General features: G+C 36.5%; 4 protein-coding genes and 2 pseudogenes across 4 annotated transcripts; 2 read left to right on the top strand and 4 right to left on the bottom strand.

The window, feature by feature from the left end:
• Positions 1–9,582: 9,582 nt before the first annotated feature.
• Positions 9,583–10,129, bottom strand: LOC120185706 (indole-3-acetic acid-induced protein ARG7-like). The gene has a single exon (XM_039189856.1). The coding sequence runs from the start codon at positions 10,053–10,055 to the stop codon at positions 9,603–9,605; it is 453 nt and encodes a 150-aa protein (XP_039045787.1). The 5' UTR covers positions 10,056–10,129; the 3' UTR covers positions 9,583–9,602.
• Positions 10,130–25,692: 15,563 nt separating this feature from the next.
• On the bottom strand, positions 25,693–41,974 carry LOC120185410 (annotated as a pseudogene).
• A 1,086-nt stretch (positions 41,975–43,060) lies between these two features.
• Positions 43,061–45,302, top strand: LOC120185898 (heat shock 70 kDa protein). The gene has a single exon (XM_039189981.1). The coding sequence runs from the start codon at positions 43,122–43,124 to the stop codon at positions 45,072–45,074; it is 1,953 nt and encodes a 650-aa protein (XP_039045912.1). The 5' UTR covers positions 43,061–43,121; the 3' UTR covers positions 45,075–45,302.
• Positions 45,303–45,686: 384 nt separating this feature from the next.
• LOC120185401 (protein DECREASED SIZE EXCLUSION LIMIT 1-like) lies at positions 45,687–50,795 on the bottom strand. The gene is made up of 14 exons (XM_039189630.1): positions 50,683–50,795; positions 50,533–50,595; positions 50,353–50,424; positions 50,215–50,271; positions 49,453–49,628; positions 48,772–48,854; positions 48,570–48,663; positions 48,240–48,290; positions 47,497–47,512; positions 47,193–47,275; positions 46,984–47,075; positions 46,550–46,656; positions 45,929–45,992; positions 45,687–45,782 (listed from the first exon to the last, which is right to left on the bottom strand). Exons 1-14 carry the CDS (start codon positions 50,793–50,795, stop codon positions 45,687–45,689), a joined length of 1,167 nt encoding a protein of 388 aa, XP_039045561.1.
• A 923-nt stretch (positions 50,796–51,718) lies between these two features.
• LOC120185696 (V-type proton ATPase subunit c2-like) lies at positions 51,719–53,560 on the top strand. Its single transcript, XM_039189853.1, has 3 exons — positions 51,719–51,903; positions 51,997–52,282; positions 53,150–53,560. Exons 1-3 carry the CDS (start codon positions 51,825–51,827, stop codon positions 53,280–53,282), a joined length of 498 nt encoding a protein of 165 aa, XP_039045784.1. The 5' UTR covers positions 51,719–51,824; the 3' UTR covers positions 53,283–53,560.
• Positions 53,561–57,207: 3,647 nt separating this feature from the next.
• Positions 57,208–69,657, bottom strand: LOC120185391 (annotated as a pseudogene).
• Between the last annotated feature and the right edge of the window lie 2,432 nt (positions 69,658–72,089).

Below are 72,089 nucleotides of genomic sequence, written 5' to 3'. Positions count from 1 at the left end.
TCTTGACCGTTATCTTGTTCAATTTCTGATAGTCAATACATAATCTTAACTACCCATCCTTTTTCACGAACAGAACTGGAGCTCCCCAGGGTGAGGTACTATGTCGGATAAATCCTCGATCGAATAATTCTTGCAATTGGACCTTCAACTCCTTAAGTTCTTTTGGAGCCATGCGATAAGGTGCCATAGAAATAGGTACAGATCCCAGATAAGTCTCAATCTCGAACTCTACCTCTCTATCAGGAGGTAACCCAGGCAACTCCTCCGGAAAAACATCAGGAAACTCGCTAACTGTACGAATCTCCTCGATCGTGGACAATGCACCTTTGGTGTTCAAAATACAAGCAATGAAAGTCTCATATCCCTTCCGGATCATACGATCAATTTCTATCGCTGAAACTATATTGGAGAGATAGCCGCGATGTTCACCAATTAACACAACAATCCGACCATCAGAAGTTTTCAGAGTAGCTCTCTTGTACTCGCAATCCAGATTTACCTTGTGTTTAGTCAACCAATCCATCCCAAGAATTAGATCAAACTCCTCTAAAGGAAGCTCCATAAGATCAGCGAGAAAAATTTCTCCCTTAACCTCCAGAGGACAACGCCGAAATACTTTATTCACTAATATCGCCTGTCTACTGGACTCGTAACCGTAACATTTTCAGTGTTCTCGATCGGAATCTGAAGGTTTCGAGATACCGAGCTCGATACATAGGAGTGAGTGGAGCCATTGTCCAGTAATGCAAAGTATAGAATGGAATATAGTAAATGTACCTGCAATAACCTCAGGCTCATCTCTGTCATCCCGACGTCTAGTGGCATAAACCAAAGCTGGTTGTCTAGCCTCAGAAACTGTTGGCCCTCTATTTTGCTGAGGTCGAGCTCTATTGTCTGTCCTAGATGCTGATCCTCGAGTCTTTCCTTGACTACGATCTCTAATTGGGGTCTGTACTGTAGTCTGAGAACGCACAGGAGTCTAGGTAGCGGTCTGCTCAAGCGAAGCTAGCTGAGGACAATCCCTCCGAAAATGACCACTAGATCCACACTGATAGCAAAGACCCATCTTCTTACGACACTCTCATGTGTTGTTTACCACAAAACTCATAGAGGAAACCATGATAATACGACAAGGAACCGCCTCGACTGCCAACTAACGGTGAGGATGCTGCAGGCCTGAAACGTGTATTGCTTCTCTGAGGGACTGAAGTACGAGTCCTTTTCCTGGACTGTACTGATGACTCCATCGGGCCTGAAAATTTCTTAGATCGTTCCTGTTCAACACGCTCTCTATCAGAAGCTAAAACCTCCACCTCTTCAGCATCTTTGGCTCTACCCACCACATCAAATATCTCATCCTGATGGGTTACAACTTGCCTACGCAGCTCGTATCTGAGTCCAAGGGCAAATTTACGACATCGATCTCTCTCAGTAGGTACCATACTGAATCCATACTTCAGCAACTTCAAGAACTCGATCTCATACTCAGAAACAGTCATGTCTACCTGAACCAGGTCTTGAAACTACTGACGTCTCTGAGCTAAGTAGCGCTCTCCCAGAAAATGACTCCGAAAGTGATCCTTAAAGAAATTCCAAGTCAAACGATCGGTAGGAACACTACTGGTCACTGACTCCCACCAAGTGTAGGCATTGCCATCTAACATCGCCACAGCACCCTGATATCTCTTAGTTGAGTCTAAACCCAACTGATCCATGCGTCTCTCTGTATCCTGGAGCCAATCCTCAGCTTCAGTAGGAGCTCCACCAATCTGTCCCCCAAAAGTTCTAACTCCATTGGCAATCAAAGTCTGCGAAATAGGAACCTCTGATACAACACCAGTAGCTCTGCTCCCTGTATCAACTGCAGAAATTATCTACCAAAATTCTCATCCAAAGCAACTCTGGTAGACTCTAACTCAATATCGGTCGCTCCTATGATCGGTGTAGTCATGCCAATACCAGCGGCAGGAGGTAGATTCGTTAGGGTCGTAGGAGCAGGATCACCTATCGGAGGTGGGGGATCTACTCGTATCTCATCGATCGGGTCTGCAAATCTAGCCACTCGACCTCGTTCACGGCTAGTTCGACGACCACGTCTAGCACTCATTTTTTGGTGGATCTCGAGTTTACTACAGGAGATAAAACTTAGGGTTAGACAAACACTTGGAGTCTCGAACACAGTTAAAATCTTAATAACTTGTGACATGGCCTTAGTAACTTGTTTTGTAAAATATTTCTAAAACTGTATTTTCAATGTGGACTCATACACAGTCCGCGGTTTAAAAACCAAAAGCTCTATACCAATATATGTAACCCCCTAGACCCGGCCTATACGTTTCGACTAAGTCTAGTGGATCACATTATGATTCTTAAAGACATTTTCTGAAACCGTTATTCAATCATGTAAAATTACATTATAATGTCATGAAATAAATTACCATCAAACCCAACTTGTAAATATAATACCAATAAGTAATAAATTAATTTAAAACAGGTCTTCAAAATCAAAATCACAATAAACCGAACAGTAATAGCAAAAGTGTCATCATCCTAAAATATGATACTTTAAAATAAGGTTCATGTCACCAAAATAAAGTCAACTAGCAAGATAAAACATTACAATCAGATATACTTCAAGAGATATGTTGATCCTCCAAGTGCTTGAACCGATGTATCTAACCAACAGTATCTGAAAGGGGGCAAAACATTTTCGAAAGGTGAGCTAGGCTCAGTGTGTCCCAATATTACCTTAAAATCACAATAGGTACATTAAACAAATCATAGTCCAGTAAATCTCATAATTCATAAAAGAGTTTAACTTTTGAAAATCATAGTTTAAACTCTTTTCTTGTACACCATCAGTAATTTCCAAAACTATTTTCCATATAGCTTACTCTAAGCACACAACAAAAAAAAGCCAACCTAAGGATAAGCTTTAGAGCTTGTATCCTTAAGCCCGTAAGTCCAAATCCATATAGCTTACCCTAAGCACACAGCAAGGGAAGCCAACCTAATGTATCTTGGGGCCCCAAGAGTCACATTAGGCCCATTCTGTTTATTAGCTTGATCAGAGCTATACTATTGTAATTCAATCCAAAAGTTCAATTGCACCGTGACACAAATTCCATAAATCATCGCATTAAATTGGTGCATCAATAAAACAGTAACCAAAGAACTCAGTGTACCTCATATTAAAACCAATAAAACAGTTCAGTAATAATTAGGGAACACACCTCGATAATAGGTTCAAATAGTAGATCTACTGATTGCTGGTTTCACCACACACTGCTACAGTTTTCGAACCTATTTTATAATAACACTATATTACTTATGGGTAACATAAATAAATCTCTAAAATCATAAAATTTAGGGGTCTTACGGGTGAATATTGGCACGCGTGGTTTAATTGATCTAGAAGAGCTGGGTCGAGCTGTTGAACGATCCAGAGTCTCTTGTACCTTCAAACAATAATAATTTATCAGCCCCAAATCTTACTTAATTGTTCAAAGCTAAATTCTTAAGTATATAAGCATATTTAGGGTTTGACTATCAATTTGGAGGATTTCGGGTTTGAATTTGGCCAAACAGATTGCGGAATCGGAATCAGGACGTCGAAAAACATAAAGTATTTTTTTTTGAAAATTTAAATTCTTGGTCAAAGTCAAAGTCAACCACTTTGACCATCGATTTGGAGGCCTTCGGGTTCGAATTTGGTGAAACAGACTTCGGAAACGGATTCGGGACGTCGAAAACTAACAAAATAAGTATACTCGTAAAATATTTACGGTCGTTTAAGGATCGGTCAAAGCCATTTAAGGTTCTGGTCAAGAAAGTCAACGGTCAACAGTCGGGTCGGGTTGGGTCAGACCGTTCAAACCGGTCAAACCGGTTCAAACCGGTCAACCGTCAAACCGGTTTTCCAGCTGCTCACTCTCCCTACGCGGCGCATGTGGCGCGTGAGACGTCTTCCGGGCTCTAAAAATCACGAAAAAATTGCTACAAATTATTTTGAGCGATTTCAAGATACTTACAACGATCGGTTCCAATTTTTGAACGGCGGAGAGCTCGATTTTAAATTGGTCGAAACTTTGACTGCTCCACCTCCTCACGCGCCGCTGTCAACTGAGACCAAGGTTGATACCGGCGGACTCGAAACGGCACAAAGAACACGATGGTGCAGGAGGTGTCATAAACGAGCAACGATCGGTGATGAATTTGAGATTTTCCCGGCGATCGAGCTAAATAAAACGTCGAGACTGTGACTGGAAATTCCCCGTTTGGCAGCGTTTCGCTTCAATTAATTTGAAGGGTTTGTTCCTCGCTCGATGATGACACAACGGTGGTTTCAAAACGACGATCGAAATTCGGACGGCGTCGGAATCGAGGTTGGAAACTGGTGTAGGGGAAAGGGAATTTCTGAATTGGTTTTCTGTGTTTTCACGCAGAAACCAATTCATTTCCTTTAAAGAAAAACCTGCCGCACTCAAAGGTATAACTCAGGGTTTGGTCATTGAATTTTCTTTAACTTCTAAATGAACTTCAAATTTTCAAAACTTTCAATTTAGTCCTCATAATTTACCAATTTTCACAATTAACCTCAAATTTCAATTTAATATTATTCTAAATTTTTCCTGGTTGTTACAGTGGACGATTTACCCCCCACTTCGTGTTGGGTTTTGATAGGAAAAGGTGACCGGAGAGACAAGAGGTGGAATTAAGTATTAGTTAAAAATATTAAAAAATAAATTTATATTTTTCTAAAATTTAAGGGATGAATTTAAAATTAACCATTTTTTGGTTAACATACCACATCATCAATATACAAGAGCTAAATTTGAGTGAGTATTTTATGATAATTGAAACATAAATGATTAAAATATCATTTTTAAAAAAGTAGGGATTAAAAACAGAAGAAATTAAATAAAATGACCAGTAATATAATTTAGTCTATAACTTAAGAATGTAAGAGCCAAGAGGATGAAAGAGAGCACGAGGTAACAGCGTATCTTCATTTTAATTGATGTGCACATGGACATGCAATATCTCTAAAACATGTCACGTGAAAAGGCGTGCGGCAGTCTTACGCCAACTAAAAATTCGTTGTACTTGTATCAACTCAACATTAAATAATATTTGGTTGTTCTTTTAATAAAGATTGGTGAGATAATTTAAGAAGGTTGGATATTGGATACTTTCAAGTTGTATAATTTTATACATTATAAATTAAAAGTAATATGTCAATAAAAATAACTAGATTTTAAAATGATAAGATAATATTAATAATCATTCATTAATTATACATGAAATCCTACGTTGCTATATAAAATGTTAATTCATTTAGAACATATAATTTTATACAATTATATAAATATAATTAATTAGAAACACCACTGGAAGTAGCGTTATGATTATATTGAAGCCTTCGCTTGTGTGTACGAAAAATGGGATAATTATAATATGACTTAGGGTTGGGTACTCACATAGGACAGCTATAGCCCACCTCTGCATTTTTTTATTAGCAGTGGCAGTGGCTAAAGAGAAAGGTTTTCACACTTTTGTCTTCGGATTCGGTCCATTTTCCATTGGTATTTCTCCAAATCGATTTTCGTTTTCCATCACTTTTGGCGCTGCTTCTTTTGCTGTGTTCGAGGGAATCATCATTGCTTTCTTTAAACTATTACTAACTGTTTTAATTTACCCTTCAACATTCGAATCATTGTTAAGAGATCCCATAGTTTATGAAAAAATTGCGAGAAATGCTCATTGGAATGGACAAACTGGTGCCTGTTTGATTACAAACGGAAACAGTATAGACATTGGAATGGATTTCAGTGTCTTTGTAGTAGTAGAGGGTCGGTTTCAAAGTAAAAATTTTTTGGTTCATAGAAGTGTGTCCAAAATGTCCACATCCACTTTTGGACTGGGTCTTCTATTAATTTAGGTCTACTTCTTCGCTCTTTGTATTTAGAGAATTACTTCTCTATTGTTGTTTTGAAACGTATTTTTTTAAATATTGTCAAAAAGTATAATTTTGATTAAAGTATGTGTCATTATTGTTAAAAAGTGATGTGGAAATTTAAAATGTTTGTTTTATTATACCTATGTCTTGAAAAAGGCAACCTCGTTATAAGGAACATTTAATATATGTTGTTTTGCGTTATTTCTGTTTTTTAAGTTAATTAAACTCGGTATAAGATTCGATTAAAAATAGTTGAATCTTTTCCTTCTAATCGATGAATGATTGTTGTTGATTGATTGAAAAAATTGATCCCTTTATAACCCCTTTCGTAATATTTGAGTATAAAATATCCCTTTATGTAATATTTGACTATAAAGGTGTTCAAGTTGTTATTATCAATAATTGAAAATTTTTAAAACATATACTACTTGTAATCATCTTAAATTAATAATAAAAATATATGTAGTTCTTTGATTAGTAAACTTAAAATTCATTCTCATCGTATTGATATTCACTTTCAAAGATCATAATCATCCTTTAATGAAATAATAGTAAAACTAATCCTTGCTAAAGGACAAATCAGGGAAGAAATACAATGAAGATAACAGATGTTGAACAAAATCTACATCCATTATTAAAATATATTTCCATACTTTGGAGATTTGGTTGTCGACGGACTCAATATTATGAGATTTAAAAACATTTTTATTATGTGTAATCTAACAGAGAACCCTTGCAGCGACCATAGGGCACTGCTAAAGATTCTTCAACTTGTTTTACACCATTAATATTAGCTAAAATATAATGTTATTCTATTTAGAGATTCCAAATTTAAGCATTTGTGTCTATAGAGTATATGTACATTGTCAATGATTAAAAAATATTTTAAATAGATATTAACATGTAATAATTCCGTATTATTAAAAAAAAGAAAAAAAAACAAATTGAGCATAACTAGTAAAGAAGAGCTGGATGGAGCAAATGGTGGTGCACTTTTATACTGTCTTATATATGCAGAACTGCAGATGGCGGAAAGAACCCAAGCTCGTCCCATTGCCCTCATTCTTATAACCATTTCGTTTGTTGTTTTGTATGTGGAGGCATTATAAATTAGTGGGCTTTGTCATGCAAATCTTTAGGGTACTTTTAGGTGCACGTTCATCTTGGTTGGTTCGCCATTCACATGCTTCCATCTTGAGTTCGTCTAACATCACTACAAGGCATCACCCTTTTCTGACGGTGTTTACCTATTTGGTTCACCAGCTTTCCAATAATTTTCTTCAAGTCCTTGCATGCAGTGGATGAGCTTATAAATAATAGTACGAAAGAGATACAGGTTTGGTGTGGGTTTTTGTCGAACGTCCTACAATAATAGTGATCGTAAGAGTAATGATACAGCAGAATATCAGATTCCAAATCTTTATCCCAAAGCATTTTTCTCCCAACCACCGACAGTTGTGATTAAAGTTCTTGTATATCTCTTAAACAGTAAATATTATTTTAGGTTGATTTTTTTTTTTACTTATAAAAAAGTATATGCCACTTGCTATTACCATGTCCAAAGCTACTTATAAAATATTATATTGTAAATAGAAAACGTGCCATATTGTCCAAAATCTACCACTGGTGACCCCAGTCTAGAACCCAGTTCTCCTTGGTTTCCATTGCATGACTTTAGGCCTTGTATTATTGAAGGGCATCCAATATTGGGCTTTCAGGAAGACTTGTGCAATGAAGTTGGTATTCAAGTCCGGACCTCAAATATGGATCAGAAAAATATTTTGGGATTTTATATTGGCTTACATCAAATTCAATTTAAAACTAATTGATTCAGGTTCTAAAGTTTTCAACCGGAATTGATAAGTTGATCATACACATTCTAGCTAGACAATTAAAATGATTTGGATATTTTCTCTACTCTTGTACAACGTTTTTGTTTTCCTTGTTTATTTTCTTCTTCGAATCTTGAATGTTTTTGGTGTTTTCTTATTATACCGTGTCATATGAAAACGTTAATTGTTAGCTAACTAACGATTTTTTACTCATGGAAAAATCATTTTGAAACAAAATAAAACGTTAATGGTTAAGTGCTTCAAAAAATATATATATACACCAAAAATATTTCGAGTATAAAATTAAAAAAAAATATGGCAAGAGAACTAAGTTTGCGATGGCGACAAGACATAGGCCAGTCACCTAAGAGCCGGTTTGGGTAAGCTGGACGAAGCCCCAGAGGGTTATTTGATTTTATATACTGACACAGCGTGTAAGTCAAGTACTGGATTAACAACTGCCGGAGGTCTAATTAAGGAACTGGACCTGGGTTGGTGGTTTCATGCTTAAAATCCAGAGAGGATAGTACCATGGTGGAATTATGGGGAGTTAGACAGGGGCTCCTGCTAGCAAAATCCATGGGAGCGACCAATCTGATTGTGAAAATGGATGCGAAATGGATAGTTGAAGTCATGAATGGTGAGTGTTAGAATATAGTTAGAATAGAAAAACATAAGAGGAAAATTTGGGTTTAATCCTTAGGTTATTTAAAATATTAGAATTATCTTATCTAAAATTTTAGATTTTTATAAAAATATAACAAAAACGTTGGCGTATTGGTGAAACTTTAACCTCTTTTTTTATATGTCTAGACTTCAAATCCCTTTAAGTACAATATTTAATATTTTTCTCAACAAAACGATATTTTGGGCCTTTTGGGAATCAAAATAATCATATCAAAATGATGTCATTTTGGTGAGACAACCACATCGGCAATGTCATGGTGCGCAATTGCCATGTCATTATCCCGTTAAATCATTACGGCAAAGTGACATAATTAAACATAAAACTAAACATTAGTGTTAAAATTAGTAAAATTAAAATCTTAGTGATATAAACAGTCAAGACTTAAAGTTTGGTGGTATATGAAATAATTTTGCCATTGATTTAATATAAGTTATTAACTAGTCAGGTTAAGAATAGTATTAAAATAAATCCTTGAATTGTCAAGTGTAATCGAAAGGGATACCGTTTCACGTGGGTACCATTATAACAACCAAATCGTCTAGCATGCTGTACTTCGTAATTCTCCACTGCATTTATTACTTAAATCCAAATATATATATATATATATATATATATATATATATATTAAATGGACGGTCTAAGAATGGGATTAAATATCATTGATCCAATGTGTCTACAATTCGTCCTCCTTCAATCCATAAATTACAGAATTTACAGCAGGGATGTTTTAATTAACAACAATCACTCTAATTGTCAGAAAGTCTTCCACCTTTACCTTTCCCCGTTACTCTTATTCGAACCCGGGACGACTCGGTGGATAACTCACCCGCCTTTTCTGCCATCTCCATGCATCCTCCCCATAACCGGAGCTCAATATACATTGGCCGACGCCTTTTACACACCCAATTTTCGGGAAAGTACAAAAAATACAAGTAAAAACCAACTAACTTACCTTTTTTCCAACGGTAAGTAAAAACCCATGAATTAGTAAAACTTCCCCTACTCGATGGTTTCAGCAGTGTGTCATGATTAAATACTCGGTTGAGCTAACTCGGACCTGAGTAAAAGCCCGGGTAAGAGAATCAAAGCTTCTCCTTGTTCTCTTTTTCAACTGTTTGTTTATTTACCATATTGTTTTCTCAGAGAACCCATGAAGTAACGGTCGAGATTCGGTCCACAAATCAAGCTTACTCTTCATCCCCACGAGGCAGTTGCCTTTAAAGTCCTCAATGTTGAGGAACTTGGCGGAATGACCCGACTCCGACCGGGAAATAACCCGGATCACTTCTTCGAAAAAGCTCTCGTCGCAAGGGATCGCCAATGGGCCCCCGTTACTGAATCCGTACGCTTCCTCGGCTTGGGTAAGGAGTTTCTTAAAGATGGGATGGTTCAGGTACGTTGCGCGCACAACGAATCTCCTGCAACTCGTCCCCACGCAGACAGCCACGTGTCCCGACGGGACATCGGACGGGATTCGGCTGGCCGACATGCGAGCCTTGTTCCTCCACCGCCGCATCATTTGTTGGAGCCTCACAATGTGTCGAATTTTGCTCCATTTTCCAAGTCCAGTCGTCATTTTTTTCCGGCGTACTACTACGCAGAGAATATTGAAGCCTTTGCTTTCCTCTTCCTCGTTGGGCTTTTGCTTTGAGCGGCTCAGAAGAATTAGAACTTCAGAAGGGAATTTAAGAATCTGGGAGGGATAATGATTTTATAAAATGAAGGATATGAAAGTGCCCATAAAGTTTGTGTTATTTACACTGCTGTCTCTGCAGCTGACGAAGCATATAAATACCAAAAATGTCTTTTGAATAGGATAGATAAATAGATATTTAGATTTTATTTTCATAAATTTCAGTAATTTCAGTGGTTAAATGATTTATTTTATTTTTTGTGATCTTAGATTTGAGCATCAGAAATATAAAAGATACGAGTGTTCAATGTCAAAAAGTTAAAAGTAATATTTGAACATATATTACCATGTACTTATAAATTTAAAAGGATTTATTTTTATTTGTGGAGATGGATGTCATGTAATCTTTAATGAAAAATTATTGCTTTTGATACATTGAACTCCATAAATGGGAGAATTAAACTATCAATTGTCTGAATAGGTGACGTTCAAATTAATTATTGTAACTATGATATTGGATATATAATGAAATAAAAAGTAAAAATAATAGAAATGTAGATTTTTTTATATATTTAAAATATTAACAATTATGGAGGTGAGAATAAATAAATAACAAATAGAAACGTTTAACATAATATATTGGTCATTAAAAAACCACTAATTGAATCTATGTTTGTTCATCATTTTTTTTTTGTGAACAAAAGGGTAAAAAAACAGAGGATTAAGCTCATGCTGTCAATGTGTAATCTTCATATTCCCGTTGGACAATATCTATGACTTCCAATGGTGGGGTAGAAAAAACAATACGAGCTTCTCCTCTAGTCGCGACAATCTTCGCCAGTCTATCTGCCACCTTGTTAGCATTCCAGCTTATGTGCTTTAAAACAACGTTCCAATCTCTGTTAATCAACTCATTCACGCAGTCAATAAGAGTGAAAATCGATCCTCTCTTAGTGTTCTTCTTTAACATCCGAACATCCTCCAAACTATCCGTCTCCACCGTGATTAGCCGCTCTCCTAGATTCCAAGCATGAGAAAGACCTTCATGGATACCCCATAACTCCGCTTCAACTATGGAACATATTCCAATCGCTTTTGAAAATCCTAACATCCAACCACAATTTGAAGATCGAATAACACCTCCACATGACGCAAATCCGCTTCCTATGTCACGGGACCCATCGGTATTAATCTTACACTAATTGTGAGGAGGCGGTTGCCAAGCATCCGGCATAGTACATGAACGGTGAGAAAGCTGAATCATTGATAAAGATGATTCCATTGCACGGTTCGCTTCAAGAGTGAGGCGCCTGCTCTTCTCTAATACGGACTCATGCTCAAAATAATCTGGATCAAAAATTCTTCCATTCCGATTCTTCCAGATTAACCAAAGAATTGAACCAAACCGTAAGTCCCAATCATTCTCCTCACGTGCATAAAACCCCGGGGAAGCGATATTGATTTGCATCCAACTTCTGATATCCCTTGTACAAAAATCCTCTAGCTTTTCAGCTTTAACTAATGTTGACCAAATAGCCATAGCCATGTGATATTGGCGAAAAAGATGGTATGATGATTCGTCCGTCTGTCCACAAATTCCACAATTGCTAGTTGTGGCCATATGTCGTCGTACTCGCTCTGTATTAGTAAGAAGCTGATCATTCGCTAGCAACCATAAAATTTTTTGATCCGTTATAGTCCACGATACTTTGAAATCACCTCCCACACTTTATGCGTAACATCATTTAAAATTCCCCGCCGGAACTCATAAGCTGATTTAACAGAGAAATTCCGATCAACGCTCCATTTCCAACCAAGAGAATCCATTCCACAGCTTTGCCATGGGGGCATTGTTCATCATTTTAATTAGTGTTTGGTGGGACTGTAGACATCATTATTATTATTTTCTGAATTTATCATTGTCAAAAATGAATTTATTGATCAACTTAAATAATAAAAGAGAGTGTTATTCATTTTAAAGCTCTCGTATTTAAATAAATACATATATAAAGTGTGTTGTTTATCATACAATAACAATTTCGAATAACATCATTATCATTATATAATAATCATAATTTTAATAATTAACCACCGTTTAAATCTTTGATCATATATACTCATAAGTCACATATCGTATTAACTATTTCCTTTTACTTTTTTTGTCCCCCTTTAATATTTCACCATTTATTTTCAATTTAGACAACAAATATAGCATGATTTGGGGATATATATTAGTTTATATTCTTTATTTTTCACAGTTAACGTCATTGTATTATTTTTTAGAATATAATTATTCTTGCTCTTACTTACGATTTAGATATTTTGAACTCATCAAAATGTCTTCAGTAAAAGAGAATGTTATTTTTCTTAGAGGCTCTGAGTTCGAGCAGTTGTGTCTGTAGGATGTGCATGCATTGTCAATCGAGTAAGAGATTTTTAAATATATACTACCTTATAATCACTCTAACTATTCAAAAGAAAAAAATATATACTTTATTTTAGTTTGACCTTAATTTGTTTCTTTAACTTTATAATATTATTAATAAATTCAAATTGATAATAGATTATTATTGTTAAAGTGATGATGTAATATTTTCATTTAAAATAATCTTATACTCCGTTCGAGAATTCGGATTCTAGATTTATTATGTAAATTAATAAAAAGGAAATGCGTACATGGTTATTGCAATATAGTATATAGTTGAAAAACACAAAGCATTGGTATCACCAGTTGAAGCAAAAAATAAAAATAAAAAAATCAACCCATTGAGTCGTACAAATCATATACTTGAAATCACAATAATCTGTGAACTAATTTTGGAAGCATTGATTGATTAATGAACTTCATTGTTTGGTACTATACACACACAGTTACACCCTTAATAGAAGCAACTGGGCACCTTCTGTACTGTTGAGTTGTGTCAGCAAAATTTTTCTTATTTGCGCTGTACTAGTTTGGCGTCCAAACAGCTATTAATTAATTTCTGAAAATATAGATTAATTAACCTTTTTGTATCCACATCAATCTCCTATCGCTATCATAACAGCAATTCCTCGTTTTAAATGAGACTCTGTTTGTTTGGGTGTAATTAATTTTATAAAAAATAAATTATTGGAATTTGAATTACTGGAATTGGATGAATTACTGGAATTTGAATTCTGGAAAATAAATTATATTTCTGGAAAACGTTTTCCGAAAAATGTTTTCCGTAAAATGAATTACATTTTTCTAAAAAACATCTGAAAAACGTTTTATGATGTTCGGAAGATGTTATTTAAACCTTTTTACCACTAGTTGAAGAGTATTTTAAAAATTATTTATTACAAATATTAAATATAATAAATAATATTATTTATCATAAAACTTAATATTATTATTTTAAAATATTAAAATAATTTATTTATTATTAAATATTATTTTTTATAATTTTATTAATAAAAATAATAATTTTTGCATATTTTTTGCGAAATAAAATATTATAAAATATATTAATTATTTATTAAAGTAATAGTGTTATATTATATTTTAAAAATATTAATTAGTATATTTTAAATATCTTTATTAAAATATTATTTAAATATATAAATAATATTATTCATTATTAAATATATAAAAAATTTTATTATATATTATTAAAATAAAAATATAATATCTTGTATTATTATAATATAATTGATTATTTTATATAATATTAAAATTATAATATTATATTATTATAAATATTAATTAATAAATAATATTTTGATGAAAATGATATTAAAATATTTTATTAATATTAAATTCATAAAATAAAATTATTTTGAATATTTTTTTTTTGAAGTGAAAAGTTTAGAAAATGACTTACGGAAAATGAATCTGTAAGTCATTTTACAGAAAACACAAAGGAAATTTTGTTATTAGGAAAATGAATTAAATTCCGGAAAACCAATTACGTGAAACAAACATAGGAAGACATTTTTCGGAAAACGAATTACGTGAAACAAACACGAGAAAACATTTTTCGAAAAACAAATTACGTAAAACAAACACGAGAATTCAGGAAAAACCAATTCCGTAATTCCAATTATGGCAAACAAACACACCTTAAATGAAATATATATAGCCTGTTGTCAGCAATAAACTTAAATAAATGAATGATGCTAATCTTGTTTAATTACTGAAATTATGGTAATTATTATTTTCACCTTGAATGGACCTTTCTATAGATTATTACGAAACCTAAGCTTTTAATGATCTTGTTGAACTTAAGGGTCTGTTTGTTTAGCTGTAATTGATTTTTCAGAAAATGAATTACTGAAATTTGAATTTCTGGAAAATGAATTACTAAAATTTGAATTCTGGAAAATGAATTACATTTCTGGGAAATGAATTACATTTCTGGAAAACGTTTTATGATGTTTGGAAGATGTTATTTAAACATTTTTTCTACTAGTTGAAGAGTTTTTTTAAAAATTATTTATTACAAATATTAAATATAATAAATAATATTATTTATCATAAAACTTAATATTATTATTTTAAAATATTAAAATAATTTATTTATTATTAAATATTATTTTTAAAATTTTATTAATAAAAATATTAGTATTGGTATATTTTAGTGAAATAAAATATTATAAATTATATTAATTATTTATTAAAGTAATAGTGCTATATTATATTTTAAAAATATTAGTATATTTTAAATATCTTTACTAAAATATTATTGAAATATATAAATAATATTATTCATTATTAAATATAAAAAAGAATTATTATATATTATTAAAATAAAAATATAATATCTTATATTATTATAATATAATTGATTATTTTATATAATATTAAAAATTTAATATTATATTATTTTAAATATTAATAAATATATTTTAAATATTTTAATAATTAATATTTTGATGAAAATGATATTAAAATATTTGAAGTGAAAAGTTCGGAAAATGACTTACGGAAAATGAATCCGTAAGCCATTTTACAGAAAACACAAAGGAAATTTTGTTACTAGAAAAATGAATTACATTCCGGAAAACGAATTACGTGAAACAAACACGGGAAAACGTTTTTCGAAAAACGAATTACGTGAAACAAACACAGGAAAACGTTTTCCGAAAAACGAATTACGTGAAACAAACACGGGAATTCAGTAAAAACCAATTTCGTAATTTCAATTACGGGAAATAAACAGACCCTAAGATATAGATAGATACTCCTGCTGATTAACATTCCCAATGTCGTTTTCTATAAGCAATAGTCAAAAGTATGAATGTGGAACTTGTTTTAATTAACAAATAATGAAATTCATCTGAGATAATAAAAAAAGAAATCCGAAACATATAAAATTCATGGTGATGATCTTTTTAAAAAAATATTAAAAATGAAATATGAATTTTATCTCACTGAATAGAAGATAAGAATATTAATATTCCTAGGGTAAGCCGTAGGCACTTAAATATGGCAGAATGGTGTACGTGCAGGATGGACATAGACATATCATCATAGCTTCACCACGTTTACATAGAAAATGGGAGATGTGTGACCGAAACAAGCATCAGTACAGATAGGAGCCGCACTACCACGTACAATCTGTCACCATTTTTATGTTAAAAGTGCACAAACCAAGCTCATACGACAGAGAGAATCATGTCTTTTGCCCTTTCTTATGTCAACACGCACGCACACACGCTCTGAACTATAAACTTCCTTTTCCTCCTTTGTTCCAGCTTTCCAGACCCAATAAAAAATTGGACGGTGAGTGGAGCAAAATCTGAAATTATTCCTCCATAGATTCTACTGCTTGACACGATAGTAATGTTTTTTAAATGGGATCGGACATTGAATCAGTGAAAGTACTGATTTATTGGTTTAATTGGGTTTAACTGCGGTTGAATCGAATTTTATATAAAATATTTTTTTTAAAATTTACATAATATTCAAAGCAATATTAATATATATGTAACACTTTTTTAAGTTTGCAATATTAAAAGGTATAAAAATATCACAAGTCATAACATATATAAATTAAAAACCATAAAATCAAGTGAAACAAAATGATTCAAATCAACTACAACATAATATTTAAGGTAAAACATATTAAATAATAAATATAATTATATAACTATAATAAAAAAATAAAATTGAAGCTTAAAAAAATCATAACAAATTATGTCATTTGGTTTAATTTTTTTTTTAAAAAATAATCCCACATGGCTAAGAAACATAGAAGAGCATTCCAAAAGTTTAAAGAGTAAAAATATGAGAACAAAACAATCTCAAATGGCTAAGAAACATAGAAGAGCATCCCAACTTACTTCTATAAATAATAGAGGTAATTTGACATTCAAAATCATAGAGCATTTTGATGAACACAGAGCGAACTATTCTTTTGCTTCAATTGAGCTCAAATTTTAGGCTTCAATCGAACTTCTATTTTTTTTTTGAATTCGGGCCTTTTCGAGTTCAAGTTTTAATATTTTATTTCGAGTTCGAGTTGAACTTGATAATTTTCAGCTTGTGAGTTTTTTAGTCGAGTTGAGCTTACTTTTAAAGTTTTTGAGTTCGAGTTGAGCTCAGCAATACTCGAATTTGACTTGGCTCGTTGAACAAACGACGTTGTTTGGTTTAATTTTTTTTAAAAGAAAAAAAGTGAACCGGCGGTTCAAATCGATTTTGCCGTTTTTTAGCCGGTTCACCCCGGTTTTACCGGTTTTCAGCCGATTCATTGCCAGCCCGGTTTTGCGAGATAATCGGACAGGCCACCGGTTCACGGTTCAACCGATTGAACCAGCCGATCCGATCCGATTTTGATAACCATGCACGATAGAGAATAAAAGGAGGGATTAATGGAGCAGTGGTAGGGACATTTTTATTTTAAAAATTTCAAATTATTATATATTATTTTTTATTTTTTATTTAATATATTTTCATTTCTCTTAAAACTTTTAAAATTTATATTAATTAATATAAAATTTTACGTCATCCCTTAATGAAATTATTTTGAGATTAATGCATTCATTCATGAGGTATCAATCTAGGCAGATACAACCAATCAAACCCCATTACTCTTGCTTTCCGTCAACTTAGAATAATTCTTTTAGTTAAATAAGACAAATAATCAAACCTTTCTTGTGTTCAAGTATCCCTACTTTCCCCCTTAACATCCATGACCATAAGTGAAAAGGAAACTGCCTAAATTTGTTGAAGCTGGCCCTGAATTGGGATTTTTGAAAGATTCTTTGAGTTTTGAGAAACATATATAAATTGCATACTAGTTCTCTTAGCAGGGATGATTATAAAATTTTATGTTGAGAGAGCATCTTAAATTTTAGAGTTGTTAGAAGACTGAACGTGCTGCATGGCGTGCATGGAGAAGATTCAAGAAGTCAGTAGTTAGGCTTATACTCGATGGAGTACGCTGTGCTGTAGATGAACAAAACCTTGGGTTGTTAGGCTGTTAATAAGAGCGGTTATCATTGTTAAATATGTTAGAAGGGTTGCTTCTTGTTTAGCAACTAGATTCTATATAAACAATGTATTTCATCACAATTTGTTGTTATAAAAATGAAGATATAGTTTACTTCTCAGTTATAAAAATCTCAATATGGTATCTTTCGCTAAGGATCCTTCAGTTTCTACGTTTTCTGCTGCCTCATTCTTACGTTCTTGTTGATGGCCATGTTTACTAATAAAAAGGTCAACGTGGTATTGGATGAGTCGAACTACCTCATTTGGAAGCAGCAGGTTCTGTTTACGGTGTGTAGTCGTCGTCTGAAGCGACTTCTCAATGACATGATGCATATTCCACCTGAGTTCGTTGTTAATGCTGAAGGTGTGTCTATTATTAACGAGGCATTTGAGGACTTCATGGCACAGGATAATGCTCTCGCGTCGTGCCTTCTATCGACGATTAATGCTCCTCTCTTGCCTCAGTTTTTTGGTGTTGAGTCTGCAGTAAATGTCTGGAGTACTATTATTCAATTCTTTGCAAACAAATCCACGACAACGGTGATGATTTTGCATTATAAACCGCAATCACTAAGGAAAGGTGACGATTTGATGCGTGTGTACCTCACTCGAATCAAAGAGGTTTGTACATCATGTGGTAGTCCGGTTTTGCAGGTAGAACATGTGGTTAGTATCTTGAAAGGATTGCCAAGAGAATATCAGTTATTTATGGAGGTGATCACTTTGAGTCCAGACACACTTCCACTCGATCGAATCTATTATATGCTTATTGATGCGGAAACACAACCGGCTGACTTTGACTCACATCCTGGGAATCTTGATATGAGTGCTAATGTAGCTCAAGAACAATTGAATATTGGATATGCTAGATATGAAAATTCTCGTGAATCTAAACAACATCTATCGTCGATTCGTGGTGGTCGAGCTGGTGTCAGAGGTCGAGCACAACTTCAATGTCAACTATGTGGTAAGAATTGTCATTCGCTTGATAGATGCTAGTATCGGTTTAATCGTGATTTTGCAGGAGTTCTTGCCTCTAATGCTCGATCATAGTACAAGGATGAGTCAAGCAGTGTTAACTATGTTAGCATTGACAGTGTTGGTTGTGCATGTTGTGCCAGTAAGACTGGGGCTGGTTCTGTGTCTACACATGCCAGTGGTGCTCCTACATCAAGCTTGAATTCATCTCGTGCTTAGTAAGTTGTGGACTCAGGTGCTACGCATCATGTCACTCCTGATGCATCTCATATCACTCACTCAACTGATCTCGATGGACCAGGTAAGCTATTGGTTGGAAATGGATCTTCACTTAATGTACAGTCAGTTGGTCAATCTATCTTAAGCTCATCTTCTCAAGCTTTGCTACTTAATGATTTGCTGCATGTACCCAAAATCACTATACATATTCTCTCGGATTCAAAGCTTGCTAGGGATAATAACATCTTTTTCGAATTTCATGCTGATGGTTATAGTGTTCGAAATGAAGTGCGAGGAAAAAGTTTTTCTTCGAGTAAAGCATAAAGGGGGTCTATATACTTTTACCTTGGATAGCTGACTGAGTGTTTGTAATAATGCAGAGGCTTATTCAATACATGATCATTGTAATTCGTTTAAACTCTGGCATAAGAGATTAAAACATCCAGTTTTTTCTACTTTGAAATTGGTTTGTAATTTTATTGATGTTAACATTCTAAATAATGCAAATCAATTGTGTGTTGCTTCCTGTTTGGGTAAAAGTCACAAGTTGCCTTCTGTTAACTCCACTACAGTGTATGATAAGACATTTTAGCTTTTGTTCACTGATCTTTGGGGGCCATCACCTGAGCCTTTAGTTGGTTTTCGGTATTATATCTCATTTGTAGATGCTTGTACTAGACACACATGGTATATCTGTTGAAGGATAAGTAACATGCCATAGTTGCTTTTCGACTGTTTCAAAGCATGGTCCAGACTCAGTTTTTATTACCAATCAAAGCAATACAAAGTGATTGGGGTGATGAATATAGAAATTGGTCAAATGAATTAGCTAATACAGAAGTATGGCATAGAGTCATTTGTCCTCATATGTCTGAGCAAAATGGAGTTGTTGAACGTAAGCAAAGACATTTAATTGAGTTGGCACTAGTGTTGTTGGCATATGCATCTCTCCTGATCATGTTTTGCACTTATGCAGTAACTATAGCTGCATATTTATTGAATAGATTGCCAACCAATGTGTTGAATAATGTTTCTTCATTTGAGAAATTGTTTGCTAAGAAATCTGATTACAAAACCATGCGAGTTTTTGGTTATAGATGTTTTCCACATCTTCGAGCATTTCAATCTTATAAGTTGATGCCACGATCTCAAGAGTGCACATTTTTGGGTTATAGCTCTCATCATCGAGGGCTTCAATTTCTTGGAGCAAATGGTCGTGTTTTTATTAGTAGACATGTAAAGTTTGATGAACTTCTTTTTCATTTTTCAGTGGATAAACAAAGTGATGATCATTGAGTAGTAACATCTCCAAGATCAGCAACACTTGAGATTATTCCTAAACAACATAATGAGTGTCCTTAAGTGGTAGTACCACTACATGTATCTACTAGTGCATCATCTCAGACAAGTCACACTGAGAATGAAGTTAGTTATGGTGGTGAGTTGGGTGGTGAGTTTGAGCCTTCAGATCACTCAACTGGCAGTCCATATCTCAGTAGTGATCCAATGGCCAGTACCAGTGGTGTTTGTTAGTCAGATCAACAACCACTTGAAGATGTTTGTGTTACTGGTCATGTAACTCTAGTAAACACTCATCCTATGGTTACTAAAAGTAAGCATGGTATTTTTAAACCAAAGGTGTTTTTTGCTAGAGAGGATGCTGTTATACATACTGATATTCATCAGGCTATGAAGTTCAGTTAATGGGCATCAGTTGTTCAGGATGAACTAGATACTCTATAACGAAATGGGACATGGTCATTAGTTTCATTGCCATCTGAAAGAACAATAGTTGGCTGTAAATGGTTATCCAAGTTGAAACAAAATACTGATGACACAGTTCACCGTTACAAAGCTAGGCTTGTTGCCAAGGCATTTTTGCAAGTGTCTGGACATGATTTCAAAGAAACCTTTAGCCCAGTGGTTAAGTTTCCAACTCTAAACGTTGTTCTATCTATAGTTGTAACAAACAAGTGGCCACTGTGACATGTGGATGTTAATAATGCCTTCCTACATGGTGACTTGAATGAGGAAATTGTCATGCAACAACCACCTAGCTTTGAAAAGTTGGTTGAGGATGACACCAAACTTGTATGTAAGCTTCATAAAGCTTTATATGGGTTGCACCAAGCTCCCAGGAACTGGAACACCCAACTGAAAGAAAGTCTGGTGTAAATAGGGTTTCAGGTGTCAAAAGCAGATACATCATTGTTTATTTCACTTCTTCAAGGATAAGTGACCTATGTACTTGTCTATGTAGATGACATTGTAGTTACTGGTCAATCACTGTTGCAATCGAACGAGTGGTTCATTCACTCCGAGTTAATTTTTCATTAAAGGATCTTGGTGAGTTGCGTTATTTTTAGGGAATTAAATTCCAACGTTGTGTTGAAAGTCTAATGATTTCCCAGAAGATGTTTATTCTAGAATTTCTAAAAAAGACTGGCATGTCAAAGGCTACTCCTACCAGTACTCCTATAGTTGTGTCTAACAAACTTCAATGAGACACTGAAAAGCTTATTAAAGATGCTCGAGAATTTCGCAGCATGGTTGGAGCATTGCTTTATGTACGTCATACAGGACCAAAAATAGTATATAGTGTGAGCAAGATAGCTTAATTTATGCATGAGCCACACGAGAATCATCTATTGGTTGCAAAACATATTTTACGATATCTAGCTGAGACAATAGAGTATGGTTTAGTTTTTAAACCATCAAAGGAAGCACTTCGAGTTGTAGCATTTGTTGATGTTGATTGGGTGGTTGTGTGGACGATCGAAGATCAATGTCAGGCCATTGTGTACTAGTTGGTGGTAATTTGGTGTCATGGAGTACAAAGAAGCAGAAGGTTGTATCTAGATCTACCATAGAAGCAGAATATCAGAGTCTAGCATATGTTGTTACAGAAGTTGCTTGGATTGATGCTCTGTTGAATTATCTTGGGGTGACAAGGCAGGAAAAACTGATCATATGGTGTGATAACACTAGCGCAATATCGTTAAGTACAAACATGTTCATCATGCTCAGTCTAAACATGTGGATTTAGATGTCTACTTTGTCAGAGAGAAGATTGATGGGAATCAGTTGTATGTCAACTATGTTCCTGCTGTACATCAACTTGCAGATGGCTCACAAAGCCATTATCCAAAGTAGCCTTTACTTTATTTCGAGAGAAAGTGAATGTATGTATGATAAAGGAAGGAGAGGAGGAGGAGAAGCATGAGGAATGTTTGAAGACTGAGTGTGCTGTATGGTGTGCATGAAGAAGATTCAAGAAGTCAACAGTTAGGCTTATACTCGATGGAGTACACTGTGCTGCAGATGAACAAAACCTTGGGTTGTTAAGCTGTTAATAAGAGCAGTTATCATTGTTAAATCTGTTAGAAGGGTTGCTTATTTGTTCAGCAACTAGATTCCTATATAAACAATGTATTTCATCTCAATTTGTAGCTATGAAAAAAGATATGGTTTACTTCTCAGTTCTTAAATTCTCAACAAGAGCAAATGGACTTATAAAAATTTAGAATGGTGTAAATAAATTATCAATAGAAAATATAAATTTTTTTTTCTAAAATATATAATAATTTAAAATTCTTAGGGAGAACGACTACCTCCAACAACCCCTCGTTCCATCATTGTGTCTTAACATTTTCATAGATGGTTGAAATGGAAGTTAACTAACAACTAATACTCCATTATGGATAATAGATTTAGTGACCCTTTGGACGTGATTAGGGAACAAAATGATTTTATAATGACTAACAACAATTTATGGTGGGACCTCTTCACTTAATCATTGCAATGCTCTCTGCCTCTCCCTCTAATATTCTTTTAGTCGCGTCTGCAACTGAACACCCCCCGCCCCCTCTCTCTATTTGTGTGAATAAGATTTTACGTAATTGCTTTCTTAAATTAATTAAAATTACCCACTACTTTCAAAGCACATAAATAAATATTTGCTCAAGGATATTTCATAATTCGGAGGTCTTTTACGAAAGTTGCTCTCAATCTGGTGTTGGGAGTAGTCTACTATCTTACCTCTTTCCTATCCCATATATATGGGAAAAAGGAACAACCATTTCGTTTAATTATTTTTTCATAATATTATTTGAATAAAAACTTAATAATTTAGATTTGAAAAAAATTAAATAAAGTTTAAATCATAAAATAAAACTCAACAATTCAATTAAATCGAAATTTTTACTTGGAATTAATTGGAAACTCACCTGAACTTTGAACCGTGTGATAAAAGAATAAAAAGAAAAGGGATAAAGCAAACCTTTAGTCCTTAAATTTGTAAATTTGTCTCAATTTTATTATTGAAGTTTTTTTTAGTTCATTAGTTTCTGAACTAAACATTTTTTTTATTTTTAGTCCTTTTGATGACACGTAATTTTGAGATTATGTCATGCCATATTAGTAGTGTGTCACATGGCTCTAAATCTAAATTTAAAAACTAATATAGATCACAAATTTGTCAAGAACTAAGTTGGGAAATATCGTCATGTTCAGAAACTAAATGTTACTTCAAATGGTGTTTTCAATTTAGACCTAATAATAACATTATAAAAGTATAAAAACAAATTATATCAAATTAAAGTAATGATAAATGATTTATGTTGCTTAAGTACTTGTTGATACAAGGTCTCAGATTCAAATTTAAACTACCCTGATCCAATAAAATAAATATTAAGGAATAAATTTTCAAAAGAACGAGGGACTACAATGATGATTAAACTTAATTATTTACCATGAATAGATATAATATATCTTGGCATCAACACAAGATGTGCCAAATCCGTTCTCAGCATGTAGAGAACTAGAGATGGGTGACAGATAAAGATATGTGAGAAATGCACAAGACAACGAAACGTAAACCAAACAAAGATTCCAAGTTATAACAACTCTATTTCTCTGCAATATTCAGACATGCTTGGACTGGCATTGTACGTAGGAACTAAATCTCCATGTAAATCAATTATGTCAGAAATGCACATTTACGTCGAGAAAGAGAGCGCTTAAAAGCATGTTACAAGCCGTATAAACCGGGGGAAGCTTTGTCTGTATTTTTTCCTGTTTAAAATAAGCACAACTCACATGGGTGTTTGATGGAATTGAGAATCAATTACCAAACAAAGACGGATGATGGGACAAGGGAGGAATATATATAATATAGGTTAGTTTTCTGAAAGAAACCCCGTACCTGAAAAACGATATACAGTGGTTCAATCATAAATGGATTGAATATAATATTTTCCAAATTTTCAACACCTAAAAGAAGGATAAATGAGTATTTGTATATCGTATGTAACCGAGGATAAATGAGTAAAATTAAAAACAAGACAGCTTTGAATTTCCCACCTCTTTTTTCATTATTTTAATTTTCCCACCATAAAGCTAAATTTATTTTTTTAGACATTTTAGAATTATAACGAGTAAATTTGTCGAATGAACAAAATGATATTTTTTTAGTATAGTTCAAGATGTCAAATTAAACATTAACCTTTTTTATTAACATAATAAGTTATTAATTTAATAGAATTAATAATAGATTGTCTATTTTTATTGAATCTATAATCAGGGACGGAGTCAAGATTCTAGTTCAAGAGGACAAAGTATAGTTAATAATAAAAAAATAATAAGAGAGATAAAATCAAAATAAATCAAAACTTTAAGGTCTAAATAGGTATTTATCCCCATATATTTTTTAACAATATAAAAATTGGGTGGGGGAGGGTAGTGGCCCCCCTTGACTACATTTAGTTCCATCCCTGTCTATAATGTTAGTTAATCATAACTTTTTAAACATCAGCTTATTGTATATATATATATAGTTAGATATATGTAATGAAAGTGGTAGCCAAGTCCAATACATCATAGATTGGTCCGGGTTATTGAAGTTAAGAGTGATCCAAGCCCTTTCTAAGTCTCCACGTTACAATCACTCAAACACATTTCAAAAATACACTGTTGAAGCATACCACCAATGCAGAAAGTTTGACATAATGTATGTATGTGTGTGTGTCTCTATATATATATATCATCATTCCTTGCCAAACCCTAGATGTAGATGGATGGCATGAAGTGCTGTAATTATTTAAGATAAAAAAGAAAAACCCAATAGTATAACCGACAGCCAGCTCCACTTATCAATCCTAGAGGTTAATTACCATCGTATATGGTTGCTGCCAATAAGCCTTCACCTTTTCCATATTCTATCTGCAAAGAAAAAGAATTCTAGCAGTTTAGCACAAGTCACTGAATGTGTGGAAACCTTTATATTCCATATCAACAACCACAATGGATACCTAAAAGGCCTGATACTTTCTATCCCACTGGGCTATCAGGGGTGGAACTAAGATGAAATTATGGGATTGGGAGGGGCCAAGTTGCTTATCTTTGAAATTAACAAGGTTCTAAAAGGCAATTAAACGATAAAAATAGAGGATTCTGGCTTAATTTCAAAAAATTTATATCCTGAAAAGTAATTAAACCAGAAAAGTTAGGGACAAGACTTAGTTTCATTAAGTTTAAAACTGATTCTTAAAAAATAATTAAGCCAAAAACAATTGGGAGAGGTCGGGACTTAAAATTTATGTTCTCAAAACTTTTATGAGATTAAAATACAATTAAATCATAAAAGTTGGGATGACTCATATCCCCTTCCACCCCACGTGGTTTCGCCATTGTCCATTAAATGCCATCCCGGTATACGAGCCTAAACGACTAAGGACCGAACTAGTGAGCTGGTAAGCTCGACTGTTGATGGAGATCAACTAATGGGATGCTAATTTCTAGTATGAGAAGTACAATATCCTTTAAAATGAAATCGAAGCCCTGAATATATACTTTTAAGCTAGCATTAGCAATGGTGGATCCTGTCTATATGTAGCGACGTTAACACACTGAGATAATAAACAAAGTTTAGCTCATTCCGTTAAGAGGATTTGCTCCATTTGCTTTTGCACCCTGCTGTGCTTGAGACGATAATGGCTGAATTCTTGGAGAAGACTGCCTCCCACTAGCACCAGGTAAGGAATGTCTCTTTCTGATATAAATATCTTGCACATCTGGACTTGATCTTGGAGAGTTACTTGCATTAACCGCAGCTTTTGCAGATTCTGTGGCTTGCATGAAATGGGGAAGAGAATTGCTACTGTTACTATCTCTTGGTTCGTCATCAATGTTCTCAGGTCTTGTTGAACCAAAAGAATTCCGCCTCTTCCCGCTTTTGGGATGATTGTTCCAAGCTACTTGCACCGCTATCATGTGTTGCAGTTGATGGAGAACCCTTAGCAGTAGACGGAGACTTGCGCTTTTGACTGCTCCGGTCAATTTTTTTTTAGCTTTCACTGAGACCTGGCTAGATGGTGTTCTTTGGGAGTCAGGAACAGTCATATGGCTCCTGGGTGAGGCTTCTTTTTCTGGGGATGATCTGCATGCCTGATTACCTTTCACGGAGTTCTATCCACTCAGCAGATTGGTTCAAGCTTCTCAGGCTGATTAGCAGCAGATAGAGAAGAACCGGGCATTGGGGTTGCAATTTTATCGTTGTCTTTAACATTCAAATATTCTACACTGGCAGAACTTCAATTTTGTCTTTCAGAAACTTTGGCTTCATTTTGATATTCTATGATTCCAAATTCAGATCTATCAGGTGAATCAAGGGTCAAAATGACAGAAAGTTCAGTGCCACAATCGGAGCCACCATGTTGACCCCTTCAATTACTGACTGGACTTCCTGTGATGCTTGGCTCCTTTGACCTGCTTATTGTATCTGCCCTAGTATTCAATTTAGATTCACCTCTAACATCTTCACAGGATGAATCAGTTGATCTACTTGAATTTTCTGTTGAACTAAACTCCGAAAATGTAGTTTGTGCAGTTATAAATGCAGGATTACTTGCCTTTCTTGATCCAGATGCAAAGTTCTTTGTTTCTGTTTCTAGTTGTTTAGAAGCCACTCTTTTCATAGAATGTTTACGTTGTTCGCTCTCTATTTCAAGCTTGTTAGAAATACAACTGGCGTGCATTTGTTTGTGTTGTTTCATCCGGTGAGATCACTTTCACGTCAGATGTATCCAAATCACTTGTTACTGAAGAAGTTAGCTGGCAGGACTCAAGGTCAGAGTTGGCAGCATCATAGGTGATTAGATTCTCTTCACTCCCTAATGAATCTTGCTCACATCAGGCTTTGGACTCGGAAATAGCTTCAGATGGAACTTTAGCATCAAGTGGAGAGTTGCAGTTGTCACTTTTCTCTTTTCCTGGTTGTTCGCTAGGTAACTCTGCTGTCGAAGCCTTTCCGGATGATGACACTGACATCCACCTCTCCAACCAGCTCCAAGCAGAACTTGATTTTGATGGATCGCAACTGATCCGTATAGGTTTGATCTAGGGTGTTGAATCCATCAACTGAAATCAAAACAAATTCCGAGTAATGGTTGGGTAGACTTGTTTAGAGAGACACCTGCCAACAAAAAGTTAAAAAGCCATGAAGCCGAAGAATGTCGATGTCATATACCTGAGGAGCAAACCTATTGGTTGTTGTGAAATAAACGAGTAATTTTCCTATAACTAGATTAGTGAGAATACGAAATAAAAGCGAAAAAATAATACCCGAAATTGATAACGGAGTTCGGCCAATTATGCCTACGTCTTCGGACTGCTGCAGATCTTTTACTAAAGAGAAAATTTACAGGTGTTTACAAAACACTCACAGTTCACAAGAAAACTCTCTAAACTCTTTAGTATTGAGAGAAAGAAATGATTTTGAAGCTAAATGAGTAAATGTATTTATAGTTGAAGCTTAAGGACTAATCTTAAAAATATCCTAAAATATAGGGACTAAATTATAATTATCTTTATTATCATTTTCAATAAAATTGGGAACCGAATTCGGTGCCCGTTGAAATCCATTTAGGCGGTGCCCCCCTTTTTTGACTTTACAATGTCCAACTTGAAGACTGAATTTAATATGTCTTCATACCTCTATCAATGCAGCAGCATTTCTAGTCTTGTTACTCTAGCATTCCAACTGAAGCTGAACACAACTTCAGTTTGTCCGTGGTCACCGTCTTTGTTAACATGTCTGCCGGATTTTGAGCTATACTAATCTTTTCAAGTTTCAAAATCCCATCTTCCAGAAGCGACCGGATAAAATACTATCACAATTGTATGTGCTTCATCCTGGAATGAAAAGACGAATTCTTCGCTAGATGGATATCACTTTGACTATCACAATACAAGACATTGTTTTCTTGTTTCTTGCCTAACTCTTGTTTCTTGCCTAACTCTTCCAAGAAACTTTGGAGCCAAACCATCTCCTTGTTGGCTTCTGTAATGGCGACATATTCTGCTTCAGTTGTGGAGAGAGCAACTATCTTCTGTAGTTGAGAAACCCAACTCATTGCGGTTCCTCCTAGAGTATAGACATACCCTGTAGTGCTCTTTCTGATGTCAACATTTCCGGCTAAGTCAGCATCTATATAGCCTGTCAGTATCGTATCTCCACATTTGAAACAAAGTGCTTTGTTTGTGGTACCCCACAGATATCTGAGGATCCATTTGACTGCTTCCCAGTGTACCTTGCCCAGATTATTCATGTATCTGCTAACAACTCCCACTGCTTGAGCAATATCTGGTCTAGTACAAACCATGGCATACATCAGACTTCCAATTACTGAGGCATACGACACATTCACCATGTGTGCACGTTCTTCATCTGTCTTTGGTGATTGTTCTTTGGAGAGTCTAAAATGAACACCTAAAGGTGTACTTACTGGTTTAGCATCTTGCATGTTAAACTATGAGAGTACTTTGTTGATGTACTCAGCCTATGATAACATCAAAGTCCCCGACTTTGTGTCTCTCTTGATCCTCATCCCAAGAATCTGCTTTACAGCGCCCAGATCTTTCATTGCAAACTGCTTCGATAATTTTTGCTTCAATTTTATAATCTCTTGCATGTCTGAACCTGTAACGAGCATGTAACATCCCTAACCCGTACCCGACCCGAGTACGAGTCCGAGATGTAACATTACTTTTTTTTAAATAATTTTCCTTACAAAATAACAAAATATTTGAACTTATTTTAGGAAAATAAGATAATATATTATTAAATTATATTCAATATAAAATTTTGAGGTAAAAAAAAATGTATTTGCGAACAATAAAATACATATAAACAATAATCTGCTACAGTACCGTGAACAGTAACCTGTTACAGTACCCGAAATGTTAAATTTTCCAGTTTACAAATAGGGAATCGATTCCCCTACTACAGGGAACCGATTTGCTACACTGCTACAGTACTTCCGTAAAAATGTACATAAAATTCGTAAAAATTCAACCGTTCATTACTATACACTTACATAATTACATTCAAAACATTAGAAAAGTCGATCAGAGTGTTCGTAACTAACAACTTATTACATGCCAACATACTTTATACAACTAAAATACATACTTTGTTGTTTACTTATGATTTGATCCCCTAATGATGGTATGCTGCGTTGCTGCTCTTAAGATCGATCTTCTACTTTTCTGTACCTACGTGTAAATCACTTACACGCTAAGTCATAGACTTAGTGAGGCATATAAATATAATGATGATGTATTCCTTATAAATATGAACTTGTGATCTATCCATTCAATGATATAACATATAACAATAATAATGCAATTACCTTTGATAACATTCTATAAGCCCATGTACATTACTGAGAACTCAAGGTATTCGAGTACATTGAGGTTGTGCACTATTGCTGTCACCACAGCTCGTATAAGTCCCACTGAGTGGCATATGAAATTTTGTCCCGAAGGACCTGTGAATATGTCCCGAAGGACCTATGAGTTGTCCCGAAGGACCTATGAAACCCTCGACTCTTGGCATGCCAACTATACCTATAGCTCTCATATCGTATACTATGGGCATCATTCTTATAATTCATATGTTCATGTGCTATGTCACTTATCATATCACATATACATTTGAATTTATTCACATATATCATTTATCAAATCATATGAGCATATATACCTTATGCATGTATCATAATAATTATCATGTATGCATGTTCATAACTATTGTTCTATAAAAATCATCATAGGATTAGACTTATCACAAGTTTTATTCCATTGTACTACCCTTAAAATAGGCACTCACCTTGGCCTCGCTTTTGTTGTTTCAATCCTAACTCTTCGATTGTTCCGGAATAGAATTACGTTTTATATCTACATAAACATAATTTTCAAGATATTTATTAGAAGTCTAACCCTTGTAATTTGATACTAACAACTTAAACTAATTTAATAAACCAAACTTCAACATTTTCTTTTAGAGGGAATCGATTCCCCCCAGGGGGTATCGGTTCCCTCTGCATAATCTGAAATTTTACTGTTCAAACCCGAAAATCACCAATTCTTCACTAAATTTTCCCATACAAAGATCCTTTCATACTATCAAACTTAACTACAACCATTTTAACTTACTTCTATCAAATCCACACTTTATTATTTCCAAAACTTCATTCAAATTCTTAAAACCAAGAATCATACCCAAATTTCAAACATGTTATTAATCAATTCTAACACTCCATATTCCTTAATTAACTTATTGACAAGTCAAAAATCTTATTCAAACTTGAAAAACTCATCCATATCAAAATTTCATCTAAAAACCCATTTTTCAAATCTATCTCTAAAACATTTATCTTGTTGTTTTAGAACAAATTAAGCTTTCCTTAAGCTTAATTAACACCCAAAGAATCAAAACCCTCTTTAAAATTCCAGAAATTAACCATAAAATCAAACTTACCTTTTAGCCAAAGCCAACGTGAAGAAGAGGAAAACAAGGAGAATAAGAGAAAATGAACTCTTGAACAAATTTTGCCTTCCTATCCTCTTCCACGTGGGTTAATATAAACCCATCCAAATTTTTAATTATTTTTCCTTATAAATGACCATTTTGTCCTTTAATTCATTTCATATTTACTAACAATTAATTTTAAACTATTTAATTATTCTACTTTAATCACCAAATTCTGAATTTTTACAATTTAGTCACTAACCCATTATTTGGGATATTACAAATCTCTCCCCCTTATGAAAATTCATCCTCGAATTTTCATTGCACGAACAAATGGGGGTATTGATGTCGCATATCTTCTTCTCGTTCCCACGTTGCTTCTTTTACTTTATGATTTCTCCATAGCACTTTGACCAAAGGAATAGTCTTATTCCTTAGTTGTTTTACTTCGTGAGCTAATATTTGAACAAGTTCTTCCTCATAAGTCAAGTCAGGTCAAACCTCAATCTCTTCTGGTGTCACAATATGAGAGGGATCAGATCTATATCTTCGAAGCATTGAAACGTGAAAGACATCATGTATCTTTTCCATCTCAGGTGGTAAAGCTAGCTGATATGCTACAGGTCCTACTTTCTTTACAATCTCATATGGTCCAATAAACCGAGGACTCAATTTTCCTTTTCGACCAAATCTCAACACCTTCTTCCATGGAGACACTTTTAAAAACACTTTATCTCCAACTTGAAACTCAATTTCTTTCCTTTTTAGATCTGCATATGATTTATGTCTGTCTGCTGCAGCTTTGAGATTACTCTGAATTATTTGGACCTTTTCTTCTACTTCCTGAATCAACTAAGGACCAAGCACTTCTTTATCTTTGAGCTCGTACCAGTTCAAAGGCGTACGACACTTTCTTCCGTAAAGAGCTTCGTAGGAAACCATTTTAATACTTGACTGATAGATGTTGTTGTAAGCGAATTCAGCAAGTGGCAAATATTTTTCCCATGATCCTTTGAATTTAATTACACAAGCTCTTAACATGTCCTCTAAAATTTGAATAGTCCGTTCGGGTTGTCCATCGGTCTGAGGATGAAACGATGTGCTGAAATTTAATCGAGTTCCCAATGCTCCATGCAATGACTTCCAAAATCTTGAAGTAAATCGAGGATCTCGATCAGAAACTATAGAAACAGGTACACCATGCAACCGTATAATCTCTTGGATGTACAACTCAGCATACTTATCCATGGAGAAATTAGTTCGTACCGGAATAAAATGGGCTGACTTAGTCAACCTATCTACAATCACCCAAATTGAATCTTTTTGTTTGGAGTTACAGGTAATCCCATTACAAAATCCATCGTTATGTTATCCCATTTCCACTGAGGAATCGTCATTGGTTGCAATAATCCATACGGAACCTGATGCTCAGCTTTGACTTGTTGACAAGGCAAACATTTGGATACAAATTCTGTAATGTCTTTCTTCATTCCTGGCCACCAATATCGACTCTTGAGGTCCATATACATTTTGTTTCCTCCTGGGTGCATCGTTAATGGACTACAGTGAGCTTCCGTTAATACATCATTCTTTAACTCATCATCATTTGGAATTACTATCCTCCCTTGATAATATAGGTTCCCATAAGCTTTCATCTCATAATCTGTACACTCTCCATTCCTTATTTGTTGTAGCTTCTTTGAACACTTTTCATCCCTAGCTTGCAATTCTTTAATTCTATCTAGCCATGATGGCTTGAGAGTCAATTCAACACAAATAACACTATCTTCACTTAATGATAATCTAGCATCCATAGCTCGTAGATCTGCAAATGTCTTTCGACTTAAGGCATCCGCTACCACATTTGCTTTTCCCGGATGGAAATCGATCACAACATCATAATCCTTGAGAAATTCCACCTATCTTCTCTGTCTTAAATTCAACTCTTTCTGAGTCATCAAGTACTTTAAACTCTTGTGATCTGTATATAAATGACATCTTTCACCATACAAGTAGTGACGCCAAATCTTAAGAGCAAATACTACTGCAGCCATCTCCAAATCATGCGTTGGATAGTTTTTCTCATGTGACTTCAATTGTCTTGACGCATATGCCACCACTTTGCCTTCTTGCATCAACACACATCCCAAGCCATTATGGGACGCATCACTATAAACCACAAAATTCTTGCCAGACTCAGGTTGAACCAACACAGAAGCTTCTGTCAAAATCTTCTTTAAATTTTCAAAACTTTCCTGACATTCTGGAGTCCAAGAAAATTTTACCTCTTTCCTCAATAACTTGGTTAGGGGTAATGCTATTATCGAAAAGTTTTTAACGAATCTTCGGTAATAACCAGCTAACCCCAGAAAACTCCGGACTTCTGACACATTCTTTGGAACTTCCCATTCTAAAATAACTTTAATCTTTTGGGGATCCACTCGAATTCCTTCTGCAGAAATCACATGTCCAAGGAAAGTCACTTCATTCAACTAGAATTCACATTTGGAGAGTTTGGCATAAAGCTTCTTTTCTCTCAAAATCTGTAACACCTTCTTCAAGTGTGAACTATGTTCTTCTTTGGACTTTGAATACACGAGAATATCGTCAATAAATACCACCACAAATTGATCCAAATAGGGTTGGAATATTCTGTTCATGAGATCCATGAAAGCAGCTGGTGCATTAGTAACTCCAAACGGCATCACAATAAACTCATAGTGACCATATCTCGTTCTAAATGCCGTCTTTGGGATGTCTTTGTCTTGAATCTTTAATTGATGATAACCAGAACGTAAATCAATTTTCGAGAACACTGAAGCTCCTTTTAATTGATTAAACAGATCGTCAATTCGGGGAAGTGGATATTTGTTCTTGATGGTCACCTTATTAAGCTGTCTATAATCAATGCAAAGACGCATTGATCCATCCTTCTTTTTGACGAACAACACCGGAGCTCCCCACGGTGAGACACTTGGTCTTATAAATCATTTATCTAACAACTCCTTTAACTGTATCTTTAACTCTTGCAATTCTTTTGGAGCCATTCTGTATGGAGCCATAGTAATAGGCGCAGTTCCAGGCATTATTTCAATCTGGAATTCTACCTCTCTGTTTGGAGGCAAACCTGGTAATTCTGCAGGAAATATATCGGGAAACTCTGTGACTATAGGAATTTCTTCAATTCTTTTCTCCTTGGTTCTAATATCCAACACATTAGCAATGAACCCTTGACATCCCTGTAGCAGTAACTTCTTTGTCGTTATCGCGGAGATTACATTTGCCAATGGATTCCACCCTTCACTAAACACCACGACTTCTACCCCTTCCGGACTTTTCAACGTTACTCTTTTCAATGTACAATCCACATTCCCATAATAACGAAACAACCAATCCATTCCCAGTATCACTTCAAATTCATCGAAGGGTAATTCCATCAAATTAGTAGGGAATTCAATTTCCTGAATCCGTATGGGACATCCTCGACATACCAAATTCACACTAGCACTATGCCCTAATGGATTTGTCACTATTACTTCATTATTAGTGGCTTCTAGCGGAATGTTCAGTTCTCTAACTAACTTGCTACTAATGTATGAGTATGTAGACCCCGGATCAATCAATACTATAACATGTTTATCAAACAGTAAAAAGGTACCTGTTATTATCTCTGGATCATCCCGGTCTTCATTGGTTTTGAGATTATACACCCGAGCAGTAGAGCGAACTTCCTGCTGAGTAGAGGATTCATGTTGAGTTCTACCTCTTCCTCTACCCCGTCCCCTCTGGGACATTGAAGCAGACCTCTCCTGTGGAACAGACTCTTCTACCCTCAAAGGACAGTCTCTCATAAAATGTCCTGTTTCCCCACATCAAAAACAAGCTCCTGTTTTAACTCTGCATATTCCACTATGGTTTCTTCCACAGATCTGACACTGCCCAACTTGACTCTGTTGTGCTCGCCCATCACCAGTCCCCACAGATTGAGTTCGTCTAGCTCTTTCCTGATTCGACCCTCTAGCAGAGGATGCCACTGATTCAAATCTTGTTTGATATCGAAAAGCAAAATCTCTACCTCTCTTTGGTAGTGTAGAGCTTGATGAAGCTCCAGTTCTTTTGGATGGTAGAGCTCTCTGCTCCCCAAACCGTTCATTCTGCGCTCTCTCTAGAGCTTTAGCACGATTTACTACTTCTTGGAATGAGGACAGGTTCAATACAATTAACATTTCTTTTAGCCTTGGACGCAAGCCCTCAACAAACCACTCACATGAATCTTTCTCTGTAGGCACCAACTCTGCTGCAAAGCGACTTAACTTATTAAATTCGCACTCATACTCATATACAGTACGATTCATTTGTTTCAAATTTAAAAATTCTTGCTTCATTTGCTTGATGAATTGGTCTCCTATATACTTATGCTGAAACTCTTCCAGGAACAGAGACCATGTCACTTGATCACTGATCATCCTCAAAGTGACACTTGTCCACCAAATTCTCGCTTGCCCACGAAGCAAAGAGACCACCCCGTCTAACTTCTCCACATCAGAACAGTGGAGTCCTTCTAACATAATTTTCACATCATTAAGCCAAAGGTCCGCAGCTACAGGACCTTCCTCGGCTTCACCTTTAAACTCTGGAGCTCCTAAACCCTTCAACTCCTTTGTAACATTCATTTTTGGAGTTGAAGTAACATGAGGTTGGAAACACGTCAATACTGCATCTAACGTTCTAAAGAACATATCTTGATCAGCTACAGGCACTCTATAAGGTGTCTGTTCTTCACCTTGCCTGGCCAGGGCAGGTGAATTACTACTTTCAGCGGGTTGATCATCTCCTGCTTGACTTCGAGAACTATCATGTCCGGACATCTATTAAAAATAAACATATCATTCTATTAGCAAAACCAACATACTCATTACCATACCAGATCAGAAGTTTTCACTATTTTGTTGGCATGTATACATTATAAAACACTATAGACTCCGATTTATGCCAAGAATCGACTAAACCTTGCTCTGATACCATTAAATGTAACACCCCTAACCCATACCCGACCCCGAGTACGAGTCCGAGATGTGACATTACTTTTTTTAAAATAATTTTCCTTATAAAATAACAAAATATTTGAACTTATTTTAGGAAAATAAGATAATATATTATTAAATTATATTCAATATAAAATTTTGAGGTAAAAAAAATGTATTTGCGAACAATAAAATACATATAAACAATAATCTGCTACAGTACCGTGAACAGTAACCTGTTACAGTACCCGAAATGTTAAATTTTCCAGTTTACAAATAGGGAATCGATTCCCCTACTACAGGGAACCGATTCCCCTGCTACAGTACTGCTACAGTACTTCCGTAAAAATGTACATAAAATTCGTAAAAATTCAACCGTTCATTACTATACACTTACATAATTACATTCAAAACATTAGAAAAGTCGATCAGAGTGTTCGTAACTAACAACTTATTACATGCCAACATACTTTATACAACTAAAATACATACTTTGTTGTTTACTTCTGATTTGATCCCCTAATGATGGTATGCTGCGTTGATGCTCTTAAGATCGATCTTCTTACTTTTCTGTACCTACGTGTAAATCACTTACACGCTAAGTCATAGACTTAGTGAGGCATATAAATATAATGATGATGTATTCCTTATAAATATGAACTTGTGATCTATCCATTCAATGATATAACATATAACAATAATAATGCAATTACCTTTGATAACATTCTATAAGCCCATGTACATTACTGAGAACTCAAGGTATTCGAGTACATTGAGGTTGTGCACTATTGCTGTCACCACAGCTCGTATAAGTCCCACTGAGTGGCATATGAAATTTTGTCCCGAAGGACCTGTGAATATGTCCCGAAGGACCTATGAGTTGTCCCGAAGGACCTATGAAACCCTCGACTCTTGGCATGCCAACTATACCTATAGCTCTCATATCGTATACTATGGGCATCATTCTTATAATTCATATGTTCATGTGCTCATGTCACTTATCATATCACATATACATTTGAATTTATTCACATATATCATTTATCAAATCATATGAGCATATATACCTTATGCATGTATCATAATAATTATCATGTATGCATGTTCATAACTATTGTTCTATAAAAATCATCATAGGATTAGACTTATCACAAGTCTTATTCCATTGTACTACCCTTAAAATAGGCACTCACCTTGGCCTCGCTTTCGTTGTTTCAATCCTAACTCTTCGATTGTTCCGGAATAGAATTACGTTTTATATCTACATAAACATAATTTTCAAGATATTTATCAGAAGTCTAACCCTTGTAATTTGATACTAACAACTTAAACTAATTTAATAAACCAAACTTCAACATTTTCTTTTAGGGGGAATCGATTCCCCCCAGGGGGTATCGGTTCCCTCTGCATAATCTGAAATTGTACTGTTCAAACCCGAAAATCACCAATTCTTAACTAAATTTTCCCATACAAAGATCCTTTCATACTATCAAACTTAACTACAACCATTTTAACTTACTTCTATCAAATCCACACTTTATTATTTCCAAAACTTCATTCAAATTCTTAAAACCAAGAATCATACCCAAATTTCAAACATGTTATTAATCAATTCTAACACTCCATATTCCTTAATTAACTTATTGACAAGTCAAAAATCTTATTTAAACTTCAAAAACTCATCCATATCAAAATTTCATCTAAAAACCTATTTTTCAAATCTATCTCTAAAACATTTATCTTGTTGTTTTAGAACAAATTAAGCTTTCCTTAAGCTTAATTAACACCCAAAGAATCAAAACCCTCTTTAAAATTCCAGAAATTAACCATAAAAATCAAACTTACCTTTGTAGCCAAAGCCAACGTGAAGAAGAGGAAAACAAGGAGAATAAGAGAAAATGTACTCTTGAACAAATTTTGCCTTCCTATCCTCTTCAACGTGGGTTAATATAAACTCATCCAAATTTTTAATTATTTTTCCTTATAAATGACCATTTTGTCCTTTAATTCATTTCATATTTACTAACAATTATTTTTAAACTATTTAATTATTCTACTTTAATCACCAAATTCTGAATTTTTACAATTTAGTCACTAACCCATTATTTGGGATATTACAGAGCATGTCACCAACGTACAACAATAAAATAATGAAGCTGTTGTCGAACTTCTTGATGTAGCAACAATGATATGCTTGGCATCTGGTAAAACCACTGCTACCCATGAAGCTATCGAACTTCTTATACCACTGTCTAGGAGCTTGTTTTAACCCATACAAGCTCTTCTTCAACCTGCATATCAGGTTTTTCTTGTCTCCCTCTATGAAGCCTTTTGGTTGCCTCATTCCTCCAAATCTCCATGAAGGAAAACTGTCTTTACATCCAACTGCTCAAGATGTAGATTTTCTGCAGCTATAATTTTCAACACCAGTCTGATTGCAGATAGTTTCACGACTAGAGAGAAAATTTCATTGTAGTCAATACCTTCTTTTTGCTGAAAACCTTTGACAACCAATCTTGCTTTGTAGTGTTTGCTCCCATCGTGCTCTTTTTTGATCCTGTAAATCCACTTGTTATGGAGCGTTTTCTTGCTTGGTGGTAATTCAGCTAATTCCCACGTCTGATTTGACATAAGCGAGTCCATCTAATCTTTCATGGAAGACTCCCACTTAACTGAATCCTCCACCTACATTGCTTCATCATAGCACTCTGGTTCACCATTGTCAGTCAGCAACAATTAGTGCAAAGAAGGCGAATAATGCTGGGTTGGTTTATGAATTCTGGAGGAGTGTCTAAGTTATGGTGTGCATGGTTATTCTTGAACTGCTTCAGGACTGATCTGAACATCATTTTCAGAAATCTCCTTAAACTCAACAAATTCCTTTGTTTCAGCTTCGATATTGGAGCTACTTGATTCTATGGTTGACCTATCTTTGTACATCACATTCTCATTGAAAATGACATCTCTGCTTCTGATGATCTTTCAATTTTCATAGTCTCAAAACGGATAACCGAACTCATCACCACTATAACCAACAAAGACACATTTGTTGGACTTGGCATCAAGTTTACTTCTTTCAGCAGAATTTATGTGTACATAAGAAATACAACCAAACACTCTTAAGTGTGAAAGGTTTATTTCTTTCTTGCTTCAAACTTCCTCTGGTATTCCACCATCCAAGGGAACTGAGGGCCCACGGTTGATTAGGTATGCAGTATTAATAGCTTCAGCCCATAGCAATTTGGGTAATCCGGCATGTATCCTCATGCTTCTGGTACGTTCATTCGGAGCTTTGTTCATGCGCTTTGCTACGCCATTCTGCTGCGGTGTCATGGGAACTTTTGTCTCTATCTTGATCCCATTGTTTGCGTAAAATTCTCTGAATATATTATTTCTGTACTCTCCTCCATTATTAGACCTCAATCGTTTGACTTTCAAACCAGTCTCATTTTCCACCATGACCTTCCATTTTCTGAAGGTATTAAAGACTTCTGATTTCTTCTTCATAAAATAAACCCACACCTTCCTTGTAGAATCATCGATGAAGGTGACATAATATAGTGAGCCTGCAAGAGATGAAACTAGAGATGATCTCATACATCAATATGAACCAACTCTAACTTTTCGGCCTTGGGTTTCTTGCCAATCTTTGTAAAACTTACTTTCTTTTGTTTATAAAAGATGCAATCCTCACATAGTCCGGCATCTATATTCTTTAGATCCGACAGCTTCCCTTTTAACAAAAGTGTCTTCATCCCTTTCTCGCTCATATGACCAAGCTTTTGGTTCCATAGGTTTGATTTTCCATCAACATCTGCTACTGCAATGATATTCTCCAAATTTGAGGTTACATAGAGAGTACTAGTCTTCTTACCACGAGAAATGACAAGTGCTCCTTTGGTAATCTTCCATTCACAGCCTGAAAAAGTTGTACAATATCCTTCTTCATCAAGTTGTTCTACATAAATCAAATTTCTTTTGAGGCCAGAAATATGTCTCACTCCTTTCAGCTTCCAAGTGGCCTGGTTTGGCAACTTTAATCGGATGTCTCCTTTTTCGACGATCTTTAAGGTTTCATCATCAGTTAGATGAACCTTCCCAAAATTACCACTGACATAGTTCTCCATAATTTCTTGGAATGGAGTAGAGTGGAAAGATGCCCCTGAATCCAAGATCCATGATTCAATCGGACTGTTGACTCTTAGAATCATGACATCACCTGTCTCCTCTATCATGTTGGCAGATTCCTGTGCGCCGATATCTTTCTTCGGTGCTCAACAATCTCTTTTAAAGTGACACTTCTTGCCGCAATTATAACAGTTAAAATCTTTCTTTCCCGTTCTAGATTTTGATTTGCTGCGATTTAGATTTCTTTCTGAAGTTCTCCCTCTAGACTCCGTGTGTAAGGCTGATGAGCTTGATATTGCACCCGATACTCTCCGTCGAATTTCTTCACTCAATACCAGATTTCGAACATCGTCGAATTTTAATTTACTATTTCCCGATGAGCTGCTGACTGCTGTAACAGTAGCATTCCAACTGTCTGGTAGAGATGATAATAGAATTAAAGCTCGAACTTCATCATCGAATTCAATTTTCACGGAACTCAACTGGGTTGTGATTGTGTTGAGTTCATTTAGGTGTTGAGCCACTGATGCCCCTTCCGCCATCCGCAAATTGAATAATCGCATCATCAAGTGAACTTTGTTTGTGGTTGATGGCTTCTCATACATACTGAAGAGAGCCGCTATAAGATCCGCCGTGGTATTTTCCTTTGCTATGTTGAAAGTTACATTGCGGGATAACGTCAGTCGGATAACTCCGAGGGCTTGTCTGTCGAGAAGAGCCAGTCTTCATTCTTCAGGCCCTCTAGTTGCTTTTATGAGAGAGGTTGATATAGATTTTTCTGGTACATAAAATCTTTAATCTGCATCTTCCAAAAGCCAAAGTCTGCATCATCGAACTTCTCAATTTTCACATTCCCTTCGTTTTCAACCATCGCTCCCACTCGATTCTGGCTTCTTTTGGATCGTTTCTGACAATTCTTGCGAACTACCGTGTATTAGAACACCTCTGTCGACAAATTCATATCGCCGACCAAATTTTACTATTCACAAAATTTACTATTCATGTAAATAGTAACCTTACAGAAAAGCCGAAATAATTCACCACCAAAAGCTCTTGATACCAGTTGTTGTGAAATAAACGAGTAATTTCCCTATAACCATATTAGTGAGAATGCGAAATAAAAACGAAAAAATAATACCTAAAATTGGAAACGGTGTTCGGCCAATTATGCCTACGTCTCCAGACTGCTGCAGATCTTTTACTAAAGAGAAAATTTACAAGTGTTTACAAAACACTTATAACTCACAAGAAAACTCTCTAAACTCTTTAGTATTGGGAGAAAGAAATGATTTTGAATGATTTTGAAGCTAAATGGATAAAGGGTATTTATAGTTGAAACTTAAGGATTAATCTTGAAAATACCCTAAAATGCATAGACTAAATTACAATTATTCTTATTATCATTTTCAACAAAATTGGACACCGAATTCGGTGCCCCTTTGTTGAAATCCATTTAGGCAGTGCCTTTTTTACTTTACATTGCTAAGCAGCAGCTTCCATATGGACGTGGAAGAAGCATTCTTTTTTACAACTGAGTTTCCCTGCTTCAAGGAAAAAAAGAAAGAAAAATGAGTAAAATTATTTGAGGATTGAAAATATTAAAGAAACACATCATGCAAAACCTTCTCCATAAGGACCATCATAGCTCTGCTAATTTAAATGGTTTGGTGATATTGTTTTCTATATATCTCTTCGTAATTGATTGCATACATTTCATACTAGACAAGAATAACACGTTCACGGAATGTGTTCTTAATTATGAGTGGACATCTAAGAAGCATCACGCACACCCTTTAGTTGAACCGGAAGAATCTAAATAAGGTAAGGAGTCATGCCTAAATCCAAATGCCACTGAGGACAGAGGACATGGTTTGATACACAGAACATAGCTCTTGGTTCAAAGAATACATGTGCACACAAAGAAAGGCTTCAACTTACAAATAAATGAACTATGAACCAGAGAACACAGAAGGAAAACAGAGATGTGAGCTGAAAGAATTACCAAAGTTTTTATGGTCCTTACCTTCCAGTTTTTTCCGCATAAGAACCTTCTTTATATCCACACCGGATACCGTCGACCAAACCTCCATCCAACAGTACCTCCACCTGACAATCAGTTATCCGACTAACAGTCACTCGACGAAAATTAGATGGAGAAATCGTGACACCTAACGACTTTGACAATCATCTCGACGGCAAGAACGATAACAATCGACAAGGGAGACGACAAAGACGACAACGACATTGATCATGGGTGACAAGAAAGATGATAAGGTTAGGGTTAGGGATTTTAAGGTTAGGAATTTTAGGGATTTGATTTTTTTTTTTATAATTTTAGAGAAATTAGGATTTTTTAAATATAATAATTTTTTAATTTTTTTAAATAAAATTTTTAAAATTAATTGAGTGAGACACGTGTAACTTAACATAGTTTTTTAACGTCCATTATGATTGATGTACTTAAAATGATAACATTTATAACGTTAGAATTCTATATTAATCAAAAAGAAAGTTTAAGCATATAAATGAAAAATGATATAATTTAAGTATTTTTTATGTTAAATAAAAAAATTGCTTATTTAAAAAAAATCTAAATGCATTTCATTGTAAATTCTAACCCGAAATGCGCTAATTTATTTAGTTTAGAGATGAACGTTCGATCGAGTCGAGATAAAAAAAAATTGAGTTATTCGAGTTGACGAGTCCTACTTTATAATTTAAACTTGATTTGAATTTTTTTCGAGTCAAGTTGTTCAATGTTTTGTTTAAATTTAATTGTAAATATTTATAATATTATGATACTATTTACTTTCAATTTAAATAATTTATATATATATATATATTCATAATTTTCATATATGATATACATATAGAGTCGAGGGACTCAATTCAAACTTAACTAAAAAATTGAATTGTTCAAATTTTATTTTATAACTTAAATTTTTTTTTTCCGAAATGAATTTATTAAATTACAATTTAAAATCAATTTAAATTAAATTAAAAAATCAATTTATAAGCAAATATGGAGTGCCATCAAGGGCATATCATTACAGAATTGTTATTTGGAGTAGGAGACGGAGCATGAGTGAAAATAAGATGTGTTTATTAATTATAAAATTTGGATTATGAAAGCAATGATCAAGAGACGTAAGTAGAAAAACGCAGATGTCTAGAACTCTCTAGTTTCATCGCCCTCTTTCCATTTTCACCATCTTTCTACTCTTTTCTCGAATTTTCTTATTTTTCCCCACTTCTCACCCATATATATACACACAACTCTCTCTCCCCTCTTTCATAATAAATTTCATCAAAGCAATTGATATATACAAGCAAGCGCTCTCAATAAACTTTCTTCTTTCGTATTTCTTTCTGGTTTTTGTTTTCAATTTTTAATGGCGGCCAAAACTGAAGGCAAGGCAATTGGGATTGATCTCGGGACGACGTACAGTTGTGTTGGTGTATGGCAGAATGATCGAGTTGAGATTATTGCCAACGACCAAGGCAACCGGACGACGCCGTCCTACGTCGCTTTCACTGACACCGAGCGGCTCATCGGTGATGCGGCGAAAAACCAAGTCGCCATGAACCCTCATAACACCGTTTTCGACGCTAAACGTCTCATCGGTCGTCGATTCTCGGACCCATCGGTGCAAGCCGACATGAAGCATTGGCCTTTCAAGGTCGTTCCCGGTCCCGATGATAAGCCGATGATCGTGGTTAATTACAAAGGTGAAGAAAAACAGTTCGCTGCCGAAGAGATTTCTTCCATGGTGTTGGTCAAGATGAAGGAGGTTGCCGAGGCTTACTTGGGGCAAACCATTAAAAACGCTGTCATCACCGTGCCGGCTTATTTCAATGACTCGCAAAGGCAGGCCACGAAAGACGCCGGCGCCATTTCGGGGCTTAATGTTATGAGGATTATCAATGAACCGACGGCTGCTGCGATTGCTTACGGTCTTGACAAGAAGGCGTCGAGGTCCGGCGAGAAGAACGTCTTGATTTTCGATCTGGGCGGCGGTACTTTCGATGTTTCGTTGTTGACAATTGAAGAAGGGATCTTTGAAGTTAAGGCAACTGCTGGGGATACTCATCTTGGCGGCGAAGACTTCGACAACAGGCTTGTTAATCATTTCGTTCAAGAATTCAAGAGGAAACAAAAGAAGGATATTAGTAGCAACGCAAGGGCTTTGAGGAGGCTGAGGACTGCATGCGAGAGAGCGAAGAGGACACTTTCATCGACTGCTCAAACCACCATTGAAATCGATTCACTCTATGAGGGAATTGATTTCTATTCCACTATTACAAGAGCAAGGTTCGAGGAGTTGAACATGGATTTGTTCAGGAAATGTATGGAACCCGTCGAAAAATGTCTTCGGGACTCCAAAATCGACAAGGGTCAAGTCGATGAGGTTGTACTTGTTGGAGGGTCGACACGGATTCCCAAAGTTCAGCAACTTCTGCAAGATTTATTCAACGGGAAGGAGCTTTGCAAGAGCATAAACCCCGATGAGGCTGTCGCATATGGCGCTGCAGTCCAGGCAGCTATTCTGAGCGGTGAAGGGAACGAGAAAGTCCAAGATTTGCTTCTTCTTGATGTTACCCCTCTCAGCCTTGGGCTTGAAACTGCTGGTGGAGTGATGACAGTGTTGATCCCAAGGAACACAACGATTCCCACCAAGAAAGAGCAGATTTTCTCTACTTATTCGGATAATCAGCCTGGGGTTTTGATTCAAGTCTACGAAGGTGAAAGGGCTCGAACCAAAGACAACAATTTGCTCGGTAAGTTTGAGCTAACAGGGATCCCACCGGCACCGAGAGGGGTTCCTCAAATCAATGTCTGCTTCGACATCGATGCGAATGGTATCTTGAACGTATCTGCCGAAGATAAGACTGCAGGGGTGAAGAACAAGATAACAATTACAAATGATAAGGGAAGGTTGAGCAAAGAAGAGATTGAAAGAATGGTGCAAGAGGCAGAGAGGTACAAGGCAGAGGACGAGGAAGTGAAGAAGAAGGTGGAGGCCAAGAATGGGCTCGAGAATTACGCTTACAATATGAGGAACACTGTGAAAGACGACAAGTTTTCAGGGAAACTCGACCCCGCAGACAAACAGAAGATTGAGAAAGCTATTGATGAGGCAATTGAGTGGCTTGATGCGAACCAACTGGCAGAAGTTGACGAATTTGAGGACAAGTTGAAGGAATTGGAAGGGATATGCAATCCAATTATTGCAAAGATGTATCAAGGTGCTGGTGGGGGAGATGTGCCGATGGGTGGTGGTGCTGAGATGCCTAATGGCGGTGGAAGTGGTGGTACTGGACCCAAGATTGAGGAAGTGGATTAAATTTAAGTCTCATCAATAGGATTTGGGTTGGCCTTGGATATATGAGATGAGTTGCTGTTGTGTCTATTTCCCTGTGTTTAACTTTTGCTTTGGTTTGTGTAATGCCCTATGTGAGGCTGTACTTGAGACGCATGATTGTTGATCGGAAACATAATCATGCAATAAAAACCTTGGAAAGTTTTAATCAGTCTAGCAACAACGTTGATATAAATCTTCAATTTCCCATAATTTTTATGTAACTTATATCTCATTACTCTTCAATAAAATTTCATAAATTGTTTATAATTATTCTTCTCAATATGATTTAAATGACACAATTATGACATTTAGTTGCTACTATTTATAGCCACATTTTTCCCGAAGGGAATTATAAGATTAGGAAATTGTAGTTACTAAAAAAGTTGATATTTCCATTTGCACGTTAAGATGAATCCTCGTAACTAAAATCGAGTATGGTGATATCGTTTCCCAATCTTGTACTTGGTATTTGTATAATAAGCAGAGAGGTGAAGAGGTTAATTTCTTTTTGTTCAACACACTCCATTCATTTCAATTGTTGCAAGTTAGAATAAAAGAATGTTCTCATCCTACAAAAACATGAGCAATTATTATTCAATTCTGAGGATACAATTCCCATAGCGCAACTGTCGTGTCTTCTGATGCAGAGGCCATCAGCTTGCAGTTGGTTGAATATGATACAGAGTTACACTGCAAGAGTAGATAATTTATTTCATGTTATTACAACACAATAATTATTTCAACCGAAGAATAGCAACAAGAGTAATACGTATACACTATATAGTTAAGAGGCAGATACATTAGAAACAAAATAAAATGCCAAAATTTTAGCGTACCGTAGTATGGTGATATTTCAGTATCGCCAGAGGATTTCCTTTGCGATAATTGTATATTCTAACTCTGCCACCATGAAAGAAATACAAGTTAAGTTAATAGCAAAGTAGCAAACCCTTTACAGCATACCTACCAAATACAATGATTAGCATGCATCTCAACAGCTGGTTTCCTCCAATTCCAATCCAATTGACAAGGTGACAGATACTTCTGAGGAGAAATATAGAACTACAACTTCGACTTCAGTGAAAACTAGTTAAAAGCACAATTTAGTTTAGTAATACAATTTCCAAGGATGACAACTTAGTTTGACTAGATCCATGTTGACTTATTTCCAATTGTTCAATGACTGGAAAAGAATTGGATGTAATCAATTCAGATTGAACCAAAAAACTCGTCAAGGAAATCAAAGCAAGCACTCTTACTAGTAAAGATCGAGTTACAAAGTTCAATTAATGAACAACAGATACCTCCGGGACAACTAAAATTCCATATTATATCCAATAATTTGTATTCACTTTTGAGGGAGGATGAATTCCCAAAGAACATCCCAAATATAGATGATTCAGGAGTTACAAAAATAATAAATAACAAGGAAAGAAAGATGTAAGGGGGATACAAACCTATGGTCCCAGCCAGCAGTTCCAGCAATTTTACAATCAGGCCGAACTGAGATGCTTGATATGCCAGGCCGTTCTAAACTAATTTCTTTCTTAACAACACAAGAACCCTACAACAAGAATAACTGAATAAGAAGCATACGAGAAAATAATATTATTCATGCTTATGCTCTGTCAAGACAGAACAAGTAGTTAAGCAAATGACTCTACCAGCCCTTTATCATGATGGAGACTAAATTTATTGTGAAATAACACGTATGGGTCCCCAAAACTAGCACTATGGTTCATCCAATGTCACTCTTCAACATTACTGAACAACCAGTACTAAAAAAATTCAAATGGGATTCTGATGTATGTTGTTAGCAAGCTGGTTAAAAGTAAACATTTCAAGGGAGGTTTAAACAAGGTGGAATGAACTTAAAATTCAATGCAATTACCGAGGGATGATCTAAATTGTAGAATATGATCTTGTCATCTGCTGCCCCTGAGATACCACCATTGCATGATCCATCAATGCATAAACTTAGAACTGGGCAGAGAATAAGAATAAAACTTACTTTACGTAGAAAAAGGAATTAGGAAATGAAAAGAAGGAAAAGAAAGATAAAGCATAATAAGTGGAGTCCCCGTATTCTGGGTGGCACACCTGGCTCTGAGTGGAACTTCACAGAAGTTACAGGAATCACAGGTTTACGTATATCCCACCACTGAATGGAACCATCCTCATAACTAGCACATACATCAAATAAATCCATAAGTCACTATATCTTAGATAGCTATTCCATAAGTCACTACCATATCAAAATCTCTAACCGAACCGTCATTCAGAACACTGGTTCTAATTCAAGGGGAATAAATCTTAAATAACAAATCTTATTCTTCTACTTCTTGAGAATGATAGGAGAAAATCAAGGTGTTGGAGACAACTCCAGTGCAGTGGAGACACATACCCTGCCAAGACATTAATGTGGTGTTTGTTTTTACTGTGTAAGGTCTGCAAAACTCTTATGTCTGCGCCGCGCAGACATTGAGCTTCGCAGACAGTTTGTTTTTTAGAAGACAGAAGCTCTTCTAACGTCTGCGCGAGGTCTTCTCGGTGCAGACATGGTTTTATGTCTTCAAACGTCTTCAAAGAAATTAAAATTATTTAAATTTATTTTAAAATTTTATTTTAAAATATGAAATGATTTATTTTAAAATATGAATTGATTTATTTTAAAATATAAAAAAATTTATTTTAAAATATGGATTGATTTATTTTAAAATATAGAAAATTTATTTTAAAATATAGATTGATTTATTTTAAAATATGGAAAAATTTATTTTAAAATATGAATTGATTTATTTTAAAATATGGATTGATTTATTTTAAAATATGAAAAAATTTATTTTAAAATATGGATTGATTTATTTTAAAATATGGATGGATTTATTTTAAAAAAAATATTATTGTAGTTGTATGGATTATTTAAATTTTAGTATTATAAAACTAAAATTATTTAAATTTCAGTATTGCAAAACTCTTTTAAGTTTAAAAAATCAGTTTATTTATATTTCAGTTTATTTTAACAGTTTGCAGACTTTAAAAAACAAACAGTCTTCTTCTTGCAGACTGCAGACTTTTGGTCCACCTCTTCTGCTGGAGATGCATGCAGATGTGATCCGCAGACCTTTTAACTCTGCAAAAACAAAAGAAAGCCTTCTGATCTGGGTGGCAAAAATAATTGAACTGACATGCACATTCCTGCCCAAAAAGCAAACATAATTTAAACACCTTGAGTATCAACAAGCGCAATGGTAACCGTAAAAATGACATTAAAAAGTCAACTTCTCATAGACCATTATTCTCAAATACAGACATGCCAGCATGCTCCTAAATAGAAAAAAAAATTACTAGACCCAATTCCATTACAAGATATTTCAAGCATGGCACTGAGAAATTAGCCAAATGTTTGGTATCCTAGAGCTGATTTATCATTGCAAAAATTGCAATGTCGTCATATGTGATGGATCAGAAATCAACCTCTCTGCTTGACAGAAAAACTGGAAGAACCAGCAGAGTCGTCTTGAGGTAGCCGTACGGTCTTTTCACCTGTATTGAGATCCCAAAGCTCAACCTCAACATATGAACACATGAAAACAATCAGTAATAGGATACCCCAAATAAGCAGAAAAAATCAAGAGTAAATTTAATAGAAAAATAAAATCAAAGACAACATATTGACCTCAGAAGATTGTTCTCCTGCAATAGCCACATATTTAAGTTCTTCAACAGATGTTTCTTCTGTCAATCCAACTTGCAATGGATCTAGTAGGATACCAATGAATTTTAGAAAAATCAACAAGCCATCAACGTGTAAATGTGCTTGGAAACATAGTAAAAAAGAGCAGTGGCAAGAGAAATTGATGGTAATTTTGCCACTTAAAACTACTAGCTCTGCACAATACGTCAAAAGTAGGGTGGTCTAAACTCGAATCAAACCCCATTATGAATTATAGAAAAGGTGTATTTCGAGAATCCGGCCTCCCAGATTAGATTACAACTTAACACCTCAAAAAGACCAAACTTGCAATATCTTTAACAAGGTAAACCAAAAGAATTGATCCCAGAATATGATGTAGTAGGAGAAGTGGTTTAAACAACAGTAAGAGATATAAAAGTGAAATATTACTACAATCATTCCATATCCACACATGAAGTTTCTATCATTTGTTTTCTACTTTCTAAGAGAGCACGTCCATTGTCAGATAAGCTATGTCCTGATGATAAATATTGATGGAAAAAAAGTGGTCATCAGAGTCCATTTCTGAATCTAGAAACTCATATAGAATCAAACACCGTGTAGTGAAGAACGGGTTGTTATCAACATTTATGTGTAGAAGTAGCCTGAAGCGCATAGACTAACTTTCAAAGGTGTTGGAACCCTCTTCTTGGTCTTTTGCCATCTTCCCTGTGCTATCATTGGGAAGTTCTATATTAACCGTTTCATCATTCCCTTGCTTTGTATTAGCAATAGGTTTCTTCACTAAAGAAAGCTTGCAAAAGTGGTAGGAGTTTGTCCTGATTGTAAGTGAAGGTGTCCTGTTAAGAACCAAAAGGGTAGCAAGGTGAAACTCAAACTTACAAACAGAAATTGCTGGCGGGTAGCATCAGAACCAAAATAATAAATCATGAAGGAATTCTAGTGATCGCTAATTTGTTTCACATGCCCATGAAGCTCTGGTTAGCAAAAAATAAAGAATACTGTAATCAAATAATGCCTTAAATGAGGGGAAACAAAAGATATTAGTTGGAGAACTTTTTGAAGCTAGATAATATATAGGGCAATCTAATCACTTACAACATCAAGACAATGATCGACTGACTCAGTTCTCCATATTTTCAACTTTCAAGAATTATTTACAAAAGAAGACACTTGAAAGGAAAAGATTTTGATCATTTAATCTCTAAATTATTGTTGCCATTGGTTGACATACTTTCCAGTCAAACTTTAAAAACAGTATGGATTGGTAAACTTCATAGTTCATAGCATGGAAATTCAGGCATTTTAACAATAAAAAAGATTAGCCAACCATGTTTTCATGTTATAAACTGCTCCAGAAAAGACCAATAAGCCAGAACATTGATACCATTTTCAGTGAATAATAATTTTAAAGTGATTGATTACCTTGAGATACCTCCCTCTTCTATGTCCCAACACTTGACAGTTCCATCTCTTCCCTGACTACACATGTTACAGAGTGAGGGGAAAAAAACTGTTTAGCTTATAATTCCAGAAACCATACATATAAAAAAGGAAAACCACCTTATAACTTTGTTGTTCCCCAACAAAGAACTACAAGCAACTGCTATAATCCCATGCGCAGAATTATGAGCCCTGCAAAGAAACAAAAACAATTAATCAGCCAAAGAAAAGAGGAAAAACCATTCTCTGCAAAGTAACAGAGGTACAAGGAAATGAGAAATGGAAAGAATGACAACAAACCATAAAGATGATACCATGCGATGCTGAATCGTATCCCAAATCCGCAACTCACCATCTGAAGAGCTGAAAAATAGAACACCCTTTTATTTTGTGCTGAAACAAAAATAAAAGAGAGATTAAGAAAAGAAAGTTAAGAAGTTGACGATTTACCCGGTGAATAAAATGGGTCTCGAAGGATGGAAACAAGCATCCGAGACGGAAGCGCGGTGGCCTCTTAGCACAGCCACCGGATCAGGAGGTGGTCTCTTGCTCTTAAAGCTCATTTCTTTAACAAAATAGCATATTACATCAGAATATTCCTAATTAGCCAATATCTTGCAAATCATCATCTTTATTCAGCAAATCCCAAGGAAACCATGTAAAATTTTAGTTTAGTATTAAACGTTTTTGGTTAATCACACTTAGCATTTAAATTAAGCCATATACATCTTAATTTTATAAAAAAAAATGCATACATTTCTAATTAGTTAGGCATTTTTTATGAACAAAAGAAATTAGCTTTGATTGTAAACTGTGGCAAACGTTTGCTTTTATGAAATGAAATCGCCTATCAAAAAAAGAAAAAGAAATTAGCTTTGATAAAGACTTACCAAATGCAAGTCAAACTGTCACAGTAATGCATTTGGGTCGAGAAGAATTTTTAACCTTAGAGAGATTGCACATAATCTGATTATTCTCCTAAACACCACTATATGTGATTTCTCAACAACAACAAAAAAAAAAAACAATGAATGTGTGAGATGGGCTGCAAGAAGATTATTAGCAATATATAGACTTTAGATTCTCTTTCTCTGTTAACTTTCTTTTCCCTTCAGTTTCCTTCTTTCTTAGCCACAATTCATCGAACGCTTGGTGAGCATCTGGAAACAGCAAAATCAACCTTTCACCGTACGAGTCGAGAAGAGGAGAGAGCTTCTATTTTCCTTTCTGGTAAGAGGGCAAAGCATTTTCCATTCAGTTCCTTTTCCTGAACTTGCAACTGGGCAATCCCGGTTTCTTTATCCGTTGTGGGTTTTGTTTTCAACGGTTAAGTTTGTAATATATATATATAATTGTTGATTTTTATTTGACCTCAGAACCCACATTAAGGGCTCATTTTAGAATTTTCCGAGTTGAGCCCAATCAAAAAAGAGCCTATTTAATAATAAGAAAAGCCTTATCTATAGCTATTTTAGGTTGTCCTTGTTTTGCTACCTTCAATCAACCCTCCCCCAATAGAGTACAGAAAATAAAGAAATCAGAAATTGTTAACGTTCTCGGATCCGATTCATTACTCTAATCGAGAAAGAAAAATGGCTTCAAAATTCAGTGGTGATGAAACTGCTCCTTTCTTCGGTTTCTTGGGTGCTGCTGCTGCCCTCGTTTTCTCCTGTAAGCAATTGGTCTTCGTTAAAATTATGTTTTTTTCTATCTTTTATTTCAGAGGATCTGTTGTGTTTGCGGTTCTGATCGGATGTTTCGTAGGTATGGGAGCCGCTTATGGGACCGCGAAAAGTGGGGTTGGTGTGGCGTCGATGGGTGTGATGAGGCCAGAACTGGTGATGAAGTCGATCGTCCCCGTGGTTATGGCTGGTGTTCTCGGTATTTATGGTTTGATTATTGCTGTTATCATTAGTACCGGAATCAACCCAAAGGCTAAATCTTATTACCTTTTCGATGGATACGCTCATCTCTCTTCTGGTCTCGCTTGCGGACTTGCTGGTCTTTCCGCTGGTATGGCTATTGGGATCGTTGGCGATGCTGGCGTTAGGTAATGCCTTTTATCTTCCTTAAACATTTCTGTTTATGCTCACTTGGTTTATACTTCATGATCATATCAGTTTGTAGCATTTTCTCTATAGAAAGTCTGTATTATATATGCGGTTTTGATGTTAACCCTGCGAAGTAAGCCCTTTTTACTTGATTGTTTAGATTCAGCTTGGGAGAATTCTTAGTAGGGTCTGCTTTAGGAGATGAACTGAATTGAGGTGATGTAACGGATGTTATGATTGTTGGGAAGGAAAATGAATGTTATTTATGCATATTATTCTTGTTTTATATCCCCATATCCAAGTGCCGGACATGGGTACAGTGAAGAGTCCGAACAACATAGACTAGTGTCATATCACTGTTGTAGTCTTGAACTACAATTGCTTTACGCTTGAACTGAATTGAGATGTAACAGATTTTGTGATTGTTGGGAAGGAAAGACGAATGTAATTTGAGCAATAAATCCCCTTAAACTAATGCTATATGCTATTTTTCCTTTTGTGCAAGTCGATATTTACTAGTACTGTTGATGATATGTTACTTTGTTTTTGCAAGTAGTATCACTTTGTAACTCTTCTCTTAATTGTGTACTTGGATTTTGTAGAGTTGATGCACAAATTGATATTATTGTTTCCTATCCCTTAAACTAGTGTTATATCACTTTTAGGTTTATACGTGAGTATTCAAGTTGATTAAGTTGATATTCATTGCTACTTTTGTTGATGGTTTTTTGTTTTTGTTTTTGCAAGTAGTATTACTTTTAAACATTTTTGTGTTATGGGATTTTTTAGAGTTAATTCAGAAATTTAGATGCTGTTAGGTTGGTTACTTGGAACCTCATCTTATATTTTTAAATTGGAATTTGCAGAGCTAATGCACAACAGCCAAAGCTCTTTGTTGGGATGATCCTCATTCTTATCTTTGCTGAGGCATTGGCGCTATATGGTTTGATTGTTGGCATTATTCTCTCTTCTAGAGCTGGTCAGTCACGAGTTGAGTGATAGAAGGCTTAATTACTCAATGACTCTTATGGTTTTGCTGTGGTTCCTGAAGAGTTGCAATACATTCTTCTTTCTTTTGCTGGTATACATAAGTTTGGCTCATAAAGTATTTTCTACATAAAATTTATTGGCTGCCAGCCTTTGAGCTTTTCTAGAGATTGAGAAATCCGATGGGCTGATGATAGTAGATTAGATATGTATTATTTGTTTCAATAAAATTTGTAAACCTTGTTTCATTTGTGAAGTTATGTACTTGTGGACCCCATTTGAACCTTGTAGACTTGTTGCTTGCTTCTAGTTTCTCTTTTCATTGTTTCTAAATGCTTAGTTTGGTGTGAATATGTTGAGCTCCTGGTATCTGGACTTTATACGATAGCTTGCATTGCATGTGAAGAGATCCTTTTACTGGATTGCGGGGATATAAGCTTAAAAATGCCCATGAAATTAGATGGCATGGATAGCGGTTTCTGCTATTTCTTTTTTTTTTTCTTCAGCTTTCGAGTATGAAATTGAACATAACTGTGTGACCTAAAAGCACACTTGTTATACCTTCGAAGATATTCTTCAGAAATAGTATCTCTGTCCACGATTCATTTGGAATCCCATACTTCCCAAAGGGTTACAATCCCACAATTAGACTTCTGATAGTTTTATGTGATCTACGAAATCAAACCTTCTCCAACATTTATAATTATTTTGTTTAAATAAACATGCAAATAGTCATTGTTATCATAGATTAAGCACCAGTCGTCTTATAATTGGGGTATTTATACACCTGAGAAAAGGCTAAAAGGACATTCTCTCCACTTTCTTTTCTTTTTTCACTGTCATCTTCCTCCTTATGCTTTCATCTCTTATCATAAAAAATCACTATCTCTTACTATAGAAAATCACCAACCGACGATTGTTACTCCAAATCAAAAGAGGTGAATCACTGACCACCAGTAAGATTAAGTTGTTTCAATCAACAATACCATTAGTACTAAAGTAATAAGGATTAATTTTAAGTTTCTATGTGTAGAGATTAGATCTCAAGCTTAAGATATATAATTGCAAGTTGCCTATATTGGGGAAAATATGGATATTACTGTGGGGGGGTCAATGCATATGTGAATTGCCAAGTGGGGGGCCGTGCTTAAAATATATATACATATTTTTGACCCTTTAAAACATGTTTGAACAAAAAAGGTGTTTATTTGATGGAGATTATGTGTGGAGTAGGTTCTCAAAATTTGGAGGTGACCGATGGCTGGAGTCATGTGAAACCACAAGCTAGAAGGCTAGAGCTTAGACTATCTTTTTTCTCTGGGCTGAACCTTTTCTTTCTGCTGCTGTTTTGATTCTCCGAGCTGAACTTGAAAGTGCCAACTACTAGTCATTTATTAGATGAAGGTCCCTTGTGAATTTATCAATCAATGGGGGCGGCATACGCATCCCATGCCAATTTATCCATCGAAGCTTTTACTTAAGCTCATCTGTAATGTTATATCTCACCCTCACCCTCATCATGATCCATGAATCCTTTCACATAATCAATCACAAGGGTTTCATTGTTAGAGAAGATTGCTTGCCATGTTGATATCACTTGGTTGCGTGCATGATATCCACTTGGGCCTCTTTTGACAGTGACACATCAACAGGGAGTACGTATAAATAAATAAATAAGGTGAAGGGAATACAGAGTATGTCGCTGGCTCTGCAGAGGCTACTTACTGGTTGAGTGCATTATTCATCTCTTTGGGACCGGCAAGTCTCCAGTACTTATTACCCCCTAGGGGTGTTTGGATGGGGAATGTGGGATTCTCATGGGAATGAAATTTACATTTCCCCGTTTGGTTAGGCCGAGAATCCCATTCCCGGCAATGAAAGATTATAAATAGTGGATTTTTTGGGGTATATTACCGAGAATGTCATTACCTCCATTTTCTTAGGTATTGTTGTATTACCGGTGTTTTGGACTAAAATGCCCTTAAATTTTTATTTTTTATAAAAAATATTATTCTTCTGTCATTGAATGATAAAAATTCTACGAAGGTTAAATTACAAATTTATTCTTAAATTATTTTAAATTTAAAAAAAAAATTCTATAATTAAAATTTTATATGAAGTTCAGTAATTAAAATAAAATTTTACCCTTTCATTAAAATTTTTTTATATTTTTAATTTTGTAAAAAATTATATAAATATTATGAATTTAAATTTTTTAAAGAAAATATATAAATATTTTTCAACTTGTAATATTATACAAATATATAATAAAGATAATTTGATCAAATATACATTCCAATAATCTTTTATTCTTTTAACCAAACACGGTAATCTTACATTCCTGCTAAGCCAACCAAACACAAAATACAACATTCACAATAATCTTATTCCCTGGTAATCTTACATTCCCACTGGTAATCTTACATTCCGTGAACCAAAAACACCCCTAATATAGTTAAATTTGAATCCTGCTGACGTTCTAGTTACTATAATTCCTCTTTTTTATCTTGACAACTATATTTTTTTTAAACTTTCGAGATAGTATCTTATGCTGATTGAGTATGTCATTCAAGTAAAGATGTGTCCAGTCAACTAAATTTTTATTGATGGAGTATTTTTATAAAACTGTATTTTTATTTATGTGAGATGGATGTGAATTTAAAAAACAATTGGTCAACGTTGTGTTTGATGTGGTGAACATGGTGGGGCCTGCTGCTTCTGATCCCATATGTACATATTGTGGGCGTGGGACCCCCTCTACTCTGTAACTGCAGCTGCAACTCAATTATTGGCATCTCTCCCTGCTCCTCTTTTATGTATTTCACTCCCATTGCCGTACACTTTCTTTCACAAGAATAATAAGCCCCCCCAACCGTCCATCAAAGTCCGACGTGGCTACAATCTAATTGATAATGAGGATCTCCTTCCTTCCCATCCAAATGACCCACTTAACGGCTTTTTCTCCCCCATTCTGACCACGTGTCTTTTGGCCAATGTGTATTTCCACTTTAGACAAGGGATGGGCACGAGACGGGATGGGTTTTTGACCGCCACACCCCCAATCCAAAAATATTTTATTAATATTTGATCTCAACTCGTCCCAGTAATTTTTAAGTTTTCTTCCCTCATAAATCAATTCCAATTTTTAGACTATAACCTAAATTCGATCTGATTTGAATATATCAATATTTTAAATAATTAAAATAATATATTTTATAATAATATATTTATAATCATTATTATATTTTAAATTATTAAAAAATATATTTTATAATATTTTTAATAATTAAATAAAAATATTTAAAATCTTAAATATATTACATATTTAAAATCAAATCGAATCGGGTCGATGATTTTTAACCTTAAATCTGACCCCACCCGCCCCAAACTTACTTAGTATATAACCCGTTCTATCTCACCCCGAATCCCAAAAATTCAAAAAAAAAAAACTACCCCTATTGAGGTAGGTATTTTGAACATCCCTACTTTAGACGTTATATTTTTGGCGGGATTTTTACCTGCTGGGTCCTCAACCGGCGTCATTTAAATAATAGGCGCAAATAAGACTTCCTCGATCACGTAGGGCATTGGGAAAAAAAATTATTATATAGGACTCTAATTAAATTATTTCTTGAACTGATGTGTTTGCTACAGTGATATCATTAGCTCCGTAGGTCGCCAAGTGCTCCTTGCAACAAGTCTCATATGTTGCAGCAACTCCTCTCTTCCCTCATTATTACAACTCTATAGGTCGCCAAGTACTCCATAGGTCGCCGTGTGCTTCTGGAGACTTATGATGATCACTGTAACAATTACACTACTTAAACAAATAATTATTCGAATGCACTATATTAAAATTTTTTTTCTTTACATTATTCAACCACTTTTTCCCGCAAATAATCGGAATCTAACGATGAAGGATAAATTTGCAATTAAATACCAGATAACGACGAAGAAAGACTTCTTTTGTGGAACCATCTCAAAATAAGTATATATATATATATATATATATCAAACTGGAGAGGGTAGAGAGGTCGTTGGATCAGCGGAAGATGGAATTTCTTGTCCAACTCTACAACCTTCCAACATAAAGACGATGTCAGCCATGGCTGGCCTATCAACTGGCTCAGGTGCCGAGCACAGAAGACCCACTTTGACCCCTAACAAGAACTCTTCCCATTCTGATGATTTTGGGTCTAACTCAAACAGCCCTGGCTCTGTCAACTCTGAGATTTCCCCCTTCTCCAATTGCTTTTCACCCATTTCACAATGTCTTCATCTTGGCTAAACATCACCGGTTTTCTTCCAGTAAGAATTTCCAACACTACGATCCCAAAGCTGTACACATCACCTGTTAAAACAACTTCAGGTGCTACATACCCTAGACTCCCAACTGGGGTTGAAGATGATGACGCTTCAGCTGGGGTTGCTATTATGAGTTTCTCGAGTCTGAATTCCGATAAATGAGCCTCAAAATCAGCATCGAAGAGGGCGTTTTGCGGGTTGACATCACCGTGAACAATTGATAAAGAGTGCAAAAATGCTAGGCCACGAGCAATGCCTAGTGCAATGAGATGAAGCATTGGCCAATTGAGCATATGTCCCTCTTGGTGAGATGCTTCTTGGAGGAGGGTAGCTAGGTTTCCATTAGGCATGTAATCATAAACAAGGAGTCTTAAATCCGGTGGTCCAGCATAGTAACCTCTTAAGACTGTTATGTTTCGATGCTTTACCTTCCCCAACAATTCAGCTTCTTTTCTAAAGGTAGCTTCTTCTATCGATCCATCAACGAGACGACAGATAGATAGGACCATTCCATCTTGAAAGGTTGCCTTGAAAACAAGTCCATATCTTCCTCGACTCAAGACATTTTCCTCGTCAAATTGCCTCGTCGCTTCGAGTGTCTCCACTAGCGTTATCTTGTTATTGAACATGACTAGTTTTGGACCTCCATTTTCACCACTTCCATGACTCTGGTCTGGTCCTGAACTTACACGAGCCGGACTCCTCTTCTTCTCGCTTGTTGCCCATCCTCTCAGCTTCTGCCACCACCGTATAAGGCTGTAGATATATCCACAACAAAACACAGCAAAAATGCAAGCTCCGCCGACAACCATAGCAATCAGTAGAATCAGCTTCCTCTGCTTTCTTTTTCTTACATTTGCACATTCTCCTAATGGCTTCCCACATAGTTTGCATTCATTAAAAATATAGAGAATCATTGAACCAAGAACCTAACGAATTCGGAATCTCACCTTCAAGATTATTCCTCGACAAATTCAAGTACTTTAAACTAGACATGTTTGGAAAACTTAATGGAATGTCTCCACTCAATCTATTCGATGAAAGATCCAAACTTGTTAAGTTGGATAGTTTTGACAATGAAACTGGTATGTTACCTGAGAGCTGATTTCCATCTAATAACAAAGTAATCATAGAAGAACATTTGGAAATTTCCTCTCGGATTAAACCATCTAACTTATTGGAACCTAAATCAAGCTCTTTCAAATGAGATAATCGAGAGAAATTACCTGGTGGATTACCCTTTAGTTGATTTGAACGTAGCTGAAGCACTTCAAGATCAGAACAATTACCGAGCTCCACCGGTTTCCTGCCCGAAACTCGATTGTCAGACAACGAGAACACAACTAAGGACTGCAAAAACCCATAGGTACTCGGAATCCGACCAGTGAACTCATTAGCACTGAGATTCAAGCATAGTAAACCAGCCAAGCTGCTAAAACCTTCAGGAACATCACCGGATAACCTGTTTTCTTCTAAAGCAACAACATGTAAACTTGACAGCCCAAAAAGTTCAATAGGCAACTCACCGGAAAGCTGCTGCTTACTTAAATCAAGAGATGTTAATTTCATCAAACTCCCAATATTCGCAGGAATCCTCCCTGAAAACCCGCAAGCACTTAAATTTAAAACCACCAGACTAGATAAATCCGACAATCCATTAGGAATTTCCCCAGAGAATTTGTTGTGACTGAGATTTAAAGTAGTGAAATTACCCAACCGGATTATATCTTCCGGCACGGTTCCGGTCAAGTTATTTCCACTCAAGTTTAACGTTTCAAGTTCTGAAATGCTCCTCAAGCTTCTCATTTGACTTAAAAAGACAGGTTATTTACCGGAAAACCGGTTTCCTTCTAAATTGTTGACGAAAACGGGTAAAGAAAACGAAAGAACACGAGAATTTTACGAGGTTCGGCAATGTGCTTACGTCCTCGGTGCCTAGGCGGCGCTAGAAGTTTTATTCAATGATTTTTTAGGTCTAGGTTACATCTCTATTTATAATAGAAAACCCTGGTACATAATTACAAAATCAACCCTGTACCGTACCGCGGGGGCTGCGCCCCCACACCCCTAACCCACATAATTCGTAACCCTACAACGAGACTTTTTATGAGCCATACATAACAAATCTCCACCTTGGCGAATATCCTGCCCCTTGGAAACTTCAATGTGGGTTGGGTTACCTTGCTTCTTTAACAACTCGAAACATTCAACAAGTCCAAGCAATGCTTGAACTTGTCTGTCGTAACTGGCTTGGTGAACATATCAGCGGCATTCTCATCAGTATGTACCTTCTGAAACAAAACCTCTCCAGATGCAACCAACTCTCTGATCTTGTGGAACCTTACATCAATATGTTTAGTTCTAGCACGATACACCTGATTCTTAGCCAAGTGAATAGCACTTTGATTATCACAAAGCAACTGAACTCCACCTTGTTGAACACCCAACTCCTTCACTAAACCAGTAAGCCATAAAGCTTCTTTTGCAGCTTTAGCCGCTGCCATGTATTCAGCTTCAGTTGTAGATAGTGCCACGACAGATTGAACAGTAGACTTCCAGCAAATAGGCCCTCCACCAAGAGTAAACACATACCCTGTCGTAGATCTTCTATTATCCAAGTCACCTGCATAATCTGAATCCACATATCCTACAACCAAAGGATTATCCCGCTGACTCCCAAAAACATTCCATGTCCCACAGTACCCTTTAAGTACCGAAAGATCCACTTGACTGCATCCCAATGTTGCTTACCAGGTTTAGACATGTACTTACAAACTTGACTACAGCATGAGCTAAATCAGGACGAGTACATACCATCGCATACATCAAGCAGCCAACAGCATTAGAATACGGAACCTTTGCCATATTTCAGCTTCCTTATCTGTCTTAGGGCACTGTTCTGATGAGAGCTTAAAGTGATTCGCCAATGGAGTGCTAACTGGTTTCGCGCTGCTCATCGCAAACCTTTCTAGCATTTTCTCAACATAACCCCGTTGAGATAGCCGCAGTTTCCTTGAGTCTCTGTCCCTGCAAATTTCCATTCCAAGAATTTTCTTTGCAGCACCTAAATCTTTCATATCAAATTCCTGACTCAATAAAGTTTCAAACCGATAACATCATCCATGTTCTTCGCAGCAATCAACATATCATCAACATACAGTAATAGAAAAAAAAGAACCATCATCAAGGCTCTTAACATAGACACAACAATCATACTCACATCGGTTGTAGCCAATCTTGATCATATAGGAGTCAAACCGTTTATACCACTGTCTCGGAGACTGTTTTAACCCGTACAAGATTTCTTCAATCTGCAAACTAAATGCTCGTTTCTAGGTTGAGTGAAACCTTCAGGTTGCCGCATGTAGATCTGCTCCTCTAAATCACCATGCAAAAAAGCAGTTTTAACATCCATCTGCTCTAAATGCAAATCCCAACTAGCCACCAATGCAAGTACTGCTCGGATTGAAGTGTGCCTGACCACAGGAGAAAAGATTTCATCATAATCAACTCCTTTCTGCTGTGAAAAAACCCTTCGCTACCAACGAGCCTTGAACTTCTCCCCCTCTTTTTCTGTTACTGCTGGTTTCTTCTTATACACCCATTTGCAACCAATCGGCTTCTTACCCTCAGGAAGGGGAACTAACTCCCATGTGCGATTGTGATTCAAAGACTCCATCTCCTCAACCATGGCTGCCATCCACTTGTCGTTTTCCTGACTAGTAACGGCATCATGAAAAGTAACTGGATCATCACTGCTAACAGTAAGTGCAAAAGATACCAAGTCTTCAAAACCCAATCTGTTCGGAGGCTTTATATTCGTCCGTCTCACCCTGTCTCTGGCGAGACTATAATCCTGCAAATCATCCGTAGTGGAACCACCAGAAGTCGGTTGAGAAGTTTCTGGTTTCTCAACCGGAAGCTGCTCGAAATCTACCACTGTCGTGTCTTGCTTCTGCTGCAACATAGACTGTTCATAAAAAACGACATCTCTACTAATCACAACTTTCTTCGCAACTGGATCCCAGAACTTGAATCCTTTGACACCTTTCTTGTAACCCAGAAAAATGCACTCCTTCGATTTTGCATCAAGTTTGGATCTCTCATCAGCAGGTACATGCACATAAGCAGGACAACCAAAAATCCGTAAGTTATCAAAACTAACATCATGACCAGTCCATACCTCTTCTGCAACTTTCCCAGCCAGCGATGCCCTTGGCGATCTGTTGATAAGGTAACACGCCATGTTAACAGCCTCAGCCCAGAAGTGTTTGGGAAGCCCCGCATTCAACCGCAAACATCTGGCTCTTTCATTCAACGACCTGTTCATTCGTTCCGCAACACCATTCTGTTGTGGTGTCTTGCGCACTGTAAAATGCCTCTGAATCCCATGCTCCTTACAGAATTGTAGGAACTGTGAATCTGTGTACTCCGTACCATTATCAGACCGCAAACACTTGATTTTTCGTCCTGTTTGGTTTTCTACCTCAGCTTTCCACAGCTTGAACTTCTCAAAAACTTCAGATTTCTGTTTCAAAAATACACCCAACTTTCCGTGAAAAATCATCAATAAAAGTAACATAGTACCTAGATCCACCCAAAGACGATGTCGTGGAAGGCCCCCATACATCAGAATGCACATAATCAAGAATCCCTTGAGTTGTGTGCTTCGCAGTCTTGAAACGGACTTTAGTCTGTTTACCAAGAACACAATACTTGCAAAAATCGAGCTTACAGCTTTTGACACCATGCAACAAGTTTCTCTTGTGTAATTCTGCCATACCACGTCACTAAGATGAGCAAGGCGCATATGCCACAATTTTGTCGTATCATCACAGGACTCAACAGAGTGAACTCCACCTGCAACGGTACTCCCTAACAATCTGTAGATATTCCCTGCAGTCATCTTACCTTTCATCACAGTCAATGCTCCTTTAACAATCCGAATGGTTTCCCTATCCTCGTCAGCCTTAGGGATAAACCATTCTTGTGCAAAGTGCCCAAGGAAATCAAATTCTTCTTCAAGTCTGGGATATGTCGAACACCACTCAACGTCCGAACGGAGCCATCGTGCATCTTAATTCTGAAATCACCAATACCAACAATATTGCAACATCGATCATCACCCAAATAAACCGAACCAGAATTAACCGGCCTGTATGTCGAAAACCATTCCCTATTTGGCGTGATGTGATAAGAACATCCAGAATCAAGAATCCAAGCATCCGTCAATTGTGTCGTTGAAATAGAAAGCATATCACCCTCACTGCAATCAGAAGTATCATCCTCGACCACGTTCACAGACTTGGATGAGCCATCACCTTCTCATCGGTCTGCTTTTTCAACTTCGGACAGTCTCGCTTCATATGTCCCGCCTCCTTGCACTTGTAACAGTGAATCGTCTTCTTATCCCTGGATTTGGATCTGGAATTCCGCTTCCCGGACCCTGCCTTCTCTGGCTTCCGTCCACGATCTCGATTACCCTTGACATATAAGCTATCAGCTTGAGAGCTTTCCCCTGCATTCTGCTTCCGCTGGTTGTGAGCCAACAAGGCTGCAGTAATCTCCTCAACGTTGATAGTCTCTTTCCCATATGTAAGAGTAGTCACCATGTGTTCGTAAGAGGAAGGCAACGAACACAACAGAATCATCGCTCTGTCTTCATCCTCAATTTTCACATCAAGCCGAGCCAGATCAGAAACGATTTGATTGAAGACATTCACGTGTTACGCCAAATCGTGATCGTCCTGCATCTTCAGCCCATACAGCCGCTGCTTCAGATACAGTTTTGTCGTTAAGGATTTGGACATAAACTGACTTTTCAACTTCCTCCAAATTTCGTCTGGAGACGATAGATGCATGACGTGATACATGACCTCGTCCGCCAAGCATAATCGTATGGTTCCTGCCGCTCGCTGCTGTAATTCTTCCCAATCTTCCTCATCCATCGACGCCGGCTTTGTAGGTCGCAAAGCCTTCAAGATCCCTTGCTGCGCCAATAGATCCTTCACCCTCGTTTGCCATAATCCGAAGTTACCCTGACCATCGAATTTCGCGACTTCGAATTTTGCTCTTGACATCTGATACCAATTGTTGACGAAAACGGGTAAAGAAAACGAAAGAACACGAGAATTTTACGAGGTTCGGCAATGTGCTTACGTCCTCGGTGCCTAGGCGGCGCTAGAAGTTTTATTCAATGATTTTTTAGGTCTAGGTTACATCTATATTTATAATAGAAAACCCTGGTACATAATTACAAAATCAACCCTGTACTGTACCGCAGGGGCTGCGCCCCCACACCCCCAACCCACATAATTCGTAACCCCACAACGAGACTTTTTATGAGCCATACATAACATAAATAAACTACCTTTAACGAACTGCAATGTAGGAGTTGATTGGGAATCTAACCAGTTAGTGAGTTGTTGGCCACTCTAAGCTCTTGTAAGTTGAAAAGGTTGCCAATTTTACCTGGTAGTAAACCAGTAAAGAAATTCCCAGAAACATCCAAAACTCGCAACGTGGTCAAACTGGTCAACCAAGATGGGAAAACGCCATGGATGTGATTCTCGTGAAGGTCCAAAACCTCCATAACCGCAACGCAACTTCTAATATTACGCGGCTTAACAACTTCCTTGAATTCATTGAATCCTAGCTGAACGATTCTCAAGGACGCTGTTTTGTTCCCCGATGATTTACAGAAAACGGTTTCCGGAACCGGGCCGGAAAGTCCTTTACGCGATAAAGCAACACTTGAAGATTTGGAACCGCGACATGCTTTCCGGAAGCAGTCCTTGAAGCATATTATCTTCGGCGCTCAAATGTATCAACGAAAAATGTTCGCTATAGCCGACGGCAATGTTCCGTACAACTGGTTCGAGTCGAGCCAGAGATACTCCAGTTGCTGGAATTTTCCTATACTCGTCGGAACTTCACCAGAAAACCGGTTGTATGAGAAATTGATGAGTTGCAGTTGAGCTTGTGTCAAGAAATTCAACGGCATTTCCCCCGAGAAATCATTTGAGGATAAGTCCAGGTACCGGAGGGACGGCAGAATCACGACGGCGATTTTATCGGAGAGATAGTTATGAGCTACATTGAGGACTTGTAAATTGGAGGGGTTGAAAATGGAAAGCGGGAGGTTCCCCGAGAGTGAGTTGTACTGGAAGTAAACGGCACGTAAGAGAGCGCACTGAGAGAGCGCGTCAGGGATGGAGCCCCTAAAGTTGTTAGAATGAAGGCTTAGTTTGCGTAGCTCACGTAGATTGGATAACTGATCAGTGAGTCGGCCACCGAGTTGAAGGCGAGGCAAGAGGAGCTCGCGGACTCTGTTGTTGTAACAGACAATGCCACGCCAGTCGCAGGGAGCTGACGGCGTGGACGGGTCCAAGCCGTCGAGAGAGCCAAATGGGTCGCTGAAAACGCTCCGTTTGAAGGATGTGAGCGCTCCGAACTCGGATAAAGTGAGAGCGCTGTATTTTGGGCGTAAGAAGGTGAGAGGAGGAGGTTGAAGGTGAAGAGGGTAAGGAAGGAAAGAATGATAGCCGTTGTTTCCATGGATAAAAAACAGAGTTTGGTTGTGGGGAATGGCAAAGTGTAGTTATGACTGTAAATATTAGCAATAGATGTCTAATCTATGTAAACAAGAACAGAGAAAAGCAAATGAGAAAAGCAAATGAGAAAACAAATCTTCTGAAATTTATTATTTTTAAGCGTGTGTATTACAACTCTCAATGAGAGTAAATGACTGTCCCTTTTTTCCATATGTATGAGATAAGGGGAGGTAAGATAGTAGGCTACCCTCAACACCAGGTTGAGAGCAGCTTCCGTAAGAGACCTCCGAATTATGAAATGCCCTCCGTGGGACTCGATCCCACGACCTCAAGGTTGAGAGTATTTATAGCTAATACTATAGCTATAACAGATGAAGTAACTAATTGCACAATAAATTAACTACTTCAACTGATCAGGTTGCAGTGAACCAATCCTCAGTTGCACAACCATCATGCACATCAGTGAACTTATATGCCATGCATTTACATACACTAACATTCCCCTTGCAATCTTCAACTTCAAACCTCCTTCAAACTCACGCACAAATATGGTCAATATTCATTCAAACTCAAAATGAAATGAATGATCATTTATACTAACATTCCCTTTGCAATCTTCAACTTCAAACCTCCTTCAAACTCAAACTGATATGCTTTTGAGTTGTATCACCAGCAACCGTTGCCTGTGTTTAAAAAACAAAGGTGTTGATAAAGGCTTGGTTAGCGCATCAGCAACCTGCTCGACTGCAGGCACTTCATGCACTTGTAGTTGTCCCATGGCCACCATTTCTCGAACAAAAAACAAGTCCAGCTCAACATGTTTGAACTTGGAATGCAGTACGAGATTAGCACATACAGCGACCGCACTTGTATTATCACACCACAACGTAGCCTTTCTATGTGAAACTACATGCAATTCCCCCAACAAGGATCGAAGCCATACCATCTCAGCAGCTACACAAGCCACACTTGGGTATTCAGCCTCAGCAATTGAACGTGCAACAACCTGTTGCTTTCTAGAGCTCCACGAGACCAAATTCCCATAAAAATATATGCATAATCCTGAAGTTGACCACCTATAATCAATATTTGAACCCCAATTTGCATCTGCAAAGCCAGTCAAAGCCATTCTCGAGGAGGGTGTAAACCGTAGTCCAAAATCAACAGTGCCTTGTAGGTAACGAAGTATTCGCTTGACTGTCTGAAAATGAACATCTAGTGGGGGCTTGCATGAATTGACACACTCTATTCACAGCAAACGCCACATCAGGCCGAGTGATTACAATGTATTGCAGAGCACCAACTATGCTTCTGTACTGTGTAGCATCTTCAAGCGGTGTTCCTTCATTGGCTGACAACTTGACATTTGAGACCATGGGAGTGGGAAAGATCTTTACTCCACCAAAACCATGTTTCTACAAAAGATCATGAATGTACTTTTGTTGACTCAAAACAACATCGCAACCTTTATAACTGACTTCAACTCCAAGGAAAAAGCTCAATGATCCAAGATCTTTCAACGAAAACTGAGCATTCAGGTTGTTTATAACACTTTGAACAACCACCTCTTATCCCCTGTTACGATGATATCATCATGTACACCAGTAAGTACACCAAGCTATCCGAGGTCTTTCAAACATAAAGAGAGGCATCCGACTTGGCTAGGCAAAAACCTTCAGATTCCAGGTATGCCTTCAGTCGCTCAAACCAGCCCCTTAGTGCTTGTTTCAGCCCATAAATCGCCTTGTAGCTTACATACCAGCTCACCATTGCCTTGCTCATACCCAGGTGGTTGAATCATGTACACCTCTTCAGTAAGCAGCCCATTCAAGAAGGCATTGTTGACATCGATCTGTCTCAGCTTCCACCCTCGTGACAACGCCAAGGAAATGATTACCCTGATCGTGCAGGCTTAACCACCGGGCTGAAGACTTTATCAAAATCATCCCTGTTTTTGGAGAAAACCTTTCACCACCAAACGTGCTTTATACCTTGCAACCGAGACATCAACATTTCGCTTTATTTGAAAAATCCATTTACAGTTTACTGCCTTCCTATCTGTAGAAAGAGGAACTAGAGTCCACGTGCCATTCCTTACTAGTGCATCATACTCTGCTTGTGCAGCTTCTTTCCAAAGAGGACTCATCACGGCCTCTGTGATATTTGCTGGCTCTCTATCTGAACTTGAAACGTTATAGATTTTCAGTTTCCAGATTCCATGCTTACTCCTGGTCATCATGGGATGAGCATTGGAAACTGCTTGTGGTACACCACTCTCCACATTTCGTTGAACTTCAACGCACATCTCTGCTGTACCATTTTCTTCTTGAACTCCACGTGAATTGTCACGACAATTGCTAGCATCATGATTCTCTTCATGGACCCATGTGCACGATAACTACTCCCAGAATTACCATCAAGACTTTCTTCTTGGATTCCATACGAAAAATTATTAAAATTACACACATTATCAGTGTTTACCGCACCTTGCGCACGATTATTTAATTCTTCAACATGTGAGGGACCAGCACTTTCAACATTTCCTTCTTGGACCCATGTGCTTGCCGAACCTTGATCACCATGTACAGTATGTGCATTTAATTCTTCAACATAAGTGCCTTCAACATGAGTGGCATTATTATTTAATCCATGTGCGATTACAACATGGGTGCCTTCAACATTGGTGTCTTCAATATGGGTGGCATTATTATATAAACCACGTGTGCCCTCAACAATCTCATTTCTTGGACTAGATGTCATGCTTAAACTATGCATACTAGCTCCATTATCATGGGCGGCTCCATTGCTCGGACCTTGGACCCCATGCGCACTACTAGAGTTCCCTTGGACTTCATGCGCACCACCACGACTCTCTTGGACTTCACGCGCACCACGACAACTTTATAGGACCCCATGCGCACATGCATTGCCACCTTCATTATTCAATCCATTATTTACATTAGGCGCATGGCTATTGTCTGCCGCACTACTACCTCATTCTTGGACCATACCAAGCGCATTATTCAACTCTTGGACACCACGTGAGTTTGCATCACAACTACTCCCATGTGCATTGAACTCACGCATTCCAATATTTGAAATAACATTACCACTATTATTTGCCGCACCATTGTCTCCTTCTTGGTCCACTCTACGCTTATTATAAACTATAGGAAACTGTCCAGTGTAGCAATTTCTTGTCTATTACACTTGCAAACAAGTTGATTCTTATCAAAAGGAAATATTGCTCGTTAAACCTTACATGTCGAGACACAAAAACTCTGCCATCACTATCTAGACATTTGTATCCATGATGTGAGGTGCTGGGCCCAAGAAAAACACACTGCCTTGACCGAAAATCCAATTTATATTGATTAAACGGTCTCAAAAAGGAAAGCAAGCACACCCAAACTTTCATACCAGAGTAGTCAGGAGTTTTCTGTAGAGAACCTCAAACGGGGTCTTACCTGAAACGATCTCAGATGGTAGCCTGTTTATGATTACACTGCCATAGTAAAGGCATGACTCCAGAACTTTATTGGCAGTGATGCTTGAGCCAACATGGCTAGTCCCATCTCAACAATGTGGCGATGTTACGTTCAGCCTTCCCATTCTGCTTGACGTGCTGGGACATGAGATTCGATGATGTACATCATTAGTAAAAAACCAACCCTTCATGGCTTGATATTCACCTCCACCATCACTCTGCAACGCTTTGATTTCTCCAAATTGAACTTCAGCAATTTTAACAAGGTTTAGAAAGCATTGGCTGACTTCAGATTTCTTTCTAATTAAATACACCCAGGTATGTCTGCTAAACACGTCAATAAACGATACATAATATGCGTAACCCTCAGTCAAAACTACAGGTGCAGGTCCCCACACATCTGACACAACCAGCTGAAAAATTTCTTTGTACAGTCAATGAATTACAAAAAGGCGGTTTGAGCTTTGCCTTGCAAACACACAGAACAAACATTGTTCAATTTGTTTTCACTAGAAGAAACATTACACATTTTCATAACATCTTTGACAGTCTTCTCACAGGAGTGTCCTAAGCGCCTATGCCAAAGTTCCAAACTGTTTGAAGCATTGGTCACATTATTCACCATGCAACACGATTTCTTTTCTTCATATAGTAGTAGCTGGTATAAGCCTTCACGTGTGAGCTTCTCTCTTAACAGAATGGTTCGAGTCTGTACATCCTTCACCAAGCACTCAAAAGGGTGAAACTCAATAAATACATTGTTATCACGAGTGAATTGAGATACTGACAGCAACTTCTTCTTAATGTGTGGGACATGTAGCATATTCTGTAACACCAGAGGTCTAAGACTAGAAGACACAAAGCCTTGACCAACATGGTCAATTTTAATTCCTTCACCATTTCCCATTAAAAGAGTGTCGTTACCTTTGTATACAATACCTGAGTTGAACGGAAAAAGATCATTTGATACGTGATGAGTGGCACCCGTGTCTGGATACCACAAAGCATTGGAGTGTTTTGGAACACTGTGAGCTGCTGTCATACTAGGCATAGTGGAAAAGGCGGTAGGTGCAGTATTAACAAATGATTATTGTCTTTATGTTGTTGTAGGATGAGCCTGCGTAGAGCTGGATGGATAGTGGTAGAAGACTGGAGAACTCAGCATGTGATTATACGCATGTACATTCACATGAACAAACTGTTCAGACGGTTTCTTCCACTGCTCAACAAACTGGTCTTCATTGACAACTCCAGTGAAATCTCGATCAAAACAATGATAACATCGTTGAAAAATGTGCCCAAACTTTCCACACAACTGGCACTGTGGTCGATTCGAATTATTGAACCTTCCTCGGCCTCGACCACGATAGCCTCCCTGCTGATTTCCCTGTTGACTACTCATGGGATAATTTTGCTTTTTTGTAACATATGTTTCAGTGACAGACAGAGACCTCGACCCACTTTCTTCTTTTTGGTTAAACAACCATATTTGCAGCAATACCATCGCTTAAAAAGGCTTTCTTCTTAGCCTCACAATCCAGGAGCATTTCAGTGAGGCTATCCAGTGACACTACATCACGAGACGCTATAGCAATAATGGACTCGAATTCCATTGACAATCCAGCAAGAATCACAGTTACTTGTTCTTGTTCAGGTACAACACAACCTGCAGCATTCAACAAATCACAGATTGTCTTAATCTTGGATAAATAATCACTCACAGTCAAGCCAGCTTTCCTCTGATAGTGCAAACTGTGTATGAGAGAAGAAATCTTGGCACTAGAATGAACTCCAAACAATCTTGAAACTGCATTCCAGATTGTGCGAGAGGATGTGAGCCCCGTAAGATGTGGCAAAACCTCCATGGTAACCGTTTTCAACAACCACGAAGCAAGCAACTTGTCTTGTTACCTATGTACAGGATACACTGGATTTTCCTCAAGCTGCCCAGACTCATTTGTAACAAACTGAGATGGAGCAGGACTATCACCAGAGATGTAAGCCAACAATCCATAGCTATAAATTATAAGGGTCACCTGATGCTTCCAAAGAATGTATGTTGACTCGGTAAGCTTTATGACATCCTGTTTGGGTATATGTTAAACACTGGACAGCAAACCAGAAACTGCAGGACATCCTGTTTGGGTATATGTTAACACTGGACAGAACTGAAGAACCATATGACGTTGAGTAACTGCGGTATTCACCGGAGACTGAACACCAACTTGTTGCAAGTCCACCACTTCAAAGAAAAGCAAGAACCTCCAAGAAAAAGCAAACCAGAAACTGCAGGACCGTTTTGGCGACTGATACCATGTAAAGATTAGCAATAGATGTCTAATCTATGTAAACAAGAACAGAGAAAAGCAATAAAAACAAATCTTCTGAAATTCATTATTTTCAAGCTTGTGTATTACAACTCTCAAAGAGAGTATTTATAGCTAGTACTATAGCTATAAAGAAGTACTAATTACACAACAAGTTAACTACTTCAACTGATCAGTTGCAGTGAACCAATCCTTAGCTGCACAACCATCATGCACATCAGTGAACTTATATGCCATGCATTTACATACACTAACAATGACGACCGTATAAAGGCGGGATGACTAAAGTGAAGGATTGTTACTGGAGTTTGTATGACAATAAGATATTTTAAAATTAAGGAAAATTTTATAGAATGAAATAAGACTAACGTGCTGTATGGTCAGATGTTAACAAATTTCTTTAGTTGTTGATGTTTTTTTCCCCTAAAAAAAATCCTTTTATGCTAATTGACTATTACAGAAATGATACATCAAATCACTATAAGCCAAAAATGAAATTGGACATACCATAAATGGATTAAGATTTAGGGTAAAGTACACAAATGATCCCTATTTAGGATATTTTTGTTGAGTCCCCTGACTATTAAAAGTTGTAAAATGATCCCATGGTTATAGGAATGCTTTGTTGAGTCACTCGACTATTAAAATTTACAAATAGTCATCAGATTATCCATTATGTTCAAACTAAAATGGTTATTGGCTATTCATTATGTTCTAAACGTCATTTTCCATAAAAAAAAATTAACGGTCGTTTGAATTGGGCTTAACATGCTAACTGAGATATAAACCGTTTGAGATTATGAGATTAAATTTTATCATATCACAGTCAATAGGTTAATGTTTAGTTTAGACTATGATTAAGATTTTAACGGAAAATGACGAGTTTGAACACATGATGATAGTAACTTTTAATAGTAATTTTTTATATTTAATCTTTTTTAACTTTTTAATTATAAAAGCATTGTTCAAATGTGGATACTAATTTTTCGTCCGACCCAGCAGCAGCCCGACCCGAGACCCAGTTCAAGACCCAAACGGCTAAAGCTTTCACCCGAAGCAAGGTGGGATAATCCCTCTTCCAGTCGCCACCAACAAACCTGATTTCTCACACAACTAACCATTATAACTCAACAAATGAATTTGAGTC

The sequence above is a fragment of the Hibiscus syriacus genome, unplaced genomic scaffold (assembly GCF_006381635.1).
Source record: "Hibiscus syriacus cultivar Baekdansim isolate YM2019G1 unplaced genomic scaffold, ASM638163v2 tig00004004_pilon, whole genome shotgun sequence".
Lineage (NCBI taxonomy): Eukaryota > Viridiplantae > Streptophyta > Magnoliopsida > Malvales > Malvaceae > Hibiscus > Hibiscus syriacus.
Note: the sequence above shows the minus strand (reverse complement) of the source record. Positions and strands in the feature narration are given on the sequence as shown.

Coding starts and splice junctions, on each gene's coding strand:
- LOC120185898 (XM_039189981.1), top strand. CDS start 43,122: ATGGCGGCCAAAACTGAAGGCAAGGCAATTGGGATTGATCTCGGGACG.
- LOC120185401 (XM_039189630.1), bottom strand. CDS start 50,795: ATGAGCTTTAAGAGCAAGAGACCACCTCCTGATCCGGTGGCTGTGCTA. Junction 50,272..50,352: donor GGGAACAACAAAGTTATAAG/GTGGTTTTCCTT, acceptor TAACATGTGTAG/TCAGGGAAGAGATGGAACTG. Junction 45,783..45,928: donor TGAAATATCACCATACTACG/GTACGCTAAAAT, acceptor CTACTCTTGCAG/TGTAACTCTGTATCATATTC.
- LOC120185696 (XM_039189853.1), top strand. CDS start 51,825: ATGGCTTCAAAATTCAGTGGTGATGAAACTGCTCCTTTCTTCGGTTTC. Junction 51,904..51,996: donor TGCTGCCCTCGTTTTCTCCT/GTAAGCAATTGG, acceptor GATGTTTCGTAG/GTATGGGAGCCGCTTATGGG. Junction 52,283..53,149: donor GTTGGCGATGCTGGCGTTAG/GTAATGCCTTTT, acceptor TGGAATTTGCAG/AGCTAATGCACAACAGCCAA.
- LOC120185706 (XM_039189856.1), bottom strand. CDS start 10,055: ATGACGACTGGACTTGGAAAATGGAGCAAAATTCGACACATTGTGAGG.